This window comes from Hevea brasiliensis, chromosome 9 (assembly GCF_030052815.1).
Source record: "Hevea brasiliensis isolate MT/VB/25A 57/8 chromosome 9, ASM3005281v1, whole genome shotgun sequence".
Lineage (NCBI taxonomy): Eukaryota > Viridiplantae > Streptophyta > Magnoliopsida > Malpighiales > Euphorbiaceae > Hevea > Hevea brasiliensis.
Genome location: NC_079501.1, coordinates 82,589,636 through 82,661,724, shown reverse-complemented (window position 1 = coordinate 82,661,724; position 72,089 = coordinate 82,589,636). Strand labels below are relative to the sequence as shown.

At 33.4% G+C, this 72,089-nt stretch overlaps 3 protein-coding genes and 2 long non-coding RNA genes across 13 annotated transcripts in view; 1 reads left to right on the top strand and 4 right to left on the bottom strand.

The window, feature by feature from the left end:
- Window positions 1-39,321: 39,321 nt before the first annotated feature.
- On the top strand, window positions 39,322-43,969 carry LOC110653437 (ankyrin repeat-containing protein At5g02620). 3 transcript variants are annotated; one of them, XM_021809064.2, is made up of 4 exons: window positions 39,323-39,522; window positions 39,653-40,553; window positions 41,413-41,822; window positions 42,647-43,969. In XM_021809064.2, the coding sequence occupies exons 2-4, from the start codon at window positions 39,998-40,000 to the stop codon at window positions 43,502-43,504; spliced, it is 1,824 nt and encodes a 607-aa protein (XP_021664756.2). In that variant the 5' UTR covers window positions 39,323-39,522; window positions 39,653-39,997; the 3' UTR covers window positions 43,505-43,969. The 3 variants fall into 3 exon arrangements, with proteins under 3 accessions (XP_058009824.1, XP_021664756.2, XP_021664754.2); XM_021809062.2 differs by having other exon boundaries at window positions 39,602-40,553; XM_058153841.1 differs by having other exon boundaries at window positions 39,322-40,553.
- A 427-nt stretch (window positions 43,970-44,396) lies between these two features.
- LOC110653438 (type I inositol polyphosphate 5-phosphatase 12) lies at window positions 44,397-53,917 on the bottom strand. Of its 3 annotated transcripts, none has more exons than XM_058153840.1 (11): window positions 53,644-53,917; window positions 50,360-50,612; window positions 49,320-50,133; window positions 48,834-48,958; window positions 48,580-48,664; window positions 46,427-46,586; window positions 46,284-46,324; window positions 45,873-46,140; window positions 45,529-45,652; window positions 45,087-45,447; window positions 44,397-44,945 (listed from the first exon to the last, which is right to left on the bottom strand). In XM_058153840.1, the coding sequence occupies exons 1-11, from the start codon at window positions 53,657-53,659 to the stop codon at window positions 44,589-44,591; spliced, it is 2,604 nt and encodes an 867-aa protein (XP_058009823.1). In that variant the 5' UTR covers window positions 53,660-53,917; the 3' UTR covers window positions 44,397-44,588. The 3 variants fall into 3 exon arrangements, with proteins under 3 accessions (XP_058009823.1, XP_058009822.1, XP_058009821.1); XM_058153839.1 differs by lacking the exon at window positions 53,644-53,917 and adding an exon at window positions 52,143-53,440; XM_058153838.1 differs by lacking the exon at window positions 53,644-53,917 and adding an exon at window positions 52,143-53,452 and having other exon boundaries at window positions 46,284-46,586.
- Window positions 53,918-57,696: 3,779 nt separating this feature from the next.
- Window positions 57,697-59,146, bottom strand: LOC131183430 (uncharacterized). Its single transcript, XR_009151513.1, has 2 exons — window positions 58,467-59,146; window positions 57,697-57,893 (listed from the first exon to the last, which is right to left on the bottom strand). It is a non-coding gene; the product is annotated as an uncharacterized LOC131183430 (long non-coding RNA).
- Window positions 59,147-64,848: 5,702 nt separating this feature from the next.
- On the bottom strand, window positions 64,849-66,467 carry LOC131183429 (uncharacterized). Its single transcript, XR_009151512.1, has 3 exons — window positions 66,397-66,467; window positions 65,601-65,657; window positions 64,849-65,030 (listed from the first exon to the last, which is right to left on the bottom strand). It is a non-coding gene; the product is annotated as an uncharacterized LOC131183429 (long non-coding RNA).
- A 1,292-nt stretch (window positions 66,468-67,759) lies between these two features.
- The window catches only part of LOC110653439 (probable thiol methyltransferase 2), a 12,198-nt gene continuing 7,868 nt past the window's right edge, over window positions 67,760-72,089 (bottom strand). Inside the window, exons 8-9 of one of the 5 annotated variants that reach the window (XM_058153834.1) lie at window positions 71,518-71,580; window positions 71,244-71,428 (exon numbers count right to left, since the gene is read on the bottom strand). In XM_058153834.1, coding sequence (XP_058009817.1) covers window positions 71,527-71,580 — 54 coding nt within the window. In that variant the 3' untranslated portion in view covers window positions 71,244-71,428; window positions 71,518-71,526. Of the gene's footprint in view, window positions 68,026-68,506; window positions 68,712-70,036; window positions 70,241-71,243; window positions 71,429-71,517; window positions 71,581-72,089 lie in introns of those variants that run through there. The other 4 variants (XM_058153837.1, XM_021809077.2, XM_058153835.1 and 1 more) reach the window with 4 other exon arrangements.

Genomic DNA, 72,089 nt, shown 5'->3' with positions numbered 1-72,089 from the left:
TCTATTTTCTTCATCATCTTTTTGTTTTTCATCTATTTTCTTCATTATCTTTTTCTTTCTCATCTTTTTTCTTCTTCATCATCTTTTTTTTTTCCTCATCTTTTTAATTTAATTTATATTTTCTTTGACACAAAATAAAAAATTTTGCACAAATATTTTTTATTAGTATATTATTTGTAGTTTGTGCTTAGCCAGTCCCAAGCCCGGATAAAGGATGAGGGTTGTGATAGGTGACAACCAGTGTAAAACTTTCATCATACCTTATGATATGGATTCAAATGATATAAACGTTGGAGTGTCCTCTACTTATGACGTGCTACATCGGAGCCCGAGTTTAGTGAGAAATATGCAAGGGTGTAGGGCGTTCACCGAAAGCAACGGGCCATGCTAGCGCCCGGGTGTGGTGTTAAATGAGCAAGGGTTCCCACATCATAGACAGGTGTAGGTAAACAAGTTAGTCCATAGGACAGATAGTAGAACAGATAGTGGAATAGAACACAAGATAGGCATAGAGAACAAAAAAAGATATCATAGAAGGAGATCAATTAGGAAAGAACAGGATAGGAGGAGAATCCGGATTGGTACTTGGAATGTTGGATCACTTACAGGAAATTAATGAAGCTTGTGGATACCTTGGAAAGGAGAAGGGTGATATTGCTTGCATTCAGAAGACTAAATGGGTAGGAGAGAAAAGCAAGGAAGTGGGTAATTCAGGGTACAAACTGTGGTTTACCGAAAAGAAGAGAAACAAGAACGGAGTGGGTATAATCATAAACAGGACATTGAAAGATGCTGTAATAGCTGTGAAAAGAGTAGGAGATAGAATTATACTAGTAAAGCTAGTACTAGAAGGAGAAATAATAAATGTAGTTAGTGCTTATGCCCCATAAATAGGACTAGATAGTGAGAGTAAACAAAGGTTTTAGGAAGATATGGATGATCTAATGCAAAGCATACCGAATGAAGAGAATGTTTTCATCGGTGGAGATTTGAATGGACATGTAGGAAGTGATAGGCAAGGTTATGAGAATGTTCATGGAGGTTTTGGTTTTGGCAGCGAAAATGAGAAGGGAAAAAACATCTTGGATTTTGCTATGGCATACGACCAAATACTAGCAAATACCTACTTTATAAAAAAAGAGTCACATATAGTGACTTTCAAAAGTGGGCACCATAGAAGCCAAATTGACTTCCTCTTAACCAAGAAGACAAATAGAGCTCTATGCAAGGATTGCAAGGTCATTCCGGGAGAGGCTCTAACAAGTCAACATCGGTTAGTGGTCTTAGATGTCCAGTTTAAGAACAATTCAAGTAAGGTTAGAAGAAATAGTGTAGCTCGAACAAAGTGGTGGGAGTTTAAAGGAGTAAAGCAAGTGAAGTTCAAAAATGAACTTCTCAAGTCCGAAGTATGGAAGCTGGAATGGAAGCCAATGGTATGTGGATACAGATAGCATCAAAGATTAGAGAAGTAGCTAGAAAAGTACTTAGAGAATCTAGAGGACATGGACCACCCTCAAAAGAGAGATGGTGGTGGAATGAGGAAATACAAAAGGCAGTGAAGAGAAAAGGGGAATGGTATAAGAAATTACCTAAGTGTGATAATAATGAGGCATATGAACAGTACAAGATAGCAAAGAAATAGGCAAAAAAGCCATTTAGTCAAGCAAGAGCGCAAGCCTTTGAAAAGTTATATGAGAAACTTAGAACTAAAGAAGGGGAGAAAGATATGTATAGATTAGCAAGGAGGAGAGAAAAGAAATGTCAAGATCTCAATCAAGTTAAGTGCATTAAGGATAAAGAAGGAAAAGTGTTGGTGAAAGATAAGGACATTAAAGAAAAATGGAGAAATTATTTTGATGATCTTTTTAATAATAGTCAAAATAGATATAGCGTGAATATAGACTACAGAGCAATAGAAAAGAATGTGAATTATACTAGAAGGATTAGATCTTCAAAAGTAAAGGAAGCACTTAAGAGAATGAAAGTGGATAAATCTTGTGGAGCCGATGGAATACCAATTAAAGTATGGAAGTGTTTGGGAGATATAAGAGTGGCATGGTTAACTAAATTGTTTAATAAGATTCTAAACTCAAAAAAAATGTCTGATGAATGGAGGAGGAGTATTTTAGTACCTATTTTTAAAAATAAGGGAGACATACAAGGTTGCTCAAACTATAGGGGAATTAAACTCATGAGCCATACTATGAAGTTGTGGGAGAGTTTTATTGAACATCGACTACATCATGATACTTCTATCTCTCCCAATCAATTTGTGTAACACCCTCCCGGTAGCAACTCCGTACATTCTACTGTTCCGATTACCAGTGTCGGACCGGACAGCTAGAACGTTCGAAAAAATATTTAAACTAAAGTGAGGGACCATAATTAACTCAAATATTAATAAGAAAAATTTAGTAAAAATTTTACAAATAAAATACAATTAAGTCAAATGAGCCGATGCCCAAGCGATGGGTAACCTAGAGGAAAGTTGCGGTTCTCGCAACTAGGAGCCCTAGACTCGGGAGAAAAATTATAAAATAATTTTTGGGACTCCAGAGAAGGGTCATTGAGGTTCCTATGGCATTAGAATGCCAAGAAAATATTTAGAAAAATTTTTCAATCGGTATAGACAATTTTGACCCGTTAAGCCAAACGGAGGGCATTTTGGTCATTTCGCCTTTAGAGGCGATTTTTGGCCGACTTGTCCAGTTAAGTAAATAATTATTATGATCTAAAATATGATAAACATTGCTAAAAATTAAATTAAAAATGAATAGAAAAGAAAGAAAAAGAAAATGACTTAAATCCTTAATTATGACATCACTATGAAGTCATTTAAATGCCCTCCACTAATCACCATTCAACAACACAACAAAAATTCTTTAAAAAGGGAAAAATGACAAATTAAGAAACCATTTTCTGGTTTCTTCTTCTTCCAAAGCCGTGACCCTCTCTTCCATTCCCTCCATGAAAATTTTCTTTCATTACTTCCATCTCTCATGAATTTCCACTACTAAACCCTAGACACCTTTTATTAAAACTTGTCCATACCTCTTGGAAAAGTGTTTGGCAGCCTAGAAAAGGAAAGAAAGTGAAGTTTTAGCTTGAGAAAATTCTGCCCCATTCAAGGTTAGTGCCTATTTATACATATACCTCTTTTATTCCATGTTAGAGACTTGAAATAAGTAAGAATTTGTAAATTAAATGAATAAAATTTATGTGTATGTACACCATGGATTTCGGCAGCCCTAAGGAAGGGATAGGGTTGATTGTTTTGATGGACTTAAAGTAGACTAGAGATCATGTTTAAAGCATATATATATGTGGATAGTGAGTTAGTTAGTTAATTAAGGCATCTTGTGTAAATTCATAATGGGAATTAGGGTTTTGGGAGTGAAACTTGGATTTTGCTTATGAGATGGTGAGTGAAAATTCTAATGGTCAATTAGTGACCATTTGAGGTAAGTTGACCATAATTTGAAGTGAATTATAAGGTTACAAACTGAATTAGTATGCTGCCTAGTGAGAGCAGCAGGTGTGGCTATGATTCCAGCCCACTTGGACAGCCATAACTTTGGCTGTGTAGGTTCAATTGGTGTTTGGCCAATTGGACATGAAACTAGACATATAATGACACAATTTTGGTGAAGAAACCATGCCCAAAAGACCAAAGCAAGTGGACCAAAAACTGGTCCCAATCCGGATGTCCTGCAACCAGAATCTGCAGAATGACCAAATGAACAGTAATTGTTCATTTGGCCATAACTCATTGTAGAATGGGCCAATTGACCTGAAATTTTTACAGAAACAATTTAAGATATAGACAAACAACTTTCATGAAGAAACCTACCCCAAATTATGACCAGAACCTATCCAACAAGGCAGTTGCAGTCACTGTTCACTGCACTGTAGATATGGTCAATTCTGCAATTTTTCAATCCGGCCAGCTGTGGTTTTTGGACCATAACTGGAGCTACAAAACTCCAAATGGAGTGATTCAAAAAAATAAATTTAACTAGACAAAATAAGGAACAACTTTCATGTTTACCATTTCCTCAAATTCCCACTGTAACAGTCACTAATGGAATAGTAAAGTTAGGGTACAAAAACTGAAAATTCTGCTCCCTTAGCTCTAAGCTTAGAAATGGTATTGGTGATTAATTCCAACAAGTTTTGAATGCAAAATGTGGTACATTGGGAGTGTTAAAACCAATGTACCTTTCTATGCAAAAGTCAACATTTTTGTTGACCAATGAAGTGAATAGTGACCCCAAAACTTGAATTTCAAAAATTGAAGAATTCAAAAGTATCAAATGCCCTAGTATACCTAACAAGATTGGTTTGGATAGTTTGGCATGCCAATAGGGTTCAGTTAGCAGTACTGCACATGGCATTATGCCATTCTGTGATTTCATGGCTTTTAGCCATTCTGACCTTGTGTCACACCCTACCCCTCTGTAAGGCATGACATGATCCCGTAGTATACCTGATGAATTACCAACTCCGTCTACTGATAACCCATTAAATACACTACAAGGGATTTTAAAAACTTTTCTTACTTCTTTTACAGTGGTGAGCACTATTTACAGGTATTAAAAACTTTTGTGAACTGAAGTGAAACAACTAACTCATTTGGTTTATTTGGAATTCCTGTAAAAATTTTGGCAAAGTGCCATCTGTATTTTGGACAAAACAGTTCTTCAGAAAACCTGTAAAAAGCACTTCAATAATTTTCCAAATCTCAACTCCAATACATTTCTCAACACAACAATTTATCAACTCAATTCCATAGAAATTTTTCAAAGTCTGAGATAAGGAAATATAATACAATTTTTACAAGTCAAATAACTCATAATTAATTTACAACTTCAAGGTACAATTTGAATTTACAACTGCTCAAAACCAAAAACAAAATGTACATACAGTGTCATACATTATAGTACAAAATGCAAAATATTGGTATACTCATTACACCCGAAAAATCTCTCGCTGGAGGTATATGCAGCTTAGTCTGCTGCCCTGTCTGTCACTCTACCTGCGACAGCAATTAAATAGCTATCGCTGAGACAATGTCTCAGTGGTGCACAACATTAACCAAATACAATTTAAATCACAATTCATAAGTCATGTAAATAGTGGATACTTAAAATCATAGTTAAATTCAAGACAATAAATGTCAATAAGAATTTAAACTCCATTTGTCAATATCACAATAATTTTCCATAAGTCAGATCATGTTTGAATTCAAAAGACAGTATATGTCAATGAGAATTTAAATCAATTTCACAATTTCACAATACATAATAATGCAATTTAGTCGAATAATTTAAGAATACAGTGTTGCCAATTCATTCACAACTTAAGCCATGACACAAATTTCCGATCAATGCCGCGTTGTACACCACGACAAAGCAATCACAACCTCACTAATCGAAATCAATGAGGAAGGGGAGCTAGCTATATAATGAATACTTATCCGATCACCTCAACTGGTAAACCAGAGAGGGAGAAAAATAAACGATCACGACTCCATAAATGGAGAAGGAAAATAAACGATCACAACCCCATAAATGGAGAAGGAATGATACGATACTGTCATGCTAAGTGTGAACACAAAATCAATTCCAAACATTTTATTCAAATGATTCGTGAGAATCCAATAAATTTCCAAACTCATAGTTTCATTCAAAAAATGGCAACCCAATTCATAATTAACTTCAATTTCCACAAAAACCATTTACAGTGCTTTTCAATCAATAAGTTTCCATCAATATCATTCAAACAATTTTTCACAGTTTCAAACCATTCACAATGTTTTTCAATCAATAAGTGTCCACCAAACACATTTCCACAATTTAAAACAATGATATGAAAATAGTCAATATTTATTTCCATTGAAAATAATTCAAAAGAAACAGTTGTTGTGCACAAACACAATTTAAAACAATAATATACAAATATTCAATATTTATCTCAATTGAAAAATTCAAAAGCAATAGCCGTTGTGCACAAACCTCTGATGACTGTCTCCCTGGTCTGGACTCAGTGTTTCCTTCTCTTTTCCTGAGTCTTTAGTAACTGAGAAACACAATTTGAAGTGTTTCAGTGCTAAATTAATTTACCTCTAACGATAATGTTCGATAAACAATTCACTGAATACCTTTATTTGCTAAGTCACCTAATATACCGACCCTCGACGTGTTCTAGGTAATTTAGGTCTTAGTGTCATTAATATGTCATATTCGATAGGGTTTTAGGTTTGGTATGTTTTACCAAAGTCATTTCCTTGTTTAGTGCATTTTAATGCAAATTGCTGGATTCCAGGACACTGGTTTGACCTAACCGGACGACCTAGTTCCCTCGGTTTTCGAGTTTCGGTCAAAACTACAAACTTGTAGATCTAGGTCTTATGGACCGCGGTGCAAAATTTCAGATCAATCCGAGTTAAGTAGACCGAGTTATGGTCATTATACTATTGCTGGTCAAATGGTACCATTTTAGGTCAATTTTAGGTCAAATTGGTCAATTCTGGTTCGGCCAGTTTTTGGACCCGAATTTGTGCAAGCTTTTTGACTTGCTTATGGTCATTTCTGGGCTTTGGTGTCTTCATAAGACTTGTAGTTATGGGTCTTAACTATTCATGGTTAAAATTTCAGGTCAATTGGACCTGGTTTGAGCGAGTGATGGCCTAAACACTCACTGCTGCCCAATTGGTCATTTTTCAGGTCCTAATTGCACCTAATCCGAATTGGTCATTTTCTTAGGTCACCTTGCAAGCAGAATTTTGGTATGGTTTCTCAATGAAAGTTGGCACATTTTGTGCCTAGTTTCACCTCAAATTGGTCTCATACCAATTGAGGTTACACATTTAAGGTTATAGGCTAAAATGTACACTGCCCTCACTATGTCTTTCAAACCCCACTTCAAACACACATTTAACTTGCAAAGTTTACTTCCATACCCTACCAATCTGTTTTGGTACATTACCAAAAGCATTATCTACTTTACATTAACATTATTTTGGGCAGATTACCATTACCCTCAACACACCAAATATCATTCACAATTACAATTTCTAATTACCATTACAAACACACCTAACCATTACAAATTTTACATACACTTTACAATATCAATCTACATACATCTCATCAACCTTCTAGGTCAATATTCTGCCCACCCTTCCTTCAATATATACCATTACTCAAGTGTCCCCAAGCTGCCGCAAACCATTCTTCAACATCAAAGTGCCATCCAATTTACCAATTCCCATCCAAGTGCATAAATTACCATATAAACATGAAATAATTCACTAGGTTACTAATTCATCATGATCAACACCATTTCTCATCAATTATATGCACAAATATCTCATCAAAAACGTGACTCATGGCTGTCCAAAATGAAAACAACAATAACCCTTCAAACTCAAAATTTTCCTTCACCAAACCAACACCCATAACATGAACATAAACTTTAACAAAGAAATTCTCAAAAATGCAAACTTACCTTTAATTGTAACTTGCTAAACCTTCACCAAACTTCTCAAAATTGGTATCAATATCTTCCTTGTGATGTGTAGACCATTTTTCATGAAGGAACCTAAGTATTTAGAGATGAAAAGAGGAGTGGATGAAGCTTTCATGCAAACGCACATTGAGTTTCTTTTTTGTTCTTGAATTACGCAATGTTGAATGCAAATGAGGAAGATGGATTATTCAGCTGCATTTTAAGTGTACACATGTCCCACTATGTATTTAATTAATCCCCTTAGTGGTCCACTTAGTCACTTAATCATATAATAAGCTAAATTCCCACTTATTCCACATTTAACCTTTAATTTCTACTATTTACTTTAGGTACCACCAAATTAATTTTTCATTTCATTTTTAAGTGTAATATTATTTATTTTTAATGGATATTTAGGTCAAAAGACACTTGGGATGTCAAATGACCATAATGCCCTGTTAGATTCGTTCGATTTTTCGGTAACACCGTATTTTGTCTGTTTTTCGATTTCTCACTTTTCTTTGTACTAATTATTTAATTTTTCTTTAATCTTTCTAATGAGATTTATACTTCAATAAGGGTCTATTTATGTCCTAAAAATGTTTTCCAGGGTTCCCATGATCCGAGAGCTAGTCAACGGTCCACGCCGTGACTTCCCGGTGCGGTCACCCATCGTTAGGTTTCCCGGCTCGTTTAACTTGATCACATTTCTTTGCTATCATTTTTCCTTTGTTTTTCTTGTACTTTCTTTTCTTGTATTTCATTATTTTATGTCTCCTCACTCATATCGAAGTACGGTTCTTGGCATCCTAGCTGTCCGGACAACACTAGTCACCGGAGCAGCAGAACGCACTACCGAACTTAGGGGTGTTACACCTTGTGTTGAGATTTGGCCTTGTGCCTGATGTTATTACAGCTTATTAGCTGTTCTGTTGCACACCGGGAGATGCATATGTGACCGATGGTGTGACGGCCCGAGGTACTAGATACCCAGTGCTAGTTTACCCGTTTATCCAGTCCAGTCATCCAGTATAGGTTACTTGGGCAACCAAAAGAATGAAAGTGGATAAAGTTAACGAAATAAATAATTATAACAAGTACAAAACCAGTAAAACATCGATACATTCAATAAATATTTATTTTCTGCTATTTCCTTTTATTTTATTATTGCACCACTAAGCATTATTGCTTAGCGCGTTGCTTTTGTCACGCGTAGGTTCTGGAGATACTGATCGAGAGCCCAGTAGACCGCAGACTAGGTGAGTCCATCCTGCAGCTCTGTATAGTGTCCGTGTCACCTTACCACCTACAGTGCATTGGTAGGACACTAGGTTTCATTTTGGTATTTTGTAACTAATTTTTATTTTCTCATATGTAATTGAACTTATGTAATGTATTTTGATGTTCATGTAAATAATGAGAATTGTGTTTGTGAATGGAAAAGTGAATATCTATCTGTGACTTGTACATGATTATCACATGAGATGAATGTTTGAGTAATGGAAAGGTTGTTGAAAATCATATTGAGACTTTGTTGATAAAATGGAGTTGGGATTGTTTGGAAATGATTTTGGAAGTGTTTTTCACAGATTCCGAAGAACTGTTTTCTCCATTTTTAGCCGGTACTCTGCTGGATTTTCTATAAAATTTTCGGAACCCCAAATAAATTATAATTTCAATAAATGACTTAAATAAATAATATTTCACAAGTTATATTCAAAACTATGATAAAAATTAATTAAGGTAAAATAGAGTGTTCCGGTACACCGTGTGACATAGCTTACTCGGATATACTGTAGACGGGTAAAGGGTGTCACATTTAGTGGTATCAGAGCACGGTTTAGGCGTTTCTGGGCCTAGATTGAGTCCATACCATGCATTGCATTTGTAAGAGTCGAGGTGACACCAATGCAGATCTGTTTGTCTTTCTTATTTTGAATAGGATATGGACCCTACATCTCATAGGGCAGTCGAGGAGGAAGTGGAGAGTCATGCTCCACCTGCAGCAGCTGAGACTAGGGGTATGGGAGAACTCCGCTCACTTGACTCAAGCAGAGCACCTTTCGGCCTCCACAGGCCATGTTCCAGCAAATGGCCAAATTCTTCAGACAAATGGCTGGGGTAATGCCAGCACCACCACCACCCCCCTCCACAACCAAAATCACACCTGGAAAAATTGAGAAAGTTTGGAGCAGTGGACTTCTTTGGCAAGAGAGAAGATGATTCTGTTGCAGCAGAAAATTGGTTGAACAGAACAGGCAGAGTTTTAAAACAACTCCACTGCACTCCAGAGCAAAACTTAGAAGCTGCCGTGTCTCTGTTGCAAGATGATGCATATGAATGGTGGGATACTGTGTCTAGTGAAGTACAGCCGGAAGTAATAACTTGGGACTTCTTCCTCTCCGAATTTAAGAAGAAATATGTGGGTAGTTTATACCTAGAAGAGAGAAGAAGAGAGTTCATTAATCTGAGGCAGAGACAGCTGTCAGTGGCCGAGTATGAAAAGGAATTTGTCCGATTGAGCCGCTATGGAAGGGAGATAGTCCCTAATGAAGCTGAAATGTGACACCCCTCACCCGATTACAGTGTAGCCGAGCAAGTTATGCCACTCAGTGTGCCGGAGCACTCTATTTTATCTTAATTCATTTTTATCGTAGTTTTGAATATAACTTGCGAAATATAATTCATTTATTGAAATTGTAATTTATTTCAGGTTTCGAAAATTTTTATAGAAAATCCGCAGTAAAGCTAAAAATGGAGAAAACCGTTCTTCGGAACCTGTGAAAAACACTTCCTATATTCATTTTCCATCATCTCAACTCCATTTATCAAATTCTCAACAATGTTCAATCTCAGTTCTCATTCATCCATCTCATATGATACCATGCATAAATCATAGATAAACATTCACTTTTCCATTTACAACCACACTTTTCATTATTTACATGAATATCAAAATACATTACATAAGTTTCAAATACATATGAGAAAATAAAATCAATTACAAAATACTAAAATGACATCTAGCGTCCTACCAATGCACTGCAGACAGTGAGGTGACACAGACACTATGCAGAACTGCAGGATGGACTTACTCAATCTGTGGTCTACTGGCTCTCGATCAGTATCTTCAGTACCTACGCGTTGCAAAAGCGACGCGCTAAGCATAAAGCTTAGTGGTGCAAATAATAAAATAGAAAGAAATAATATGCAAATAAAAATCATAATTTCTTAGCCATTGTGTTCATAAAAACTGAATAATTATCAACTTAATGTTTAGTCGAGGGCTAATTACGTTTTATGCTATTAACTTCTTCATGCATTTTGTTTATTTATTTTCTTCATGATCTTGAGTTTCTTTGTATTCTATCGTAATCATTTCTGATATTTAATTTTCGTATTTTCTTTAACAATCAGTTCAATTACAGTTATACTTTTCCATGCCCAAGTAACCTATACAAATTGACCGGACTGGATAAACGGGTAAACTAGCACTGGGTACCAGGTACCTCGGGCCGTCACACCATCGGTCACAATGTGTCTCCCGGTGTGCAAACAGAATGGCTAATAAGCCATATAAGCAATAAGGCTTAAAGCCAAGTAAAACATCATAATCAGTATAGTCATAGGCTATCACATCACAGAATGGCAATGAAGCCATACATCATACGCAGTACTGCTATCAGAACCCTATTGGCATGCCAACCTATCCAAACCAATCACATTAGGCCTACTAGGGCATTTGATACTTTTGAATTCTTCAATTTTTGAATTTTAAGTTTTTATGTCACTATTCACTTCAATAGTCAACAAAAAGTTGACTTTTGCATAGATCATAGGTGCATTGGTTTTAACACTCCCAATGTACCACATTTTACATTTAAAACTTGTTGGTTTTGGTCACTTTCTCAAAGCTTAGGTCATTTTGGCAAAATTGCCAATTTTTGGTTTTGGTGTCACTATTCACCTCATTGGTCAACAAAAATGTTGACTTTTGGATAGAAAATAGGTGTATTGGTCTTAACACCTCAAACATACCACATTTTGTATTTCAAACTTGTTGGTATTGGTTGCTAATACTATTTTTAAGCTTAATGCTAATTGAGCAAAATTTTCGGTTTTCATGCTTCATTTTTACTGTTCCATTTGTTATTTTTACAGTGGGAATTTGAGGAAATGGTAAACATGAAAGTTGTTCCTTATTTTGTCTAGTTGAATTTCCTTTTTTGAATCACTCCATTTGGAGTTTTGTAGCTCAAGTTAATGACAAAATAATTTTAATGTTAACGTGCAATTTATTCATCCGAGATTTTGGAGTGCAGCGATTTTTGGTCCAAGTTTGGTCAGTAATTTGACCAAGTTAAGTTCATAATTTGGTCTAACTTTCTTCATATGAAATGTTCTACTATGCCTTAGGTTTCCATCGGTTCAAGAATCGCCTAAATCCGAGTTTTCTAGAGAGAGTTATAGCCATCCAAACATTACTGCTCAAATCAAAATCTGCAGAGTTGCAGGTTTGAACAGTAACTGTGACTGCCATTTGGGTTAGGTTCTGGTCATAATTTGGGGTAGGTTTCTTCATGAAAGTTGTTTTTCTATGTCTTAACTTGTTGCTGGAAAAATTTCAGGTCAATTGACCTAATCTACAGTGAGTTATGGCCAAATGAACAGTTACTGTTCATTTGGTCATTTCTGCAGGTGCTGTTGCAGGGGATCCGGATTGGGGCCAAGTTTTGGTCCTCTTGCTTTGGTCTTTTGGGCATGGTTTCTTCAGCAAAAATGTGTCATTATAAGCCTAGTTTCATGTCCAATTGGCCAAACACCAATTGGACTAACACAGCCCAAGTTATGGCAGTGCAAAGGGACTGAATTTTCAGTCCCTATGCTGCTGTCCTAGGGCAGCCTGCAATCCTCACTTTGCAATCTCATTTTTCTGTCCATTTGTTGGTCAAATTACCTAAAATGGTCACTAATTGACCATTAAAATGCTCTCTAATAATTTCCTAAGCCAAGTCACATTTTCACCTTTCCAAACCCTAATTCAAATTCATGGTTTATGCCATGTATCTTAGTAGCTACCAATACATTGCTCATATGTTTATCACTTCAACATGGTTTCTATTCCACTCTAAGCTCATCAAAACACTTCCCCCTATTCCATAGCTAGGGCAGCCAAAATTCAAGATGTTATACACATAAGTTTTTGTTAATTTAAATCACAATCCTTACTAGTTTCAAGTCCCAAACCATGAAAATAATGAGTTTTTAAGATATAAATGCACTAACCTCAAGTGGCAGAATTTTCTAAGCCCTTAAACCTCACTTTCTTTCTCCTTCTTGGCTGCCAAAAGCTTTAGCAAGGTGCTAGGGTAAATTTTAGTGAAGGGTTTCTAGGGTTTTAGGGTGAATTGAAGAGGAAATTGAAGGTTTGGAGTGAACATCAATAGAGGTCTCTCTTTCTTTCTCTCTCTCTTTCTTTTGGTGTGGCTGTTATGGAAGAAGAGGCTGCTCACGTTTTTTTTGGTCTTCCTTGGTCTTTATTTACCTCTTTTATTAGTTAGATAAATGATAGTTTAAATGTAATTGGTGGCCAATTTTAAATGACATCACATTGATGTCATAATTTGCATATATTGTATTTTTCTTTTCTTTTCATCACTACTAACTTTCAATTCATTTTTCATCAATATTAATTCATATTTTAGTTCATAATAATTATTTACTTAACTAGACAAGTCGGTCAAAAATCACCTCAAGGCTTAAATGACCAAAATGCCCTCCGTTTGGCTTAACGGGTCAAAATTGGCTGTACCGATTGAAAAATTTTTCTAGGTATTTTCTTGGCATTCTAATGTCATGGGAACCTCAATAACCCTTTTCTGGAGTCCCAAAAATTATTTTATAATTTTTCCCCCGGGTCTAGGGCTCCTCGTTGCGAGAACCGCAACTTCCCTCCGATTACCCATCGCTTGGGCACCGGCTCGTTTTGCTTGGTTGTATTTTATTTCTAAAATTTTTACTAAGTGTTTCTTATTAATATTTGAGTTAATTATGGTTCTGACTTTAGTTTAAATATTTTTCCAGGACATTCTAGCTGTCCGACCACTGGAATAAGAGATCAGACGGAGTAGTTATCGGGAGGGTGTTACAACTCTTCCCCTCTAATTTAAATTTCGTCCTCGAAATTTACCTGACTTAAGTAATCGAAGAGTTGCTACCTCCTTGTTTCTTCACTTCCTTGTATTGCCTCATCAGTGTCTGGGTTTGGCTCTTCCTGAGCTTCCATAGCATATACTTGTGTTGCCACCCTGACTTCGGGCTTTTCAACCGCCTCTAAACAATCTTACGTGTAATGTCACTGCCGCTTCTACCCGATCTTTTACCCCTTTGAACTATAGGGAAAGGTCTATCAACTTGTACCGAGCTATTGAACCACTCCTCCGAGGGCAATCTCTTATGAAATGATCCGTAGCCCCACATTTGAAACACTCTCCGCTAACAAATGACACTCCCCTCGTGTCTTCTACCGCAATGCATACATTCAGGCTTTGGGGTTGATCCTTGTTATTGTGCCCGGGAACTAGCTATAGATATTCCAATCCGCCTCTGTGGCCCCGTGTCCGATCTTGTGAACTAGAACCCTTAAACTTCTTACTATCGGTTGGTATACTTGATCGCCCCGGGCCCCTCTTCTGCCTCTCCTTCTCAGTCCGCTCACCGATTCTTACCTTTTCAACCTTTATTGCAGCTTTCAACTAGCTTGGTAAATTCTGTGATTCCCAAGGCAGTGAGCTGGATCTTGATGTTGTCATTTAGTCCCTCTTCAAATCTCTTGCACCTTTCGGCTTCATTAGGGACTATCTCCCTTCCATAGCGGCTCAATCTTACGAAGTCCTTCTCATATTCGGCCACCGACAACCGTCTCGCCTCGAGTTAATAAACTCTCTTCTTCTCTCTTCTAGGTATACATTACCCACATATTTCTTCTTAAATTCTGAAAGAAAGAAGTCCCAAGTTACAGCTTCTGGCTGCACTTCACTGGATACAGTGTCCCACCATTCGTAGGCATCGTCTTGTAACAAGGATACAACAGCTTCTAAGTTCTGCTCTGGGGTGCAGTGGAGTTGTTTTAAGACTCGCGCCCATTACATTCAACCAATTTTCTACCGCAACAGAGTCATCTTCTCTCTTGCCATAGAAATCCACGCTCCAAACTTTCTTAGCCTTTCCGGATGTGATTTACTGCGGAGGTGGTGGTGGTGGTGGTCGGCATTACCCGGCCATTTGTCTAAAGAAATCGGCCATTTCTTTGAAACATGGCTGTGGAGGCCGAGCGTGCTCTGCTTGAGTGGCGAGCGATTCTCTCATGCCCCAGTCTCATTCTTCTTTGGTGGAGCATGACTCTCCACTTCCTCCTCGACTGCTCTCTGAGATGAAGGGTCCATATCCTATTTAAAATAAGAAAGATAAACAGATCTGTAATAGTGTCACCTCGACTCTTACAAATGCAATGCATGGTATGGACTCAATCTAGGCCCAGAAATGCCTAAACCGTGCCCTGATACCACTAAATGTGACACCCCTCACCCGATTACAGTGTAGCCGAGCAAGTTATGCCACTCAGTGTGCCGGAGCACTCTATTTTATCTTAATTCATTTTTATCTTAGTTTTGAATATAACTTGCGAAATATAATTCATTTATTGAAATTGTAATTTATTTCAGGTTCCGAAAATTTTTATAGAAAATCCGGCAGAGTACCGGCTAAAAATGGAGAAAACCGTTCTTCGGAACCTGTGAAAAACACTTCCTATATTCATTTTCCATCATCTCAACTCCATTTATCAAATTCTCAACAATGTTCAATCTCAGTTCTCATTCATCCATCTCATATGATACCATGCATAAATCATAGATAAACATTCACTTTTCCATTTACAACCACACTTTTCATTATTTACATGAATATCAAAATACATTACATAAGTTTCAAATACATATGAGAAAATAAAATCAATTACAAAATACCAAAATGACATCTAGCGTCCTACCAATGCACTGCAGACAGTGAGGTGACACAGACACTATGCAGAACTGCAGGATGGACTTACTCAATCTGTGGTTTACTGGCTCTCGATCAGTATCTTCAGTACCTACGCGTTGCAAAAGCGACGCGCTAAGCATAAAGCTTAGTGGTGCAAATAATAAAATAGAAAGAAATAATATGCAAATAAAAATCATAATTTCTTAGCCATTGTGTTCATAAAAACTGAATAATTACCAACTTAATGTTTAGTCGAGGGCTAATTACGTTTTATGCTATTAACTTCTTCATGCATTTTGTTTATTTATTTTCTTCATGATCTTGAGTTTCTTTGTATTCTATCGTAATCATTTCTGATATTTAATTTTCATATTTTCTTTAACAATCAGTTCAATTACAGTTATACTTTTCCATGCCCAAGTAACCTATACAAATTGACCGGACTGGATAAACGGGTAAACTAGCACTGGGTACCAGGTACCTCGAGCCATCACACCATCGGTCACAATGTGTCTCCCGGTGTGCAAACAGAATGGCTAATAAGCCATATAAGCAATAAGGCTTAAAGCCAAGTAAAACATCATAATTAGTATAGCCATAGGCTATCACATCACAGAATGGCAATGAAGCCATACATCATACGCAGTACTGCTATCAGAACCCTATTGGCATGCCAACCTATCCAAACCAATCACATTATGCCTACTAGGGCACTTGATACTTTTGAATTCTTCAATTTTTGAATTTTAAGTTTTTATGTCACTATTCACTTCAATGATCAACAAAAAGTTGACTTTTGCATAGATCATAGGTGCATTGGTTTTAACACTCCCAATGTACCACATTTTACATTTAAAACTTGTTGGTTTTGGTCACTTTCTCAAAGCTTAGGTCATTTTGGCAAAATTGCCAATTTTTGGTTTTGGTGTCACTATTCACCTCATTGGTCAACAAAAATGTTGACTTTTGGATAGAAAATAGGTGTATTGGTCTTAACACCTCAAACATACCACATTTTGTATTTCAAACTTGTTGGTATTGGTTGCCAATACCATTTTTAAGCTTAATGCTAATTGAGCAAAATTTTCAGTTTTCATGCTTCATCTTTACTGTTCCATTTGTTATTTTTACAGTGAGAATTTGAGGAAATGGTAAACATGAAAGTTGTTCCTTATTTTGTCTAGTTGAATTTCCTTTTTTGAATCACTCCATTTGGAGTTTTGTAACTCAAGTTATGGCCAAAATAAGTTTACTGTTCACGTGCACTGTTCATGCTGAGATTTTGGGTCTGGCAGATTTTTGGTCCAAGTTTGGTCAGTAATTTGACCAAGTTAAGTTCATAATTTGGTCTAACTTTCTTCATATGAAATGTTCTACTATGCCTTAGGTTTCCATCGGTTCGAGAATCGCCTAAATCCGAGTTTTCTAGAGAGAGTTATAGCCATCCAAACATTACTGCTCAAATCAAAATCTGCAGAGTTGCAGGTTTGAACGATGAATCGTGACTGCCATTTGGGTTAGGTTCTGGTCATAATTTGGGGTAGGTTTCTTCATGAAAGTTGTTTTTCTATGTCTTAAATTGTTGCTGTAAAAATTTCAGGTCAATTGACCAAATCTACAGTGAGTTATGGCCAAATAAACAGTTACTGTTCATTTGGTCATTTTTGCAGGTGCTGTTGCAGGGGATCCGGATTGGGGCCAAGTTTTGGTCCTCTTGCTTTGGTCTTTTGGGCATGGTTTCTTCAGCAAAAATGTGTCATTATAAGCCTAGTTTCATGTCCAATTGGCCAAACACCAATTGGACTAACACAGCCCAAGTTATGGCAGTGCAAAGGGACTGAATTTTCAGTCCTATCTTTGTCCTAGGGCAGCCTACAATCCTCACTTTGCAATCTCATTTTTCTGTCCATTTGTTGGTCAAATTACCTAAAATGGTCACTAATTGACCATTAAAATGCTCTCTAATAATTTCCTAAGCCAAGTCACATTTTCACCTTTCCAAACCCTAATTCAAATTCATGGTTTATGCCATGTATCTTAGTAGCTACCAATACATTGCTCATATGTTTATCACTTCAACATGGTTTCTATTCCACTCTAAGCTCATCAAAACACTTCCCCCTATTCCATAGCTAGGGCAGCCAAAATTCAAGATGTTATACACATAAGTTTTTGTTAATTTAAATCACAATCCTTACTAGTTTCAAGTCCCAAACCATGAAAATAATGAGTTTTTAAGATATAAATGCACTAACCTCAAGTGGCAGAATTTTCCAAGCCCTTAAACCTCACTTTCTTTCTCCTTCTTGGCTGCCAAAAGCTTTAGAAAGGTGCTAGGGTAAATTTTAGTGAAGGGTTTCTAGGGTTTTAGGGTGAATTGAAGAGGAAATTGAAGGTTTGGAGTGAACATCAATGGAGGTCTCTCTTTCTTTCTCTCTCTCTTTCTTTTGGTGTGGCTGTTATGGAAGAAGAGGCTGCTCACGTTTTTTTTGGTCTTCCTTGGTCTTTATTTACCTCTTTTATTAGTTAGATAAATGATAGTTTAAATGTAATTGGTGGCCAATTTTAAATGACATCACATTGATGTCATAATTTGCATATATTGTATTTTTCTTTTCTTTTCATCACTACTAACTTTCAATTCATTTTTCATCAATATTAATTCATATTTTAGTTCATAATAATTATTTACTTAACTAGACAAGTCGGTCAAAAATCACCTCCGAAGGCGAAATGACCAAAATGCCCTCCGTTTGGCTTAACGGGTCAAAATTGGTTGTACCGATTGAAAAATTTTTCTAGGTATTTTCTTGGCATTCTAATGCCATGGGAACCTCAATAACCCTTTTCTGGAGTCCCAAAAATTATTTTATAATTTTTCCCCCGGGTCTAGGGCTCCTCGTTGCGAGAACCGCAACTTCCCTCCGATTACCCATCGCTTGGGCACCGGCTCGTTTTGCTTGGTTGTATTTTATTTCTAAAATTTTTACTAAGTGTTTCTTATTAATATTTGAGTTAATTATGGTTCCTGACTTTAGTTTAAATATTTTTTTCGGACGTTCTAGTGTCAGAATGACCACCGATCCAAAGACGATGCATTATGCGGAGTAGTTACCGGGAGGGTGTTACATGAAAGGTGTAAGAGATTTGAAGAGGGATTAAATGATAATATAAAGATCATGATCACTGCCTTGGGAATCACAGACTTCACCAAGTTAGTAGAAGCTGCAATAAAGGTTGAAAAGGTTAGAATAAGTGATCAGACCAGAAGAGAGAGAAAGCAGAAGAGGGGCCCAGGTCAGTCTAGTTCATCTCCTGCATTTGGGAAGAAGTTCAAGGGTCCACCTGCACAGAGTTCAGGTCAACCACAAGGTCGTGGTCTCGGGGCCCAGGCCACGCTTTACCCCTAGGAGAGGTCACCCACACCATCGGGCGCTCTCCGAGGATGGGGTTGATGGATCACCCAAAGATCTTCTGCATGTCCACATTGCCTGAAGTGGCATAAGGGGGAGTGTTGGAGAGTGACTGGTGCCTGCTTAAGGTGTGGGTCAACAGAGCATCAGCTGAGGAATTGTCTATGCAGAACTACTACAGCTGCTCCAACACAAGCAGACAGACCTGCTCCTGCACCACAAAGGGGTAGGAAATCTGGCAAATCTGACGCAGTGGGACCATCTCAGAGGCTCAGATTCGAGCGCCAGAGAGGCCTGATAACAGACCACCTGCCAAAGCTTATGCCATGAGAGCTCAGGAGGAGCAAGATGCCCCGGATGTCATCAGGGGTACGTTCTCCCTCTACAATACATCTGTGCATGCATTAGTGGATCCGAGATCCACTCATTCATACATCTGCATCAACCTACCTGTAGAAAGGGGGATATTAGTAGGGGAGAGTGACCAAGAAATTCTGGTCACAAATCCATTGGGCCACAGTGTAGTGGTGAACAAAGTATACAAGGGTTGCCCATTAAGGATTCAGGAGTATGAATTTTTGGCAGACCTGATTGAGTTGCCCTTCCACGAGTTTGACGTGATTTTGGGAATGGACTGGTTGTCACGTCATCAGGCAATAGTTGATTGCAAATTGAAGAGAATTTCTCTAAAAACTTATGAGGGTAATGAGATCACTGTTGTGGGTGAAAGGACAGATTTCCTGTCCAATTTTATCTCAGCCACAGTTGCAAGAAGAATGATGAGAAAAGGCTGTGAAGCCTACCTAGCACATGTGGTGGATACTAGGCAGGCTAAGCCAAACCTGAGTGATATACCCACAGTAAGAGACTTCCCAGAGGAATTTCCTGAAGAGTTACAGTTTACTACCGTAAAGGGAAGTTGAATTTGCTATTGAGACACCGCCGGCACAAAGACCCATTTCCATTGCTCCTTATAGAATGGCACCCACTGAATTGAGGGAGTTGAAAACTCAGTTGCAAGAGTTGCTTGATAAGGGGTTCATACGCCCCAGTGTGTCACCATGGGGAGCTCCAGTGCTGTTTGTAAAAAAGAAAGATGGGACTTTGAGGTTATGCATTGATTACCGGCAGTTGAATAAAGTGACTGTGAAGAACAAATATCCGTTGCCTAGAATTGATGATTTGTTTGATCAGTTGAAGGGAGCAGGAGTATTTTCTAAGATTGATCTCAGATCAGGGTATCATCAGTTGAGGGTGAAGGATGTAGATGTGCCAAAGACTGCATTCAGGACCCGATATGGGCATTATGAGTTCCTAGTGATGCCCTTTGGCCTAACAAATGCACCAGCAGCATTCATGGACCTTATGAACCGTATCTTCCATCCACACTTAGATCGGTTCGTAATGGTCTTTATTGATGATATTTTGGTGTATTCCAAAACCAGGGAAGAACATGATGAGCATTTGAGGATTGTTCTGCAAACCCTGAGAGAAAAGAAGCTATATGCTAAGTTGTCCAAGTGTGACTTTTGGTTGAATGAGATTGCATTCCTTGGACACATAGTGTCAGCTGATGGGATTAGGGTGGATCCCAAGAAAATAGAAGCAGTGATGGAATGGAAGCCTCCCAGGAATACAACTGAGGTCAGAAGTTTCTTGGGGCTAGCTGGGTATTACAAAAGATTTGTGAAGGATTTTCCTTAATCCGCTCCAATGACCAAGTTGTTACACAAGAATGTCGATTTAATCGGAATGACAAGTGTCGACCAGCTTTGAGAAGTCAAGGCTATGTTGACAGAGGCACCGGTGTTAACACACCGGTGTCGAAAAGACTTCGTGGTCTACAGTGATGCCTCTCATAATGGGTTAGGGTGTGTATTGATGCAAGAGGGGAAGGTGGTCGCTTATGCTTCTAGGCAGCTAAGGCCACATGAACAAAATTACCCTACCCATGATCTAGAGCTCGCAGCAATTATCTTCGCACTGAAGATATGGAGGCATTACTTGTATGGTGAAAAGTGCTACATTTACACAGACCACAAGAGTCCAAATACTTGCCAACTCGTAAGAGCTCAACCTTAGACAGAGGCGATAGATTGAGTTCCCGAATGACTATGATTGTGTAATTGACTACCATCCCGGGAAGGCAAATGTAGTTCTTGATGCTTTGAGCGTAAAAATCCATGACTTTGAGATCATTGAATGCCCGTCTATCTTTGGTTCAAGATGGAGCTATTTTGGCTGAGTTGCAAGTGAGACCAAACTCATACAGATTTTAGATGGGCGGAAGGTAGATGAGAAGCTAATGGCTATTATGAGCAAAATCTCGAGGGAAAAGCAATCGACTATGAGGTGAAAGCAGATGGGTGTCTCAGACTACAAAGGAAGACTGTGTACGGATAATGGGGAAGTGAAGGCCAGTATTCTGAAAGAGGCACATACCAGTGTTTATGCTATGCACCCAGGAAGTACAAAGATGTATCATGATCTAAAGCTTCAGTATTGGTGGCCTGGTATGAAGAAGGACATAGCTGACTATGTGACTAAATGCTTGACATGTCAGCAAGTAAAGGCGAACATCAAGTTCCATCAGTTTGCTCTGACCATACGCATACACGAATGGAAATGGAATCGGTCACCATGGATTTTGTAAGTGGTCTACCTCTCACCCGTAAGAAACATGATGCAAGATGGGTGATAATGGATAGATTGACAAAGTCAAGACACTTTCTCGCCGATTAGACCGACTACTCACTGGAGAAGTTAGCAGAATTGTATATCAGTGAAATAGTTAGACTGCATGGAATTCCACTTTCCATCATATCTGATCGAGACCCAAGGTTTACATCGAGATTTTGGAAGAAGTTGCATGAGTCCTTGGGTACACAACTCCACTTCAGCACAGCTTTCCATCCTCAAACGGATGGGCAATCAGAAAGAGTAATCCAGGTAAACAATTGAAACCAGTTAAACAAATACACATATTGAACTGAAATGATAATAACAACATGAAATATATGTCAGGTCCTTGAGGATATGCTGAGGAGTTGTGTCATTGAGTTTGAGGGAAGTTGGGATAGATACCTCCCACTGGCAGAATTTGCATACAACAATAGCTACCAAGCTAGCATCCAAATGGCCCCATATGAAGCACTGTATGGGAGAAAATGTAGAACTCCAGTGTGCTGGACTGAATTAGGCGAAGATAAATTGGTAGGCCCAGACTTGGTGAAACAGACTGAAGAGAAAGTGAAACTAATCAAAGCCAAACTGAAGGTTGCCTCAGACAGACAGAAATCTTATGCTGACCTGAAGAGAAAAGAAATAGAATATGTGGTTGGCGACAAAGTGTTCCTCAAGGTGTCACCGTGGAAAAAGGTATTGAGGTTTGGAAGAAAAGGTAAGTTAAGCCCTAGGTTCATTGGCCCATATGAAGTCATTGAACGTGTGGGTCCAGTGGCCTATAGGCTAGCTTTACCATCAGAGCTAGACAAGATCCACAATGTGTTCCACGTGTCCATGCTCAAAAGATACCGCTCAGATCCTTCATATGTCATCTCCATGGAAGAAATTAAAGTACAACCGGATTTGACATATGAAGAAGAACCCATACGGATCCTAGCTCGGGAAGTAAAAGAGTTGAGAAATAAGCAGATTCCACTGGTGAAAGTGCTTTGGAGGCACCACAACACCGAGGAGGCAACTTGGGAAAGCGAAGAGACGATGAGGCAAAAGTTCCCTCAACTGTTTGCATCAGGTAAATTTCGAGGACGAAATTTAAATTAGAGGGGAAGAGTTGTAACACCCTCCCAGTAGCAACTCCGTACATTCTACTGTTCCGGTGACCAGTGTCGGATCGGACAGCTAGAACGTTCGGAAAAATATTTAAACTAAAGTGAGAGACCATAATTAACTCAAATATTAATAAGAAAAATTTAGTAAAAATTTTAGAAATAAAATACAATTAAGTCAAATGAGCCGGTGCCCAAGCGATGGGTAACCTAGAGGAAAGTTGCGGTTCTCGCAACTAGGAGCCCTAGACCAGGGGAAAAAATTATAAAATAACTTTTGGGACTCCAGAGAAGGGTCATTGAGGTTCCTATGGCATAAGAATGCCAAGAAAATATTTAGAAAAATTTTTCAATCGGTACAGACAATTTTGACCCATTAAGCCAAACGGAGGGCATTTTGGTCATTTCGCCTTCAGAGGCGATTTTTGGCTGACTTTTCCAGTAAAGTAAATAATTATTATGATCTAAAATATGAATAAACATTGCTAAAAATTAAATTAAAAATGAATAGAAAAGAAAGAAAAAGAAAATGACTTAAATCCTTAATTATGACATCACTATGATGTCATTTAAATGCCCTCCACTAATCACCATTCAACAACACAACAAAAATTCTTTAAAAAGGGAAAAATGACAAATTAAGAAACCATTTTCTGGTTTCTTCTTCTTCCAAAGCCGTGACCCTCTCTTCCATTCCCTCCATGAAAATTTTCTTTCATTACTTCCATCTCCCATGAATTTCCACTACTAAACCCTTAACACCTTTCATTAAAACTTGTCCATACCTCTTGGGAAATTGTTTGGCAGCCTAGAAAAGGAAAGAAAGTGAAGTTTTAGCTTGAGAAAATTCTGCCCCATTCAAGGTTAGTGCCTATTTATACATATACCTCTTTTATTCCATGTTAGAGACTTGAAATAAGTAAGAATTTGTAAATTAAATGAATAAAATTTATGTGTATGTACACCATGGATTTCGGCAGCCCTAAGGAAGGGATAGGGTTGATTGTTTTGATGGACTTAAAGTGGACTAAAGATCATGTTTAAAGCATATATATATGTGGATAGTGAGTTAGTTAGTTAATTAAGGCATCTTGTGTAAATTCATAATGGGAATTAGGGTTTTGGGAGTGAAACTTGGATTTTGCTTATGAGATGGTGAGTGAACATTCTAATGGTCAATTAGTGACCATTTGAGGTAAGTTGACCATAATTTGAAGTGAATTATAAGGTTACAAACTGAATTGGTATGCTGCCTAGTGAGAGCAGCAGGTGTGGCTGTGATTCCAGCCCACTTGGACAGCCATAACTTTGGCTGTGTAGGTTCAATTGGTGTTTGGCCAATTGGACATGAAACTAGACATATAATGACACAATTTTGGTGAGGAAACCATGCCCAAAAGACCAAAGCAAGTGGACCAAAAACTGGTCCCAATCCAGATGTCCTGCAACCAGAATCTGCAGAATGACCAAATGAATAGTAATTGTTCATTTGGCCATAACTCATTGTAGAATGGGCCAATTGACCTGAAATTTTTACAGAAACAAGTTAAGATATAGACAAACAACTTTCATGAAGAAACCTACCCCAAATTATGACCAGAACCTATCCAACAAGGCAGTTGCAGTCACTGTTCACTGCACTGTAGATATGGTTAATTCTGTAATTTTTCAATCCGGCCAGCTGTGGTTTTTGGACCATAACTGGAGCTACAAAACTCCAAATGGAGTGATTCAAAAAAATAAATTCAACTAGACAAAATAAGGAACAACTTTCATGTTTACCATTTCCTCAAATTCCCACTGTAACAGTCACTAATGAAATAGTAAAGTTAGGGTACAAAAACTAAAAATTCTGCTCCCTTAGTTCTAAGCTTAGAAATGGTATTGGTGATTAATTCCAACAAGTTTTGAATGCAAAATGTGGTACATTGAGAGTGTTAAAACCAATGTACCTAATTTCTATGCAAAAGTCAACATTTTTGTTAACCAATGAAGTGAATAGTGACCCCAAAACTTGAAATTCAAAAATTGAAGAATTCAAAAGTATCAAATGCCCTAGTATACCTAACAAGATTGGTTTGGATAGTTTGGCATGCCAATAGGGTTCAGTTAGCAGTACTGCACATGGCATTATGCCATTCTGACCTTGTGTTGAGATTTGGCCTTGTGCCTGATGTTATTACAGCTTATTAGCTGTTCTGTTGCACACCGGGAGATGCATATGTGACCGATGGTGTGACGGCCCGAGGTACTAGATACCCAGTGCCAGTTTACCCGTTTATGGTTACTTGGGCAACCAAAAGAATGAAAGTGGATAAAGTTAACGAAATAAATGATTATAACAAGTACAAAACCAGTAAAACATCAATACATTCAATACATATTTATTTTCTGCTATTTCCTTTTATTTTATTATTGCACCACTAAGTATTATTGCTTAGCGCGTTGCTTTTGCCACGCGTAGGTTCTGGAGATACTGATCGAGAGCCCAGTAGACCGCAGACTGGGTGAGTCCATCCTGCAGCTCTGTATAGTGTCCGTGTCACCTCACCACCTACAGTGCATTGGTAGGACACTAGGTTTCATTTTGGTATTTTGTAACTAATTTTTATTTTCTCATATGTAATTGAACTTATGTAATGTATTTTGATGTTCATGTAAATAATGAGAATTGTGTTTGTGAATGGAAAAGTGAATATCTATCTGTGACTTGTACATGATTATCACATGAGATGAATGTTTGAGTAATGGAAAGGTTGTTGAAAATCATATTGAGACTTTGTTGATAAAATGGAGTTGGGATTGTTTGGAAATGATTTTGGAAGTGTTTTTCACAGATTCCGAAGAACTGTTTTCTCCATTTTTAGCCGGTACTCTGCAGGATTTTCTATAAAATTTTCGGAACCCCAAATAAATTATAATTTCAATAAATGACTTAAATAAATAATATTTCACAAGTTATATTCAAAACTATGATAAAAATTAATTAAGGTAAAATAGAGTGTTCTGGTACACCGTGTGACATAGCTTACTCGGATATACTGTAGACGGGTAAGGGGTGTCACAATTTGGCTTCATGCCCAATCGTTTAATTATGGAAGCGATCTTTCTCATTAGAAGCTTAATGGAGAAATATAGAGATGTGAAGAAAGATCTACACATGGTTTTTATCGATTTGGAGAAGGCTTATGATAGTGTTCCAAGATATGTCATATAGAGTGTGTTAGAACAAAAGAGGGTATTTATTAGGTACATACAAATGTTGAAAGATATGTATGAAGGAGCAACTACTATTGTGCGCACAGTGGGAGGGGACACAAGAGATTTTCCTATCTCAGTTGGATTACACCAAGGTTCAGCTATAAGCCCTTACCTTTTTACATTAGTTTTAGATGAATTGATGAAATATATACAAGAGAGTATCCCTTGGTGCATGATATTTGCAGATGATATAGTTCTGATAGATGAGACGCAAGAAGGAGTCAATAGAAAGTTAGAGCTTTGGAGAAGTACTCTAGAGTCAAAAGACTTTAAGTTAAGTAGAACGAAAACAGAACACATGCATTGCAAGTTCAGAGAAGGCCGAATTGGTGATAGGGAAGGAGTTAGTTTGTATGGAGTGATACTGTCCTAAAGAAATCACTTTAAATATCTCGGCTCAGTCCTTCAAGTAGATGGGGGATGTAAGGAGGATGTTAGTAATAGGATTAAAGCCGGATGGTTGAAGTGGAGACGTGCCACGGGAGTTTTATGTGATCGCAATATTCCCAATAAGTTGAAAGGAAAATTTTACCGTACAGCCATACGACCGGCCATGTTATATGGTAGTGAGTGTTAGGCACTGAAGGAGTCGTATGTGTCTAAGATAAGAGTTGCAGAGATGAGAATGTTAAGGTGGATGAGTGGCCATACTAGACTAGATAAAGTCCGTAATGAGAGTATTAGAGAAAAGGTAAGAGTGGTACCAATTGAGGATAAGTTGAGAGAAGGGAGATTGAGGTGGTTTGATCATGCAAAGCGTAGACATACGGAGGCTCCAGTTAGACAAGTAGAGCACATTAGGTTAGATGATAGAAAGAAAAGAAGGGGTAGACCTAAACTGACTTGGAGGAAAGTAGTACAACATGACCTAGAAGTATTACATATTTCGGAGGATTTAACTCAAAATCATTTAGAGTGAAGAAAGAGAATCCATATAGTCGACTCCAAATTTTTGGGATAAAAGTTTAGTTGAGTTGAGTTGAGTTGAGTTGAGTATATTATTTGTAGTATTAATTTTTAGCAATTTTTGTGTTATTATACATATATATATATATATGGTAATTTTTTTTAGTTATAAATATTTTTTATATTTAATTTTTTATTAATATTTTTGTTAATAGTTATTATTAGTGATTTTTTTATAATGTTTTTATACTAATTTTTTAGTACTAATTTTTCATTAATCATTTTGTTATTTTTGTAATTTTTTTAAAAAATTATTTATTTAAATTTTTTTATTTATTATTTAAAAATTAAATTCTTTTTATAATTTTTTTAAATTAATAACTAATTTTTCGGCCGCTAAATTAGTTACAAATTATAATCGATTTATAAAATAATTATAAAATTATAAAATTAACGATACTAAATTTTTTATAACTGATTAGTAATAATCGACTTCGTTTGTTAAATCAGTGATTACAAGTAACTTATAATATTTTACTAATTATTTTTTTTTTAATTTAATTAATATAGCTTGTCCAACATGGACCGATGTTCAAAACCCCAATTGTGAATAATGATCAAATTAGCGATATGACGTGCTACCCATAGATCATCAACAAGGCTCGATGTAATTGACCAGCTATCAGATCCTTATTCGACCAATTAGAAGCGCTTTTGCTTTGGCCTTCCTCTTTGAGCAGGTATAGACCAGCATAGAGAAAAGCTCAATCAATAGGCTATTTGCCATAGTTAAAAGCCCTGTTAATAGAAGATCCGGAGACAGGAGAAGAAGTTGCTGTGAAATTGGAATGCAGCAAGAATGTCCATGCACAGAGATTGCATTGAAGGAAAACTGACCTGTAATAATCAACCACCTGATCAAGCTTCTTGTAGCAACGCTGCATTGGACAATACCGTGACAAACTTGACAATCAGGGTCTGACTGGGCCCAATTTATCCTAGTTGAGACCCTAAAAATATAAGTATTTGAGGTTGTATCTATTGAATTTGTTTGTTTGTTTAATTAATAAATAATTATTGTCTTGAGTATTTTCCATTGATATAATGCACTAAATTAATAAATAATTAGTCATTTTGCCAATGTGAATTAAAGTTTTAAATTAATTATTATTTTATTTTAATTATTAATATATAAATTTTTTTAATAGTAATTGATATAATTTTATATTTTATTTAGGAATAAGTTTTTCAAAATATTTTACTGTTTTAAATGTAAGACTAAATAATTAGTTTCATTAGATTAGAGGAATTAAATAATAGTGTTTTTCAAAATATAAGACTAACTAATTAGTTGCATTAAGATAATGAGACTAAATAAATCTAACTAGTATTAAAATCTATTAACTAATAGAAAATTTGATGGTAGACTAAACAATTTAATAAAAGTAAAAATATATAAATTAAATAATTTATTTTTTAAAAAAATAAAAAGAAAATAATTAATTTTGTTAAAATTTAGAGACTAAATAGTAATTTTTAAGAAAATAGCAAAAAGGGGCTGAGTTTGTGAAGTCAGGCATGTGGCTGGGCTTGGTATATGAAGTTGGGCCTATCATCTTTGGGTATATAAACAATCAAAAAAATTGCAACCCAAATCTTGGTCGATTTGATTATTTTATTTTTTTTAAATTAATTAAATCAAATTAAATAATTAAATATTTTTCAAAATATTAATCAAATTGAAATTGAAACTAAAAAAAATTGAATCGAAAAATCGAAAACCAGTCACCTGTAAATGTTGAGAACCCCCTATCAATTATTAATTGATCAGAATTACTGCCCAAACAACATTGCCCATGGTTGTCCTCTTCAGGAAATTAATCATCATACAGAAGAACATCTGCAACACCAGAGGCAGTGACATTATTATTACAAAATATTAACGTCCATCATGTGTAACAACACTGATGGAATTAGCAGCAGACCAAGCATGCCTGCTTGAGAGTTTTTTACTGGTGAAACTAGAAATTAATCTTAGAGGGAGAAAAATAAATATTAAAAAAAAGTGGATGAAATTTTATAAAAATATAGAGATTAAAATAAAAATATATAATATTAAAAGATTAAATATTTGTTTGTTTCACGAAAAATAACTTATATTTAGAATTATTTTTCATAGAAAATGTTTTATAAAAAAATATTTTACATAAAAATATTTTTTATTATTTAATTATAATATTAAATTAATATAATATATCTATATCATGTATATATAAGTTTTTTTTTACATTTCAATAAAGTTATCAAAATTTAGAAAAATAGAAAATGACTTTCTCTTTTAAAAAGAGAGTTATTTTTCTTAAAAATGATATAATTTTTCATTTAATTAGAGAAATATTTTTCATTGAATTATTTTTTTTAATTGTCTAAAATGCTAAAAAATATAAAAAAATATTTTTTAGAATAATATTTTCAATGAAACAAATAAAACCTAACAATTAAATAATATAAAATATAAATAAAATTTACATAAAAGTACAAACGCCACAACAAAAAAAAAATTAGAGGGGCAAATAGTAGTTTTGAAAAAAAATACACTAAATTTTATAGATAAATTTTAAATTTAAAAATTTTAGGGGCAAATAGTATTTTTTTAAAAAATTAAAATTTAAAGGCAAAATTATAATTTTAAAATTTTTTAAAGTAGGCAAACAGTAATTTTGAAAAAAATCATTAAAATTTATAAATAAAATTATAATTTTGAAAACTTTTGCAGGCTGCAGCCCCATGCCTGTTTGGACTGTTAGATATGCAATCCATATGGAAGTGGCTTTTAGTGATGAATCAACTGAGCTAGTCCACTAAAGCTGAACCATACAGTTGGAAAGAGGGGAAAAAAAAATTCTAGAAGGCGTAGAAGTGATAAGATGCCTAAAATGCAATCGCTTGGTAGGGTTGCTCGTCTTGGTCAAGCAGAAAATTCTAATCGCTCCAAGTCTGACAACACGTGGGTGGCAATAGGAGTTTCCTCTCACCATCTTTCTCGTCGACAGGTGTGAGCAGATTTAAAAAATTAAATCGAATTAAATTAATTTAATTTAATAAATTTAATTTATAAATTTTAAAATTTTAATTAATCAATTAAGTTTAATTATTTTTATAAAAAATTAAAAAAAATTAAATTAAATTAAAATTATATATATATATATTAGAAAAGCTTTAAGATTTTTAAATTTTGATTTTTAAATTTTTTCTTTATGTTTTTATTATTAAGATTTAATGTCAAAAATATAAAATCTTATAAAATTTAGTTTAATCAGTTTAAAATCAAGTCGAACTAATATTTATCAATTTGGTTTGATTCAATTCCCTCTTAATAATCAGTTTAGTTCGATTTTTAAAATTTTTAATTTTTAATTTTTAATTTTATCGATTTAGTTCGGAACCTAACCTCAATTGCTCTATTTAATAATTTTATTTTTAATTTTTAAAAATATAAATAATTCATCACATAATTAAAAAAAAATAGTTTGTAAAATCATTTCACTTTGCACATTTTTTTTACTATATTACAATATTTAATATAAATTTTTTTTTTATTTAAGTGAAAAGGAAATGTTATAAAGCGTATCAAAGAATATTTTACAATTAAGTTGGTTAGATTGACACAAACCGTCCTTTTTTTAAAATTCACTGTTAGTTAACTATAATTCAAGCAGTCAATTCAAATTTAAAAGAATAAATTATTACAAATATGAAAATCAAAGATATTAAATTATTATAAAAATTAAAATGTGATGAATGAAACTTTTACAATTTTCAATTTACTGATGGTAAATTTTAACAGAAGGTACTTTGTTATTAATAGAAATATATATCAAAAATTAACTTATTTTCAAAAAAAAATATTAAATTGTAATTTTTATTCTATTTTAAGAAATAAATTATAAATTAAAAAAAGAAGCCACTACATGGTCAAGAACTCAAGCAGAAATGTTAGGGGAGAACATCCTTTGCTCATAAAAAAATCTGAAGAGGAAACCTTATTTATGAGAGAAAAATTACTTTTATAAAAACTAAATAGTTCACAGCTTAGATGATACCATATATTTTTAAAATTATAGGAATTAAATGAAATTCATATTAATGTTTAAAATATCAAATGAATTAAAAAATAAATAGAACAAAAAATATAAAAATAAAATAATATATTTTTAAAAATAAGAAAAATTAAATAATTAAATTTATTAAAATACAGAGATTAAATAATAATTTTTTTAAAATAATGAACTTTCTCTAATATAAATTCATAGTTTAAAAACCTTAACAATCACCTGTTATTTTATAAAATTTTCTACAAATTTAAGACTTGTGAAGAAAATAAAAAAAATTATTTAAAAGTGAAGAGACTTTCCAGTTCAAGATCAGAGCATATCATTAATTCATTGATCGATACGTGTAATCTCTAAGCACAGAAAAAAAGATCTTGCAAGCTAATGCTAATGATAAATTTTAGAGTGCTATTTTTCTCAAAAAAATAAAAAAAAAAATGATATATTTGTAATCATAAAAGCAGATAATTTCATTAAGAAAGATAATTAATAATACTCAACTCTTAATATTAAATATTTTTCTTATAATATATTGTAAAAAAAATTTTAAATTTTTATATTTTTTAAAATAATATATAAAAATTAAAACAATCGCTATAATATATTAAATTATATAAGACAAATCTCTTAAAATATTAAATTATATCACTTCCATATGACTTTTGAATTGTTTCGTCGTCTCTACATCTTTTTCAATTGAGTTTTTTTATCATAATTATTAAATGATGAAGCTATAATATTTAATTTGGGATATCAATTAATTAAATAATTATTTTTAATTTTTTTTATAAATTATATTGAAAATCGTAAATTTTATATTTTTTTTAAGCGTTATGTTATAAAAAATAAATTATGTTTACATGAATTTTAATACATGCTTTTTAAAATATTATCATAAATAAATGAATTTTTGTAATTTAGATTTAATATATAATAAGAAAGAAAATAATTTGTCTATTTTATTTATAGATATAATTGGTATATTTTTTTATATTTAGTAATAAAATTGAAATTACATAAAGTGAGTGTTAGTATTTAAACTTTTTTTATTTAGTTAAAAGGATGATGATAGTGGTGGTGATGATGGGGGTGATGATGGTGATGATGGCAGCGGATTGCAAGAATGAAAGAGGCCTCGGCCAATCATGCAAAACAAAAAGGAAAATAAGCTTACTATTAATTAAGGTACTCACACAAACGTACAAAAGGTTGGCGGCTTTGACTTCTCCAAAGGCAGAAGACACGTTTGTTTTTCTATTCCTTTTTTTTTTTTTATTCATAGGAGATTTTTTTCTTTTTTTAATCAAAGATAAAAGTATTTCTTTAAACCAGAGCTTCTGCGCCTTAAGGGTTCAGGTGGCCATCAGAACGAGCCAGCTATGGGACTCTTGAGATGCCCGTCCTCACGGCAGCGTAGCATTCTCCCGTGGGCTAAACCAGATAGCTAAAACCAAGTGGACCCATGGCTTCTTTGGATAAACAACAACAACATCATTCCAGGTTTATCAGCGAGATCCCTCGCCGGTCAGCACTTCACCTACATGTAACATAAAGAAACACAAACAAAACTATTTACAAGCCCTACCCGGAGGTGAGAAGGGAGGACCCACATTCAGGCAGCGGACGAAAAGCTATCCCTTATCCAGAAGGGACAAAAGACAGCTGTGGGATTGACATAAAGAAAGAGCCTAGCTCTTTGAAACTAAAAGAAGACAGAGAAAATTTCTCTCTCTGACAACTAGAGAGAGAAAAAAGTGTGACGCCATTATCTACTTTTTTTTCATAGGCGATTTGACGAATCTAAAAATCATCTATATATTAAGTCTACAAATATAATGATATGATATTCTTGTTTCACAATTATTTTAAATTAAAAAATAATATATATATATATATATATATATATATATATATATATATAATCATACCTTAATAAATACTGCTGCGAAATCTTAAATTTAAATTTTAATTAAAATTATTATAAAAAAATTATATGTATAAAATTATAAAATAAGTATTTATAATAAATTTACTTTAATAATAATTTAATCTACTTACCTCACAATTTATAAATAAGTTATCAATTATCAATTGATTTACTATCATGCGTTAATTAAATTTCTTTTATTATATACGTAGCAGAATCTCTTAAATTCAATATATATATTATCATCATTCATTATAATAAATATAAATTTTAATAATATGTCTTTTATATTATTAAATATTTAAAATATATTATTAATAAAAATTATCAATAAATATTTATTATCAAATATAAACTCTATAATTTAAAATTTTTAACATCACTAATTTATAGTATTATATATAATATTGTATATATTATTTATTATTATTTTAATATTTAAATATATTATTTTAACAATATACTTTAGCATTATCACGTATATAAAATGATATTAAAATAGTATTGTTAAAATATAAATTTAATGTAGTGATTAGACTATGTCATCGGTAAATAATTATTAATATTATTTTATTAATAAAAAAATAATATGGATATGATGAAGAGGATTTCCTTCGTTTTTAAAAAGGCGGAAAATCTTTCATTGGATTGATTGCCATTTTCATTAGGCATGGGCATTTGGCTCTTAGAATAAGCATAATTTCTCTTAGACATGATGGTCTCTTGTGGTGGCAGAATCGTTATTAGGTTTCGAAAGTAGGATTTGTCTTTATGTGCAAAAGCGTTGGTCACTCACCTCCTAAAGAGATTAAGTTTGTTAAAAAATGATTTATATAAATTATTAAAATTTTAAAAATAATTTAATTTTTTTAATTAAAAAAAATATTTTAATATTCTAAACGTTAAAAAATATAAAAAAATATATATTTTTTTAAAAAATATTTTCTACCGAATAAATAAACAAATAGAGGCTAATTTAATCAAGGCCGCACGTAAGACAAGGTGGATTTAGTTACTTTTAGCAATTCAATGATTCGTTTAAATATATAAATGAATATTTATTAAACATAATAAGTTGTTAAGTATTTTTATTTTGATTATTTGAAATTTTAAATAAATTAGAAAATGAAAATTTTCAAAATTTAATAATTAATAATTATTTAAACTTATAATTAAAACACTAAAATCTAAAAATACCAATGTGTTTTCTTTAGTATTAAAAGAAAAAAAATATATAATGGGTTAAATTTAAATTTTAAAAATTTTTATTTATTTTTTTATAATGAACTTCAATTGAAATTTAATCTCAAATTCTCATAGTTATAAAACGATGTGAATATTATTGAATTAAAATTAATTAAAAAATTCACTTTTAATTAGTTGATAATTATATTTAACATTTAAAAATATATAAGTTGATCAAATTAATTTATAAACTTTAAAAATATATTAATTTATTTATTTATAATAATTTATAAATTTATAAAATAAATTTATAAATTAAAAAAATTAAAAAATATATTTTTTTATTTTAATACTTATAAATCTCATATTTATAAATTAATTTAATTAAATATTTTATTATGTTATTCTTATCATTTTGAAATTAAAATATTATCATTTTTTTATACAGAAGAAAGACTGAGGATTATCAAATCTAAAGAAGGAATCTTTACTAAAGTCGATCATCAGACAAGGCGGACGCGTCGGTGGAAATAAGATTTATTCCAATGTGGGTTTCTGTTCTGGGGATTAAAAAGAAAAAAGAAAAAATAAAAGTAAAAGATTTTTTTTTTCCACGTACAATTCAGTATCAATTGGCTGCCCCCACCATTACATAGTGCCTTGTATGTTTCCGATATTTGACAATAATGGCGGCCAACTCACAATTTTCTCCATCTATTATTTTCCAAAATTAACGATATTATTATTATTATTATTATTATTATTATTATTATTATTTCATTGGGCCAGAAAATAAAATAACCCATTATGTAATTAATTAACTAAAAAAAAGCATTGTGTACATAAATGTATAATTAAGGAATAATTAAAAAGATCGATACACTTTCTTCTTTAAATCTTATATGATTTATAAATATCAATTAAAATTTTAAGAGAGTTTTATTTTTGTAAATTCCTTTAAGCTCTTTTCATATATATATTTATAAAATTAATTTAGGATTAAAATGTTTAAAAATTAAGTTTTGGGTTCCATTTATTTTATAAAAAATATTTTTATATTTTTCATATTTTTTAATATTTAAGTGCTTAGAAAAATAAATTAATAAAAAATATTTTTTAAATTAAAAGAAAAATATATCATTTTTAAAAAAAATAAAAGTCATTTTTTGAAGTTTAATAATTTGATTAAAGTGTAAAAAATATTTATACTTACATAATATAAATATATAATATTAATTTAATATATTAATAAAAAATATTTTTTTAAAAAGTATTTTTCATAAAAAAATTTTTGTATATAAATTATTTTCGATGAAACAAATGGATTTAATATATAACTTAGGTTGATTAATTTTAACTATATTATTTTTTTTATATATAAATTGTTGTTATCAGTATAAATTAAGTATTGACACTAAAATATATTATACTCAGAGTTTTTAAATACCAATATTTGTTATTTGTATAAATTAATTAAATATTTTAGTAAATTAATTTTTTAACACTTCATTTACAATAATTAGCATAATTTAGACCAAATTTATAATAAAATTTAAAAGATTTGAAATGAGTGAGTAGGGTAATTCAATGTTGTTAAAATCGAATCAACTCAATTGATTCAATAAAAAAAATCAGAAATCAATCCATTAGTATGTTCAATTTATCCTAAATTAATGTTTTTAAAAGAAAATTTGTTAAAAACTCTTTAAATTGATTGGGGTAATTATTATACACAGTTACCCAACTATATATACATAAAAGCATTTTCATAAATATTATTAAATTTTAATTTTTTTCATAAAATTTATTGAATTTTAATATGATTTTATAAAAGTTATTATGACAGAAAATTAAAAATTTTAAATTAATTTATAAATAAAATTACCTAACTAATGATTGTTGATGGAGAAAAAAAAAAGGAGAGGTTTGATAGCGAGGGGATAGCCGAATGCGTTTTGTGTATTTTTTTTTTCATTTTAAATTAATAAAATAAAGTAATTTTATTTATAAAATAGCTGACAAGTCAGTAGGTTAACCTATAAATCTTTAATTTCTAGTTATAGTGATTTTTATAAAATTAAATTGAAATTGAGTATTTTATGAATGACTATGTGTGATATTTACCCAATTAAAAATATTATAAAAGTAAGACACTTGATTTAATAATAATATTCACGTAGAATATTAAAATATTAAAATTAATATAATTTAAAGAACAAACAATTTATTAATTAACTCATTATATATATATATATATATATATATATATATATATATATATATATATATATATATTATCAAATACAAGTTATATCAGTTTGTTTTTCAACTTTTTTAATTTTAATTTGTTACCAAAAAAATCTTTAAATTTTAATTTTATTTTATAAAAAATGCCTTTAACATGCAATAGGAGGCTTTTAGATTAAAAAAAATAAATAAATTACTTTTTTACCTTATTTCCACTCACACAAAAAAAAAAAAATTAGTCGTTTCAATTATTATTTGGACCTATTACAAAAATATTAATACCATCACAATAATTTACTTCTTGAAAAGGAGGAGAATTTATACTTTCTCGGGAAAATATTAAAACTATATTTATATACGTCATACTATAACTTAAAGAGATTTTTTAATATAAAAACTTGCTAGTAGAGAAATTTTTGTGAAATAAAATTAAAGTTTAGAGATTTTTTTAGTAATAAATTAAAGTTAAAAAACATAAATAAAATATGAGACAAAATTAAAAAATGAGTATATATATATATATATATATATATATTACAAATTATATTAATTACTATTAAAAAAATTAATTTATTAACACTCGAAATCAAATTATATTTTTATAAATTTTTAATTATTATTTCATGAATATTAACATAATATGTAAGAATAACCTTAAGCATACTTATTATTATATTTACTATCATGAACATATTCTTTTTAATCATATACTGTATTTTTTTAGTGCAATTATAAGATCTTATATTATTATATTATTCTTATGAAGAAATATCTAGATGAAAATAATTAATAAATATTTAAAAATAAAATTTAATTTAATTTTGAAATACAAACTTACCCTTATTATAATTAATTAAAAATTTAATAATTCATAAAATTTTATAATATAACTTTAAAAATAAAATCCAAAAAAATAAATATTAAAATATATTTTAATATAAATTAACAAATAATTTGTCCAAAAATAACTAATTGTCATATAATTTTATTTTTAAAAAAATTAATGTCGACACCGCGACTCAAACGGCACACTTATGATAAAATTAATTTTATTTTTAATTTTTTTTAAATAAATAAATTTAGTTCCAAACATTTGGTTTCTATATTCGGTCTGAGGGTGATATTCAGGTATTTATTATTATTATTATTATTATTATTATTATTATTATTATTATTGAGGTATTTTAGTAATAAATTAATTTATTATATATATATAATAGGTATTTATTATTTATAAAATAATATATTTTTAATAAATACAAAATATATATTATTTAACTAATAATAAATTAGTAAATACCTATACCTATATTATTTTATAGGTAGTGAATAGTATACCTATGCCGTTATACATCATAATTTCACAAAGATACAATTCAATGAAATACACAACTTGTAATCTAAATGGATTATAATATAAAATATAATAAAAAAAAGTTTAATAATTTTATATTATTAGCCTTAAAAATTCAAGATATACAAGCCAAATTTTTTTCTTAATGTCATACAAGTTAGGAATATAATTTATAAATTTTTTTATAAATAAAATACTATGTTTTGTTATTATTATTATTTTATTTATTTTGAAAATTTTAATTTGAAATTTTATAATTTTAAAAATAATTTTAATATTATTATATTATTGAGTAAAGTTTATTTTATTATATATTTATAATTTAATAAAATTTATAATAAGTGTAACTACAAAGAGTTTGAATTCAAGAGAATAATTTCATTAAGTATTAGATTAAATATTTATATATAAATTTATATATTTTAATTAATTTTATATAAATTTTTATATAAATATTTAATTAAATATTTATTAAACTCAATCTTATATTCAATACCCATTTATAATATATTTATTGAAATTCACAAGAGGAGATTCAACAGCAAGTCTCTTTCTTGAAAGAAGATTAGCAGCCATGAATATACTACACAGAAGCATTGCTGCCAACCGAAGAGTAATAAATGTACTTAGACAAGATGTATGAGCAGCAAAAAATATTCGAAGATATCAATGTAGACCGAGGATAAGTCTCACAATTCCAAAGTAAAGATGAGCAAATCCCTCCTGTCTCCATTTTGAAATTAATTGAGGTGGGATCTCTAAGGTCACATACTGAGGCCTATTACCCTTTTTACCTAGCCCAACATATTCAAACCTCACATCAAACACACAACCCAGATACTATTCCAACCCCACTAGTGCCACTTCACATCCTTCCTATGATTGGCCCTATCTAGAGTGTGCTGCTACAGGGCCATGAGTGGGAACTCCATTCCTATAGAGTATAGAGTAATCATGTACCAGAGGAGCCATAATTCTTCTAAGATGAGGCATCATCATCTTCTCCACACTCCTAGTTTTCTTGTTCCCATCTCACATAGTTTTCTCCAGGATGTTCAGCTAATCAACCTATTACAAAAATAGCTCAGTTCGTAAAAGATCACCTGTTATACATCTTTCTTAATACAATATTCTTACAGTATGAACATGCAGTAATTGAAACATGTATTAACACAAATAGATATCACGATATTATTCATGGCTGATCCACCGCTAATAATAATTAAGTGAAGTATCAAAGGTTGAAAGTTTTCTCCTTATTCAACGATGAAGTATATATAATATAAGTATAATCTGATATCAAGATAAATCGAGTGCCCTTAAATTAAGACATTATTATTATTATTATTATTATTATTATTATAAAAATTATAAGAAAACCACTTGTCCCTACACATATGAGTTATAAAAGGCGGGTGGTCCTCTATTCTTTTTTTTATTATTATTATTTTAATATTTGAAGTTCAAATAAATGATCAAATGACCTGAAAGATTCCATTTTTAGTGAGCTCATTTAAAATAAATAAGCAGGAAAATAGTAAAAATGATTTTTTTTAAGGATATAATTTCCTTTATTCTTAATCCTTATGTAAAAAACCAGAACACATGTGGTGGTGATTTTTGCCTCTGTATTATCAGCTTCTGGGTTACAGAAGGGAAGTTGGGATATGAGTTTCCCCAAAAACCACTTTCTGGGTTTTCAAATTCAGAGGAAAGTTTGAGTTTGGGAATTCTTTTCTCATATCAAAATCTATGCTTTTGAGCTCAATATCAGGTATTAGACTTTCATTTCTCTGGTCTAGAAGTCCATAGATTGTTTGCACCTCTCAATTTTTTTTTTAATTAATTGTCAGCTATCTGTGATGAAGAGTTTGGGAATCTGCTGTGGATGTTCATTAATCCAGGTTTCTTTTAAGATTGCCGGCGACTGTATCTTGGAAGTTTGAGAATTGGGATTTCAAGTATGAAGTGTTATCTGTAAGGATGTGGTTAGATGCCTGTGAAATTCATGCTTGATCATGTTGAAACCGATATTTTCACGCCTTTGAAATGCAAGAATCAAGATTTCAGGAGTGAAGTAAGCTATATCTTATAGTGAGATGAGGTGCTGATTTTTTAGTTGCTCTTTGTGTATGATCATGAAGAAGTAGAAATAATTTCTGGGTTTGCTAATTCAAAAAATCAGGATTTCATTCATAAGCAAGTGATTACTTTCTGAAATTGATTGATAATTCAGTGAGATATTTTGTATGATCATGGAGGAGCAGAGCAGTTTTAAGGGACGAACAATGGAGAAACAGCAAAGTTTTAAACAGAAAGTGATGGAAAAACTCCCTAGTTTTCGAGGCGGAACGGAAAACCAGTCCACTTCCCGTGGAGTAATGGAAAAGCACCCCAGTTTTCGTGGAGCACTCGAGAAACAGAAGAGTTTTCGTGGGTTTATGGAAAACCAGAAGAGCATTCGTGCTGTGATGGAGAGGCAGCTCAGTTTTATTGGCGGTGGTGAGAGGAAGAAGAGCAAGGAGTCGCCTGGAAAGCGAGGTGACTCACAGATTCATTTGGCAGCTCGTGCAGGAAATTTGAGTAGAGTTAGGGAGATTCTTCAGAATTGTGATGGTAATGATGCAAAGGATTTGTTGGCAATTCTGAATCAAGAAGGAGAAACTTCCCTCTATGCAGCAGCAGAAAATGGTCATGCGGGAGTGGTTGCAGAGATGTTGGGATACATGGACCTGGACACTGCTTCTATTGCAGCTAGGAATGGATTTGATCCATTCCATATTGCAGCTAAGCAGGGTCATCTTGGTAAGAGCTCGATCTGATTTTGCAAAATCGCCTAATATGATATATAACTATGTTTTCGAGATAGCAATTACAATAACACTTCAACCTCAATTAAGTGTTGTGCAAAACATGTTGCAACTATTTGTGGGACTTATTTTTTCACTGGAATGCAAATGCTTGTATTGAAGATATTTCTTACTAAGATATGGGAATTGCTCTTTTTTCTGACTGCATGGATATCTTTAGCTCTGTTCATGCATTCTAGGTTTTGGAGTGATGAGTGCCTGATATCCTACAGTTAATGATATGGTTATATTCTAGGATTCTTGTCTCTTTTCATCCTTAATTAACTTCATTTTATCATATGAATTTCTTTCACTTCATAGTCCATATAACCACCATATACGTGATTATTAATTGTTTTATTTTGAACATCACTGCAGTATAACAGTTTCTTTGTCTGATAATTGCACCATTTAAAGTTTTGTAATCTGGTTTCATGGATGAAAAGCTGATGCAATTTTCAGGAAATTCCTACGATTATTCCCTAGCCACATGCAACCAATACAAGCCATGCTCCTAACGTGTTACAGTCTGCTATATGAATCCTTTTCTGTCAATTTACCTAGCTAAGACCATATTCATCTCCATAGAATGTCACTACACTCTTATGTGGACTGTCAACCTGTTGAACCATCTTCTTGTCTGTGCTCTAGACTGGCTGTAATGAGTTATATGACATTTAAGCAAGAGTCAGACAGATTGGTCCCTTTTCTATCTACAATAGAAGATAAAGTGCTCCACTCCTTGAACATTTTTTTTTTTAATTTTTTAACTTTTGTTGTTGGTTCTGATTTTTTTCCCCTTCTAAATCTTGTAGAGGTGTTGAAGGAACTCTTGCATGGGTTCCCCAACTTGGCCATGACCGCAGATTTATCTTGTACAACTGCCTTACACACAGCTGCCGCTCAGGGATACATTGATGTGGTGAATCTCCTTCTGGAAACAGATTCAAATCTAGTTAAAATTGCTCGGAATAATGGTAAAACTGCTCTTCATTCTGCTGCAAGGATGGGGCATTTGGAAGTTGTGAGATCCCTATTAAGCAAGGATCCAAGCACTGGCCTTAGAACTGATAAAAAAGGACAAACTGCACTGCACATGGCTATGAAAGGGCAAAATGAGGAAATTGTTCTGGAATTGTTAAAATCTGACCTCTCTGTTATGAGTTTGGAAGATAATAAAGGAAACACAGCATTACATATTGCAACAAAGAAGGGCCGTACACAGGTGCATACTTTTCTTCAGTTTTCCTTCTTAGCCTATGTTATACATTGTAGATTTTAATTTTACCAATGCTATTTCCTTCTGTTGATTTTTTTTTGGTCTCATATCCCATTAAGAAATATTAATTGCTGGTATCTGAACTAAATCTAATGATAGTTACAACTTAAGATGGATACCAAGTAAATTTGTTATTGAACCAAAAGCATCAATCGTTCCCATCTCCTATTTCATTGACAACACTTTTAAAACTCTAAACACGAAGCTAGTAAAAGTGGCCATTTTTTTTTTAATCCATGTTGCTCTTTCCTAGGCTAACAAAAGTAACAAGTATTGTATATATAGTTTTTCTTTTTCATGGATATGTGAACTCTTAACACAAGAATTTGTAGTTTACTCATATTTAGATAGGATGTTTAAATTATCTAAAAGTTTTTCAGTAGATGGGCTTCCAATTTATGAGAATGGGGGCTGTTACTGGCCAGTGCTATCCCTTATTCTTAACTTGACAAATCCTTTAAGAAAAACTGAACTTGTAAACATTGGAAGTCTCGTGCACTAGAACACCTTCTTATATATCAAGGAAAGAAAATAATCTCAAAGCAGAGTCATAATAAAAAAAAAAAAATAATGCAGGAAACAGCTGTCAGTTAGCTAATTTGGGTTAGATTTAAAAAAAGCAAATCTGTCGAGAATTTTTGACAATGGAATGATCACTTCAAAAATATTTTGAGAATGTATCCTTTTTTATTTTTTCCTGATCTATCATGAAATATTTTATTCTTTTTGGCTTGAGAACTTTTATTGAGAGTTGGTTCATTTAATTGCAGAATGTACGTTGCTTGTTATCAGTTGAGGGTATCAATGTCAATGCAACTAACAAGGCTGGAGAGACCCCCCTTGACATTGCAGAAAAACTTGACACTTCAGAAATTCTGTCCATGTTGAAGGATGTGGGCGCCGTCAATTCTAAAGATCTTGGAAAACCACCAAATCCAGCAAAGCAACTTAAGCAGACTGTCAGTGACATAAAACATGATGTCCAGTCCCAGCTTCAACAGACCCGTCAAACGCGTGTCAAAGTGCAGAAGATTGCCAAGAGGTTGAAGAAACTCCATATTAGTGGCCTCAACAATGCTATAAATTCTGCAACTGTTGTTGCTGTGCTCATAGCCACAGTCGCTTTTGCTGCCATTTTCACTGTGCCTGGGCAATATGTTGAGGGTAAAGAAGAAGGAACGTCTCTAGGGCAAGCCCATATAGCAAAAAATCCAGCTTTCTTAGTCTTCTGTGTGTTTGATAGCCTGGCATTATTCACTTCTCTAGCTGTTGTCATTGTCCAAACGTCTGTTGTTGTGAGTGAACAGAAGGCAAAGAAGCAGCTTGTGTTTGTTATCAACAAGATCATGTGGCTGGCTTGCCTCTTCATTTCAGTTGCCTTTATTTCTCTCACTTATGTGGTGGTGGGTCAGAAGTCAAGGTGGCTTGCTATTTGTGCAACAGTAATTGGTGGTTCAATCATGCTTACTACAATTGGATCTATGTGCTATTGCGTGATTTTGCATAGAATGGAGGAGTCAAGATTGAGGAGTATAAGGAGGGAGAGTCGATCTGGTTCTTACTCTATGTCTATGGTATCAGAGCCGGAGGTCCTGGACGGTGAATATAAAAGGATGTATGCACTGTAAGGACATCAGGATGGAAAGAAATGGATCAACTATGAATAACAGACCTATTATTCTCATCTATATTATGAAGAAAGCTATATGATGCTAATGATTTTAATGGTAATGAAATTTTCTTGCAAGTTGTGCTGAGGTGTTGCATCACTAGAACAATATGAAGAGACGAAAAGAGTACTATGATTCAGCAATTGAAAGACACCTATTCATATGCTTATCGTTTTTGTCTTCTGCAAGAAAGCTCCCTTGGCAAGATGCTGGTTTTTTGGTGAAACATTCACACAATGGTGAGATCTGATTACTGTCTGGATCTGATTTACAAGTAATTACAGATTTGATCAAGACTCAAAAGTGGGCAGAAGTTTTTGAAGACTGATGCCATTTCTTGGGTCCGGTTGGATTGTATTTTGTATGCATGAGAAAATGTTGTAGTGTAATTATCTTTAATAGTTAATCTACAAAAGCTTAGCTTAGCTACATGGTATTGATTTCCTTTCCAGCTTCCTTGTGTTTATTTGGTGAAAAATAATTTATAAATTGAATATATTTTCCATATAAATTATTTTCAATGAAAATATTTTTCATAAAATCATTTTTCATTATTTGATTGCAGTTTTAAATTAATGGTATATATTTATACTATATAAATATTAGTATTTTTTTCATATTTTAATAAAATTATCAAAATCTAAAAAATGACAAAAAAGAAAGTTATTTTCCATCGAAATAGCTTAGTTTTCCTTGGTCAGGAAAATATTTTTCATCAACTCATCTTTCTTAATGCCCCTAGAAAATTTGGAAAAAATATTTTCTGCTTAGAGTGAAAATATCAACTTGGGGCAATACAAAAAAAGAAATGAAAAAGGACAGAAAAAGCATTCTTTTTCAGAAGAAGAGATGAAGCTCAGGCATATCTATTGCAGTCTTTCCAAAAACTGCTCATCAAGAATCATAAATTCACTGAAACTACAAAGATAAATACATGAGAACAAACAAATTGGACCTGTCCAGAAATGAGTGAGAAGGAGATCATGCCTCAAGAATATTTACATCAAGATGCATCTATATCTATCAGCCTTCAATTTTAGCTTCAAGATTTACGCGAATTTCGATGATCATCGCCTTTATCAGAAGAACTGCTTAATTGACCGAGTTCTGATCGGTTAACTGCTCCTCCCTGGTTTTTTCTAGCATTGTTTGATTTTGACTCAAGGCGAACTGCCTTAGCTGAGAAGCAGTGACGGACATGGATTCTGTGACTTTTCATTTCTGTTGAGCTACCTCCTTGGACAATCACAACTAAAATCACTTCCTTATCACGTGTGTCTTCACACCACCAGTTTTGTGGGATGCCATCAACAAAATCTTCTAGGGTATGGAACTCTTCATGATGTACTGATACCTCTACATACTGATCAGGTTTAATTATACCAGCAGCCGGTGTCACCTATGTTGAGGAAAAAAATACAAGAAAATAAGCCACTTCAGTGCAAACAGTACATATTAGTCCAAGAATAGACCTTCAGAAAAACAGATATTGATGCATCACAGGAAATGTTGCGTCGGATTCAAAAACATGGAAAAGTACCTCAAGCCATCGTGGAAAGCCATAGGAACCTCTTGGACGGTAATCTGGCTCTTCTCCATCATCCTTGACAGTGGATTGACCTTCACAAATAATGTTGAATACAGCTTTTTCCTTGATGCACTTGTTTGTAATACGCAGAATGCATGTATCCTGGTTCTGCAAGACAACGTTATCAGTGCTTACAGCAGTTTCTGGAACATAACGTGATTCTTCAAGCAAAGACCTGACTTTCTCATTAGATCTAATAATTTCCCCAAACTCTTGTCTCCTCACTGATCTGTCAGCATGGGCAATTTGGACATTGAATTTGCAACGCACAGGTTTGTGATCACTCTCTGTGACATCCATGCAAGCCTCATACCTGGTACACGTGGAGACCAAATGTTAGAATAATGATAGATGATGAAAAAAAAAGCATAAAAAATCTTACTATGAAACATACTGTACAACTGATGCGACTATAGGACACTCTAAGCTGCAATCAGACACTGAAGCTACCCGATTGTCACGATATATTATCCTATCGCACCAAGCAGGAATGCGCTTTTTCTCCCCAGAATCATATCCTGCAAAGAATATGCATGATGGAATTTCCAAACTGGAAGATATTGTTTAAAAATAAATAAATAATGAAAACTGATTCATTTAAAAAAAATAAATATATATATATATATATATATATATATATATATATATATATATATATATATATATCAGAACGATCCTCTTTAGGAGACTTTCCAGAGAAGCCTAGACTCATAAACCAATACTATAAAACAAGTTTACCTCCTAAACCTGGTTGGTTTCTTTCAAACTTGTAGGTAGGAGGGAATCTAATGAGAGCCTCACGCATTCCTTGGAAAACTTTTCCTGCTTTCATTTCTGCTCTGAGTTGATCCTTTTCTCTAAGCCAATCAAAGCTTCTTTGTGAAACAAAATCCCTTGCTTCATCATAAGATATACCAAAAAGCCGGTAATTAAAATCACCAAGAAACACAACCATATCTGCCTCAGATAAATCATGCTTCGTGTCTTCAGAGTTGGCATTCACAGCCTGCAAAAACCCCAAGACGTTGCAAGTTATTGATCATAGCAACAAAGATAATAATTGTAATTATAAAGAGCCAGATAATAATTGTAACTATAAGAGCCAGATATTACTGATGTAGGTAATAATGATGAGAATATAATACATACATTTGTACCCTTATGCGCTTGAGTGGCCGTTGAGACACCAGCTGCAATAGATAGGACCAATGGCAAGCCAGAAATATAAAATAGCCAGAATAAATATGTGGAGAAGGCAAGAGAGCAACACAAAAACAGGAGTCGCACCATACCAGCTGATGTAAGGTTTGATGACCGGCTGAAAGCCATATTTCTATAAATATGATCAAAATCAGCATTGCGACGATTGACTGCTTCCAGATGTGCGGCCAAGTGACAGTTCACAAAGCATATTATCCGGTCAAGAACTCTGATCCTCAAACCTACACCTCCCTGCAAGTATAAAAAGTAACCCCGCCAATACATTACATTAAAAAAAAAAAGAGCAAATTTAGAAGAGTATAAGTAAAAACAAAGGCACATTTCAATTGTCCAAATTTCTTATTTACACATCACTGCCTCACCAGTTTCATTTTCTACATCAAATGCCTTAGGATTCTAATATATTCTGTGGTTTGATGAAGGGACAAAGAGACAGAAAAGGGACGGGTATGATTGTTATCCTTTAAATTGAGGAGGGAGAGGAAAAGGGGAAATGCAGTTATATCTACAAAGCCCACTTTTAGTTTCTTATCAAAGGTGACAGAGCTGGAGGCATAGAAATACCTACTGATTGACTGCATTTAACCCAATAATTTTTTTTTAAAAAAAAAAGAGAAAGGAATCAACTGTTTTGCCTTTGAGATTTTACAGTCACAGGAAATGGGAGAACTGCCTTAATTTCCTATCTTCCCTCTCTGCTACCAAGCAAGCAACAGTAAGTTCTTAAGATGTTTCAAATGAATAAAAATCTAGAACCATAAAAAAGATGAACCTATTTTTGACAGTTATAAAGTGATCTAGAACTAGAACTAAGAGTGTTTTTTTTTTTTTTTTTAATTCCTTATACAGTAACCAGTCCTGCAAGCTGCAACACCTTGTATTGTATTCTTGGATGAAAAATATGTAGGTGCATTTATTATCGAAAGAACATTAATGTTTTGTGTCCGATGCAGAATCCTGAATTCAAGCTGCAAAGTTGAGGAAGCTTTGTGTGTTTGTTACAATTATCAAGTTTATAACTAAAACATAATCTATTAATTGGTTGAGCTCTTTGGCTTGGGCACTCCCCCCCTTTCCAGTTTACCTTGATTGAAACTATACTAATTAAAAAATTGCAAAACAATATTGCAATTACCATACCACATCCTGCTAAATGGTATTTGATAAGATAGAATTCACACACCAGAATAATCCAAGCATGATCAAACTTTTGTCAAAATATTTCTGATCAGGCATTTTTCATGTGTGAAGCTATTTTTTTATTCCCTTGCAATTGGTCAAACCACTTTTTATGCCAAACTGATGTCCATTAATTTCAGGAGGTCTTCAACCGTCTACCTGAGTGGTGACAATATACCTGATTTCTTGGAAAATAATGCATATGCTGCCAATATGAAATCTTCTCTCTAAACAATGTCAGTCATTTATACCATATTGCCAACTAAAACTCCGAAATTCAATAGATTTTAGAAAATTCAGTTTTTTTTTTTTTTTTTTTTTTTTTTTTTTTTTTTTTATCCTAGGTTTTATCACATATAATAGGATTTATCAAATTCAGTCAATTCAACTTATACAGTGTTTTATGTTTTTGTAAATGAATTGTTATTGATTGATTAAGCAATGAACATGGTACGGAGAAAGTGGGAAAAAAAAAAAGAAAAAGAAAAAAGAAGAGACACTTTCCCGAGGAGAAACATATTTCATTTGTGACTTCCTAATTTACAATTTTTTAAAAAATGAAACCCATGAACTGGAAGCTGACCTGTTCATCCATCCAACTAGTTTGACTTGGTTAAAATCTAGTTTAATATTAAAAATTTTTAATAGTTTTTAAAGCGAAAAGGTACATTAAAAACTATACTGGACTGTGCCAAATGCTTAACTGGTTTGGTTCCTAACTTAATTTGTTTGACTCCTAGTCTAGTCCAATTTTCAAAAACTGTCAATTCATTGCAAGATAGATGAAGATGCCAATTTTGAAACAAGAGTTCTAATTACTACCTGCCATCATAGTGAAAGCCAATAAAAGCAAATAACTATTAGCAGTGTGACAATTGTGTGCAAGAGTTACTACAAACATTACAAAAGCTATCATGTTAATCTATTTGCAAATGCTACTTTCTAATTGACTACTTTATCATTCTATTTTTGGGGCAAGAAAAGGTACACCTAATTTTAAATTTTATACATGACAAATAAGCACCATGGAGGCAAACAGTATCACCTTATTACCAATAGCACGTCCAAAGCCACATGGAACTGCTCCAGCATCAACATCCCCAACATGTGCTCTAAGATTCTTCCTTACCCTAATTATTAACTCACAATATAAGTTCCAAAGCAACATAAGAATGTAGGAACACTATGGATATCAACAAGGCAGGTTAGGGTGTTTCACAAAAGAAAAGAAAGATGAAGGGCAGCTTTATTACATGAAATAATGGTTCCTTTCACTCAGTCTTCATTATAATTACTTACCAAAGAGATATAAGTAAGCCTGCAAGCTGCCTAGAACCCATACGTTCAAAAGTTGTTCCCTCCTCTAATGCCTTCCCTATGGTGTCCTGCCACCACTGCCCAATAGAGCTCCCTTCAAGTCCTACCTATAATTGGAAAATAAACAGGAAACACAATAATGCATAAATCATACCAACTATGTAGAATTTAGAAACATGGATGCACAAACACTCAAATATCATTTAAAAAAACAAAGAGATTGAATCAAAATCAAAGCGCTAATAGTTTGTTGTCAATGATCATAATCCTTGGAAATAGATGAGATGTTACGTAGTTAAAACATCAGACTTCAATTAGAGTGTTTTTGAAGGGGGGGGGTGGGTGGTGTTGGAGAGAGACAGAGAGAGAGAGAGGGAGAGAATTCAGAGAGCATCAATTGTGGCATGCAAGAGAAAGGGAAAGAGAGAGAAACATCATCATCAACATAGGTAAACAACTCAGTCTTACAGTTTCTTTGGCAGCAGACATTGCAAGAAAACCTGCACCCATCTCTACCTCTTGCAACCCAACAACAACAATGCCAACATCTGACACAGCAGAACCCAACCATGACATAAGTGCATCGTGAGAAGCTCTTCCTTGACCAACATTCCATGTGCCAACTAAAATTCTGAAACTGTCTCGTCTTGTGTATACCACTTCTTGATGTGCTAATTCTGATCGTATTATATTGTCTAGAGGTCCTGGAGATGTGAGGTTCCATCCACGTATACCTCCATGAGTAGCCAAGCTAAAAATATAACCATTCCCTACTGCCATTTTTATCACAGGATTACTATGAGCAACCCATACTGCAATAAGATTTCCCTCAAGATCCAATACTTGGACAATGCCGCTCGCATATCCCACATATATTCTTGTTCCAAAAGTGCAGAAACATTGAACAGTGGAAGAATGGTGAGTAAAATCTTGCAAACGATTTCCATTTCCATCCCACTGCACAAGGAGGCCATTAGAACATCCACTCCATATCATTCCATCTAAAGTTAACACCAGTGCTTCTGTTCTCTTGGTTTCTTCTACAAATGCCGTTGCTCCCCTAGTGGCAACTCGACGTACAGCATCTGCAGCTCCCATTATGGCATTTCGTGAACGTTGCAAAAAGCCCTGTGATTTCTCCTTTTTTGATGTGGAAACAAATTTTACCTTCATCTCATCTTCAACTGGCTGATCTGGTGGCTGTGCTGATGACAGGTCAACTCGGTTTTCAATTTGACCATCAATATTGAATACTTTCAGAAGCTCCTTTGTATGAGCATCCCTGCAGAAAATGTAAGATAAATAAGCCTTTTTTATCTGTTTCTCCCCTCACAAATGGTCCATGACTTCTGCTTTTACAAGGCCAAAGAATAAAAAACAAAGATAGCTATTTGAAGAGTATACTAATGCAAAAAAAAAACATTGAAGGTCAATACTCATAATTTAAATTATATGTCAACCAAATGATGTCAATAATACAACAATTAATGCATAATGTAAAAACCTACCATAGGGAGAAGTACATAGACTGAGCACACCACACTTTAGCTCTAACTTTATCCGATAACAAGCACTTCACGTCCGAAGAAGATATACTACAGGCACCATTTACAGTGACTTGACTTCTAAGGTCAATATTTGACCTCTCCACCAATAAAGCAGCCATGTGCTTTTCCTCAGGTGAAAGAGAAAGAGACTTTTCAATGGATTCCCATGGCCAGATCTTAATAACACCTCCTTCACCACCAGACCAAAGATCACCTGAACCCAAACATAATAATTAGGAAAAGAAATCAATAATGAAAGAGAAAAGATGTGTCAACTGTGTCAAAGCTTTTGCATACATGATGCCTTCTTTAGTTCTTCTTTAGCAGATAGAGAAAACTTCCAACTACTTAAGTGTGTGAATTAAACATTCAAGCTCTCAATTTCATTACATGGATATAATATTTAAGAAAAGGACAAATATATGTAATTCTCTAAATGTGCATTTATATGAAGCCCTTTAGATTTCGACTATGAAGTTTTTGTTTCAGTTTTTTCTTCTTTTTATCTTTTTATTTTTCTAACCAGCAAACAATCCCTTCTTAGCAGATCTAATATTTATTAATTCCAACTTTTCAGTTTGACTGCAGTGTATTTCATGAACAACTTATAGGGGAGCTATAAGTAAGGAGGCAACAAACAAGACTTGTCAAGAACTTGCCTCTTGCTTATAAAACTCTGATGTTATTTAATAAAACTCTACATGTACATGTGGCATTGGTTAGGGATTTGGCTCCTGTTCTCATTAGAAGATGAAAGTTTTTTTTTAATTGCTAAGTTCTTTCCATTAGTAATCATAATTACTTATCTAATTGTATTTTTTGTTGATAATTTATAGCATGTCAAATTTTAATCATTCAATGAAACTGTAATGACAATTTTTATATATATATATATAGCAAAATTGGTGCCAATTTATTTTGTTTCAATTAGATAATGTTAATAATTTTTTAATTTAATATTCTAATTCACATATTTGTTTACACCTTTTAATAAAGTTTATAACTATTATAATCTACCATAAAAAAAATCGGCAATTATTTAAATTTATACATTTTACTCACGCTTTAGTAATATTTATAAATGTTGTGATACTAAATTGCTAGAAATATTTACATAAATATCATAATATGGCATTTTCTGTAATGCTTGTAAATGTTGTTACTATAAATTTGTCTATAAATGTTGGAAAAACACTTTTTGCATAAATGTTGCTGTAAACAATAACTAATAGCCACATTCCTTTAAACAACATTTGCGATAAATGTTGTCATAGGACAATTGTAATGCTTTTCACAATTATAATAACATTTGCCAAACATCAATATAGACAATTTTTTTGTGTGCATGAATATGAAAAACAAGACAAAAAAGAGGCAGAAAATGCAACAACATTGAGAATACTGATTATTAAAGATAACCAAAACAGTCAAAGGCTAGTTTTGCCCAATGCCCATGAAATTTGGCGATCACACAATGCTTCCTATAGTATGTTGAGTCATTTCAAATATAATGTCTCATTCCTGCATGTTTCATATATCCAAAGCATTCAGTACAGTTCTTTCTCGTAATTATTATTATTTTTATTCAAATAGAAATGTTTCTTAACATTATCCTAAATAATAACAAATGCAAACTCAAACACAATGTAAATTGTCCTCCATTACATAAAAATGAATCTTTTCCTCAAACGTTTCAAAACTCCAAGTCACCAATTATTAACAAAGCAAAAGAAAGAGACCTTACCATAAGTACTCATTACTATAGAAAGAACGGGACCTTTATGAGCCTGCCATGATAATCCTTCCTTGAAAGGGGCATTATCATCCAATGGTTGATCCATTCTCCAAGACCTGATCTTTCCGTCCTTGTGTCCACTCCAAACCAGCCTATTCCCACCATCAGCTATCAAACACATGGTGGGCGACGTGTTTGCGGACTCATGAAACGGCGCTGCATCCTCATCACCCCTTCTCACTCTTCCCCCTAGCCCACACCCAGGGTCGTACGCATTCTCAAAGCTCCAAAACCTGACTCCACTCTCCTGACCAGCCCACAACTGCGTCTCCGTACAAGCAATGTTCCTCAAGAATTTACCCACCTGGGTTTCTCTAAGAGGGTGAGGTCTGAGCTCCAGACATGTAGGACGTCCAGGATGGACCGCTGCACGGTTTGGAGCCTTGAAGATTCCCGTCCCTCCACTTGCAATGAATTCCGGCAATTGGGTTTGCCGAACATCATCGGGAGGACCCTCAACGGTGAGGCTCAAATCGAGCCTCTGCTGGAGCATCTCATCACCACCACTCCCACCAACAGTTTTATATGTAGAGGAGGAGAGGGAAGGGGATGAATACGGCAAGTAGTCATCATCGGAAGAGTCCAAGTAGCGTTCAGAAACAGGGTGTGGGATGTTATCGAGGCTATGTTTTCTGAGTTTGTTGTGTTTCTTCTGGCCAGAGTTGCTACGTAGCTGTTGGCTGTAGGAATGCATCCTGCGATTAGGCGGTGGGACTTGACTTAGCCCCGCCAAAGCTTCTCGGTCCTCGTCTTCTTCAATTCTATCCTCCATAGTAGTTGTTGTTGTTATTGGGTGTCAAGAATCTTGAAAAGTTGGTGGAAAGAAAGAAAGAAAGAAAGAAAGAAAGAAAGAACGAATGAAATGAAAGAAAGATAGAGAGAAAATGGAAAGCAAAGAATGAGTCCAAGGTAGAGATCCACAAGAGAAGGGAGAGAAGAAAGAAGAGCATGTTGCAGCGAAGAATTAGGAGGAGTGTACGGTGAAGAATTTTCCATATCTTCTTCAACAGAATCAGACGTGTGAGTGAGGCTACGCTAACTACCATGCACATTGGCCTTCGGTTTTTCTCTCTTCAATTGCCCGGTTTTCATTTCCCCTTTGTCCTCCTTACCATTGGTCCTTTATTTCATATTATTTTTAATTTTTTTATTATATTTTTCAATTTTTTTAATATTGATAGATGGGCCAATATTTATAATTCAATTAATTAGTTAAATTACACCACAAACAATCCTTTTTATCACAATGAATTTAAGTTTTTTTTGGGAAATTATCAGAAAAAAACCTAAACTTTTAATATTTTTACAATTCTATCCCGAGCCGAAAACATTGCCAATCGAACCTTAATGTATTAAAGATTTGCATAATTTCTCTAAATTAAAATAAAAAAAAATTGTCAAGTAAACCATATATTATTAAAGAATCGTAAACAAAAACTTTTATATTTACCTAATAAGCTCCACATCAGAAAAATTTACATAATGAATTTTTCATTGCCCACAATGTATATAGAACAGCTCTCACCCATGTATGGAAGGAACAATTGCTTCACGCATCACTTCTTGGCTTTGAGCGAGCAAGGGAGACATCAATCGCAGACATGGAAGATATTTTTTATGAGTTTTGAATTAAAGAAAGGAAGGAGGTTGGTTGGAGAAGCTGTCGAGACACAATAGCAAAAGAAGAACGAAAGGGAGGAAGAAAGCTTTCGATTTTGGAGGCTCCGGTTTTTTTTTTTTAATTCAGGGTGGAATTACACAATTCTCAATAGTTAATGGTGAAACTGCACAATTCTCAATAGTTCAAGGCGGAAGTGCACAATTCTCAATAGTTCAGGGTAGAATTGCGCAATTCTCAATAGTTTAGGGTTTAATTGGTAATTTTCTTAGTTAGGGTAGAATTGTAAATTTTTTAAAAATTGAGATTTTTTTTGGTAATTTCCTTTTTTTTATTAGTATGTGTTCTCAATTAACTTCTATTAGAATATTTAAATGGTAAATAATTTAATGGATATGATTTATTGATAAAATTTATTAAAATTATTTGTTAAGTGGTTATTGAACTAATAATCCATCATTTTCATTGTAATGCAAGTCTAAAATCAGAAAAATTAGTTTTTATTTAGCCAAATTAATTAACTATTAAACAAACTTAATTAGAGATACGAAGTTATTAATATGCAAATTAAATTTAATTATTTTAACAAAAATATATATATTTGCTTAGTCAAAGTATAATTGCAAAAGTTAACCCTAATTAACATAGTGAAATGTGACATTATATAATATGATCTTGAAAAATGTATTGCGTATACTTATAAAATATGTTGACATTATAAAGGATCATATCTTCATTCATTTAGTAAAATAAACTAAAATTTGTAAAATATATTCATGCTTATTAGGAGAATTTAAGGGGTGAACATTGCTCAAATGCATTCGATTTAGTTAAAAAAAAAAATTAAAATTTATAGTAAATTAAACTAAATTAAAAAAAAAATCAAACCAAACTAGCTCGAATCCATTCAATGTGTTTTTTTATTTGGCTTTATTTTGAATTTATTTTTTTTAGATTATTTTGGATTCATTTCATACATTATATTTTTTATTTTTAATTTAAATTTAAATTTTAATTACAATTAATTTAAAAAATAAAATATATAGTTCAATTTAATTCTATTAAATTTTTTCTTAGAAAACTAAATTAAACCAAAATGATTGATTTTCTTAAAATTAAAACTTAAATCAAATTGATTTATAAAAAAATTAAAATTAATTCGATAGATTTTTTCAGTTGAAACCAATTTCTATTGAACCCTAAATGCAGTTTTCTCCAATGATACCAAAACTTTATGATATATTCGTTAAATTTACAAAATATTTTCTTACCAAATAGTTGATAAGTATCTTAACTCATTTATATAATAATAATAATAATAATAATAATAATAATAATAATAATAATAATAATAATAATAATAATGAAATTTTAATTTTGATAATACAAGATGGTTATTTTTTAATTATTTTGATTTATTTTTAAGCTTAAATACAAATTATCGTATCTTTCATTAAAATTGTATCTATCTTTATATAGCATACTAACAATGGATCATTTGCATATAATATGTTTATCTATATATAAATTAACGTATCTTTCATTAAAATTATATCTATCTTATGTAGCGTACTAATAATGGATCAATGGATGTTTAAGATGCGAGAATTGTGATTTTGGGCTGAAGGGTAATTTCTTAATTTTCAATTGTGTCTTTCTTCTTCCATTGTTTTCCAAATTCAAAATATAATCAATTAGGGTCATAAAAGTTATGAACACGTGGTTTTTATTGCATATTGATGCTCAAATGTTAAAATGGGATGTATATAATGGATAAATTTTGACAACTGTCCATGAACTTATCTAGTTATAACATTACAGTCCATCAACTTAAAAATGTAACATAAAACCCCATCAACTTTCAAATTTTACACAGTAAAATCTATCTAATCTCCAATTACCGATTTTTCAGTTAGATGCTAACCTAGACATTTCCAACATGAAGTTTAGTCAATATTTCTATTTTCTCTCTCAAACCATGTGTAAATTGAATCCTTTTTTTCTCTATAGATAAAATCATTTTTCATGCATAAAGAGAATAATTTTATACTTTGTATAAGAGATGAGAGAGAAATGTTAACTAAGCACCATGTGGAAGCTATTCACATCAGTTTTTAATTGAAAAATCAGTAATTGAAAGTTAGAAGGATTTTACTGTATAAAATTTGAAAGTTTAAGGGGTTTTATGTTATATTTTAAAGTTAAAAAATTGTAGTGTTAACAACTATATAAGTTCAGGGACAATTGTTGAAATTTATCTTGTATATAATGCATGCCACTTAATTAGGTTTAAATTTTAATTTTACTTGCATTGTACTTCTATGCCTTTAATTGGTAGTAGAGTCTCTCCATTTTTGAGTTAGGAGCTTATATTGCGTTGTTTGTTGAGAAATTTGGGTTGGGATATGTGTTTCAAATGTTAAAATGCATAAAAATCTAGAAGAGTGCGCTTATCTCATAGAAAGGCCATGAGATTTGCTTCAGGCCCATGGCCAAGCCATGTGAGTACCACAACGAGTCCATGAGTTAGAAGAAAAGGTATATGTGTTATTTTTACTTTATTAGAAATAATTGCAGAAAAATGACAAGATTGATTATAATGTTGTGTTTTTTTGTAATTTATCAAAATAATTATAATCTTTTAATCACAATAGTTATTCAATTAATTTAGCGAATCATACACTTTCAAAGTAGAAAATAAAAATTCTAATTGGGGTGAATTTCTAGTGAATGATTGAATTCTTATGAATCACTATTCATAAATGAGCAATCATTTACTCATTATGTCATATGTGAGGTTCAATTATATATTTGGCTCAAAACCTTAAGTACACATTGTAGTTATTGGTCTATTTGCACTAGTTAAATTGTACCTGTCAAAGAATATATAAACTTGAACTTTAATTACCTTATGTACTCACATTTGCGGTTACTTGCCATTAAATTGTTTGCATCCCTAAAATATCTCATACTTAACAATTGCTTTAGAAGATTTCTTAAATGAACTATATTATCCCTATGTATCCATAGTAGTGTTGCTAAAGGTGTTGAGAGGCGCTGGGCAAGGCGAGGTGCCATAGTAGCGACTCGCCTAATTAAGGCGCGCCCATATTCAAAAAAGCAAGCACTCTAGGCCAAAAGATAAGAGGTGTCAGGCGTTAGGAGGCGTCACCTCATGCATATAACAAATATATTCTTTTTTTTTTCAAAAAAAAAAAGGCAAAGATTAAAAAGAAACCAACCTTAGTGTTTCATTTTGAAGCCACCACTTGCGAGAAAACAAAGTCATACCACAATAGAACCTATGTAGGTAATTTGCTCTCATCCTACCTCTCTCTTTCTCTCCTCTTCTAATTCTTTCCTTTCTCTCTCCTCTTCTCATCTGGCGCAGCAAAATAGCACATGCATAGGTCCTTTTTTTTCTTTGTAATTTTTTTCTTCTTTTTTCTCCTCCTATCCTTTTCTTTCTTCTTCTCTCACTCACGCCATTTTCATAACATCTACACCCCTTTTTTTTAACTTTTTAATTTTTTTTTTCTTCTCTCTCCTTTTCTCTTCTTCTCTCACTCATGCCATCTATCTGCATTTTTTTTTGTTTAATTTTAACTTAAGTATTTTCTTTGTATGCTTAGTTGGCCACTGTCACGACCCAACCAATGGGCCGGACCGGCACTAGGACTTGGGCCAGCCTAAAGCCTCCGAGGCCCGTAGTAAGCCTAACTATTCCTCAACCCATGAGTAGGCCCATAATTTAGGCCCAATATGTATATGAAATAATTTAAATTAAGCTGTTATAACTTTATTTCGGGCCAACTTAGCCCAGTAATTATCAGAAACTAAAATTAGGGGAGCCCAGCTCAACCCTGTTACACCATTTACAAACTATTTAAAACTCTTTAAAAATTTTTCATTTGTTAATACAAAAACTTAAGTTCATGCAATCCCTGACAGGATTAATGCTACTACTAGTACATGCGGAGTTCTAAATTACAAATTTAGATAATAATAATACAGTTAAGTAATCTTTTCATAACCTGTGAGGAAAGGGACAGGTTATTCTGAAAAATGTCTCCTCCTGTGGCCTGGAAAAATATTGAACAGGAGTGAGCGTTCGACTCAGGGAGTAAAATATCAATTTTAACCATAATCTCTATAACTATCTAAAACTAATGCACCCTATAGAGTGAAATGCAACATCAGCAATAATTTTCACATCATAACAGCAAAAAGGTAATTTGGAGCACTCACACACCCAATAATAGCAATCATAATATATGGGAGCTGATCCCCTATACAGCTCTCTTAAATCCAACCTGTGCCAGCGAAGAACTCAGCTCGGACTTCCACTTAATAACCAAATCGAGGTCCCAGCGAAGAACTCAAGCCGTGTCTACCCCGAACGACCGGCTCCCAGCGAAGATCTCAAGCCGTGTCTACCCGTCCTATCCATAGTCCACACCACATCACACGCACGCCAACGCACGCACACTGCTCCAAATTACCACAACAACATCCAAGGCACTTTAACAGTTATGAATGCAACATAAAACGTGCCTAGAGTTTAACTACATAGATACATACATATAAGTGATGCATGGGCATGCTTGAACATATAATAATAGTGAAATTACAATTAAAATTAATATTTTACTCACAGTACACCGATGACTATTGTGGCTGCTGGATGCAGAAAAATAGCTAACCTCAATCACCTAATAATTAAATTATAAATTTATTAGTACTAAGTTAAGATAAAACTCTAAAGAGGCAATAGACAGCCTAATTCATGCCGGAAATCCGGCAGAGTTTCCCCTATACCTGGGACCTACCCAACCTGCAAAAAGGCTCAAATAACACTTCTAAATTCTCAATTTCTACAACCACATCTCATCAATATCACATGGCCCCTCCTGGGCCCTCCAAATCATACAATACTCAAAATCTTAAAAATTACGTTTTAGTCCCTATAATTGACATTTTTCAAAAATCCACTCAAACAGGCTCTAAAAATTCTAAAATTTTGCCCCGCGGTCCTTAATAATATTATAAGGCTATTGCAAAATGAATTATTATTTTCTAATCACCCATGAATATTTTATTCAAGAATTTTACTCGATTCCATAAGTTTTCAACATCTAACATATTCTTAATTCAACCCAATTAAATATTCACATATTTAAACCTCCATCCTCAAGCTTCAACCAATTATATAAAATTTAATTATCTAAATTTCAAATAATCTTATATGCCCATATGCTAAAAATCTAACTAAAATCCATCTATATTTTTCAAAAATATTCTACAATCACTCAAAAATTCAACAAACACCATAGAATATCTCCAAATAATTTTACTTTCATCATATATTTTTCTCAGAATTTTTCTCCAATTTTTCCTATTTAAGAAATACTGTATTTATGATCCACAGACAGAGAAATAATAGAAATTGTCTTACCCGAAAATTCCAAAAATTTATGAGGAAGCCTCTGGAAGTTGAATTATCTCCATAGCCCACGGAGCCACTTACCATCACAAGGACGGTGGCCGTCGCCGCCGACGACATTTGCCGAAACTGATCATACCACCATGTTCCTCTCATCTTCCTCAGTCCATAGGTGGTCTCGGATCGTCGATCCAACGGTCGGATCGTCGTAGATCTGACGAAAAAGTTTGAGAAATCTGAAACTTCTCTCCTCCATATCTCACTCATCCGATCTCCATTTGCTGCAAAATTGGTATCAAAAGAAAGCTCTCGGAACAAGCTTTCCAACGCTACCTGAATCGCCTCGATCGGACGTCGGATGAAGCCGGAATCGCGCCGGAAAGCCGCAGCCCACTGTGCGCGCGTTTTCTCTCTCCTCTCCCTCTTTTGCCGCCGTTTCTGGTGTCTGGCCATCGCCGGAGGGTCGCCGGCCGGGTGGGGAACTGCTCGGGAGGTCGCCGGCCGGTCACCGGAAAAAGAAAGAAGAAGAAGAAGAGAGGGAAGGAAAGGGAGAGAAGAGAAAATGGGGAGGGGGGGGTGTTTTTTCTTTTGAAAATTATTATTATTATTATTATTATTATTTTTTAAATGTTGGCAGTAACAGTGGAAACCCACTGTCACACGCCAACAGTCAAATCATTTTTTTTTTCCTAGTTGTTACATTCTTCCCCCCTTAAGAAAAATTCGTCATCGAATTTTCGAATAAACAAAGAAATGAGGAAAAGAAGATTATTAGAACAAGTGCAATCATTACTCCTTCAGCTATACAGAGATTGGTAAAATATTTGTTCTTCAAACTCTTCGTATATTATATATGACATTCTATCGCTCTTTGATTCTACTATAGTATCCTATTTGTCATCATCTCCTTCTAGAGGGCTTTTATCTTGTAACTATTCATTGACTATTTTTCTGACATTTCAAGTATTCGCTATACCTCACTGTTCTAGACTTGATGTCTCATAACTTCAATCAACTTTGGTGCTTATCTCACTTTTATTACGCCCCAACATGTCTCTTGGTGACTTCAGTCATCATTCCTTTATTTTTAATAAACTATGTTTCCCCAATGACATAACTTATGTTCCTTATTCCATGGTATCCTAGGAGTAGCTTTCCTGTAGCACCTAATCTAGGCATCTTATTCGAAATCTTCACTCTTCTTATGACCTCAGTGGTCAATACCCATAAATCTTCTCACTTCCATGATACTCCAAATTTTTAATCTCTTGTGTGTCATTACTAAGGTACTTAGACCAACCTCTACCCATCTTATGTAATTAGTCAGGTAGAGTCTCCTCCAAGGGCCAAGTGTATCATTTATCAATATTGGAAAGTGAATTGGGTATCTCCTTCTAGGTAACAAAAGTGTTTATATTCCCTGACAACTCAATCCATGCGACTTTATCAATTCTCACTCCTTCTCTGGAATGGAAATATCTAGACTTCTTCCTTTAGCTTCTTAGTATGTGGCCTACTTCTGACACATTGGCACTCAGATCGAGGCTCCACTACTCCTTTAATCTATCATCTCATAATAACTTATTTTAAACATCCCTTAGTGTGTTCCTAGCATACCTATTCCTCCTTATCCTCATCATTATAACTGGCTCTATCGAGTTTTCTTCCTGTCCTTTGCATCTTATCCACTTCCCTTTTCCTATTTTTGGTATTGTTGATATCTTTTCAACCTACTGTACTTATTCCTAAATCTTAATCCTATTTCACCCTTACACCTTTTTCCTTCAAGGATGTTCATCCCATCATCAACTTTAACTTTCATCTTATTTCTGAGTCTTATATTGATTACTAGTTCTATTACTCTGGGAATTCTAACCTTACGATTTACTCCTACCAGCACATTCTTCACCTTATGTAACATTTGTAGTTAACCATAGAAAATTTTTCTTGTATCCCCTTTTCCAACTTAACTATCAGAACATTATCATTTCCCACCAACCTCAGTAGGAAATTGCTCATCCTGGATGGATAGGAGCCCTTGAAACTATGAGTTCCATCTGAACTAACACTACTGTGGGAAATGTGTGCCATGCCTTAATTCTAAACAAAATACTTTATGTGTTCATTCTCCTTAATATAATCACATATACTGCCTATAGCTTTCCAAATTTCAACCTCAACTTTTTCCATTAGAAACAATTTCATCTATTGAAACTCATCCATAAATAGTACTTCCTCTAGCTCATAGTTTAAAACAGTTGCAAGCCTTGGTAGCTAACTCCATTTGACTCCTGTCACTATTCTGATCGTCCTTTCATACTTAACACTAGGTACGTACTTACTGTCATTCTCATATCAGGAAATTATGTATGAATTGGTGCCTACCAAACTCTCAAATAACTAGGTCTCCTTGACTCAGTCTCTGTTCCTTATATGACGCTCTAGAATCAAAAACACGAGCTAAACTTGAAAAGAAAGAAAAAAACTCTTATATTCAACTAAGCTCGATTGTCCATATTATAATGTTTAACCTATGTTTCTTGGTCTTTCTCTTCAAATTTTCATCATCTCTTAGCACAATTGTGCTCTACCTATAAGGTATCATCTGCATAAACCCTTTACCGTACAATCGTCCTTCCTGACATAATATTTTATAATTTATTAACTTTACTTATACTCAACCTGTAATTCATATCTATCATCATTTATATTGTGCCCTTAACTTTTGTTGAATCCTGAAAGATTTCTCTTACTAATAGATTCTTCCAATACTAATTCCACCCTTATCTATGGTCATTAATTTGATCCTTGAACTTTCTAGTGATTTATAACCACCCAGACTTGTCACTTCTCGTTCTACCCCTACTGTTGTCCTGTCGTTATTGCTTCACTGCAAAGTGATTCTGTTGGTCACACTAAAAATGTTTGCCTGACATTCATAATGAACCTCTAACTACCCTCTCACTATCTCAAAAGTCTAACCTAAAGCCCTTGTGTCATTATCTATCATTCTTTTCCTCTCATCATACTTATTTGATCCCTTAGATTGACTTTTATTCAACTTACTACTTACTAACTCCTTTATCTCTGCCAAATTAGATAGTCCGCAATACCACTACACACTTTCTAGCTTTTGCTCATTATTATTATATTCCTCACCTAATCTTCTTGATACTGTTAACAAGTTAAAAGAATCTTGCCCCATTGCTATCCACTTCACTTTAGGAATAGGGAATAGATAAAGTATGATCCAATCATGTAACTCCAAGCTCTATATTTTAGCCCCTGGCACTACCTCAATTACATCATGCTATGAGTATCACATTACTAGATTCCATATCTCCATCACTATTCTCACTAATGTGGTCCCATTTTGGGTTCTCCGTCCTTGCCATTTACCTTACCAAGAATAACACTTAGCCTACCCTATATCTTAACTTTGTTCGTTTTATTATGCGCCCTTCAGGTTGTCATTTCATTTATTTCTTTTGTCTTACCCAAAATAGAACTTGGCTATTCTATCCCTGGTTCCATTCTTCTTCCTAACATGACAGCTGTACCTGCTAACTATATCTTTCAGAGTCTCTACCACGTTATCACATATCTGTGCTATTCAGATTTGGTCCTTTGACCACTCTAGCTAGTACTTCTACTGGCATTTAGATTATATTGGATCTGGCACCAATTGTCCAAGCCTTCATTCTGTACTTTCTCTATCCATTGGCCTTCTATAATTTATCTTCGCTAATTTATTACTCTTAACACTATTATAATTAGATTATACTATTGTCTTGAACAATATGAAGTTAGAAAGGAACTCAGGAAATTGCAGTCATGCCTTTATCGTATGATTTTTATTCTTATCCTTTAGCTTACATAATACCCTTATTACCTTGAGAACTGATTCTGTAGCAATTTTATTTATTTGTTATTATTATTATTATTATTATTATTATTATTATTATTATTATTATTATTATTATTATTATTATTATTATTATTATTATTATTTTCCATGTTTACTCAATTAGCCAAAACTTAAGATTCTGAGCACCCCAACCCGTCATCCAATTCAAAGGATTTACATCCATCGTGATTTGATTATATATGATTCCTATAATGAAACTTGTATCCTCTGCAGGATACCTGAGCCAACTACTCTCTACCACACTCTACAGTCCCATCTGGGGCACTATTTTGTTGGTTACCATTATTAGTAATAACTTTCGATCCCTTCTGAAAAGATAGGACTATACCCTAACTTGCTGCAACAAAGATACTACATTTACCACCTTGCCCAGAACCATGTCAAATTAATGTCTCTCTTATCATATCATAGCTCTATAAATCATCAATTCATAGTTCCGACCTTCTCTAGGTAGTAGGGTTATACTTTATTCCATACTGATACACACAAGGTATACTATTCTCACTAAGCTCTAAGAAAAATGTCTGTCGTACTACAAAAATGATCCAAAATTCCATACTGAAGACTAGATGATCTCACTCCATAAGTGTCACGTTTACTTTGCAACTAATCCGAAACCTCTGGTCTGATAGCAACTCTTAATGCAGCTCTAGCTCATGCTAGGGTAACTGAGTCACTGACTTTAGTTACCACCCAACTGTGACCTTTCAATATTCTAACTCTAGACTCCTAACCAGGAGTTCCCAACTCCTCTGCAGATATAAAACTCTGTTCTAGCATAACTGTACCAAAACAGAAGCCATCCGCAAACACCCTCATTATGGAGCACTACGGGGATGCACGTAGCTCTACACAATAATCTCATGTCGGTACTGTAATCTGCAGCTTACAGAGCAAACATCGAGAACATTGTATAGTTACTACGATACGTCCTGACAGACTAGGTCTCTTAATCTCTTATCTCTCTTGAATCTTCTATTATCATAAACTTATTCTGACTGGGTCATCCACTGATGACTGCCAGCAGTGGTATCCTCATCCTTATATAGGGCAACTGTACTTTCAAGACTCACCTTTATGTACTCGTGCCTTGCACGAAATGGGCACACCATTTAAACCCATACAGACAGAAACATAGCATTTCTTGGAATATGTATCCTCATGATGGACCCCACATGTCTACTAACTCTATTTCACATTTTATGTACTCCACGAAAATCAAGACACTAATTGAGAAACGTTTATATTTCCCGAGGTATAACGCAGAATCTAGAAATAAAGAATTACAGAAAAGACAAAACAGAATCCTATACTCCGCATGTAACATCCTAACAAGACTCCTTTTACACTCCTAAGTATATTCTTTCCCATGAATCTAGAGCCTAAGCTCTGATACCAACTTTGTCACGACCCAACCTATGGGCCGGACCGGCACTAGGACCTGGGCCAGCCTAAAGCCCTCGAGGCCCGTAGTAAGCCTAACTATTCCTCAACCCATGAGTAGGCCCATAATTTAGGGCCCAATATGTATATGAAATAATTTAAATTAAGCTGTTATAACTTTATTTCGGGCCAACTTAGCCCAGTAATTATCAGAAACTAAAATTAGGGGAGCCCAACTCAATCCTGTTACACCATTTACAAACTATTTAAAACTCTTTAAAAATTTTTCATTTGTTAATACAAAAACTTAAGTTCATGCAATCCCTGACAGGATTAATGCTACTACTAGTACATGCGGAGTTCTAAATTATAAATTTAGATAATAATAATAATACAGTTAAGTAATCTTTTCATAACCTGTGAGGAAAGGGACAGGTTATTCTGAAAAATGTCTCCTCCTGTGGCCTGGAAAAATATTGAACAGGAGTGAGCGTTCGACTCAGGGAGTAAAATATCAATTTTAACCATAACCTCTATAACTATCTAAAACTAATACACCTTATAGAGTGAAATGCATCATCAGCAATAATTTTCACATCATAACAGCAAAAAGGTTATTTGGAGCACTCACACACCCAATAATAGCAATCATAATATATGGGAGCTGATCCCCACAGCTCTCTTAAATCCAACCTGTGCCAGCGAAGAACTCAGCTCGGACTTCCACTTAATAACCAAATCGGGGTCCCAGCGAAGAACTCAAGCCGTATCTACCCCGAAGGACCGAGTCCCAGCGAAGATCTCAAGCCGTGTCTACCTGTCCTATCCATAGTCCACACCACATTACACGCACGCCAACGCACGCACACTGCTCCAAATTATCACAACAACATCCAAGGCACTTTAACAGTTATGAATGCAACATAAAACGTGCCTAGAGTTTAACTACATAGATACATACATATAAGTGATGCATGGGCATGCTTGAACATATAATAATAGTGAAATTACAATTAAAATTAATATTTTACTCACAGTACACCGATGACTATTGTGGCTGCTGGATGCAGAAAAATAGTTGACCTCAATCACCTAATAATTAAATTATAAATTTATTAGTACTAAGTTAAGATAAAACTCTAAAGAGGCAATAGACAGCCTAATTCATACCGGAAATCCGTGAGTTTCCCTATACCAGGACCTACCCAACCTGCAAAAAGGCTCAAATAACACTTCTAAATTCTCAATTTCTACAACCACATCTCATCAATATCACATGGCCCCTCCTGGGCCCTCCAAATCATACAATACTCAAAATCTTAAAAATTACGTTTTAGTCCCTATAATTGACATTTTTCAAAAATCCACTCAAACAGGCTCTAAAAATTCTAAAATTTTGCTCCGCGGTCCTTAATAATATTATAAGGCTATTGCAAAATGAATTATTATTTTCTAATCACCCATGAATATTTTATTCAAGAATTTTACTCGATTCCATAAGTTTTCAACATCTAACATATTCTTAATTCAACCCAATTAAATATTCACATATTTAAACCTCCATCCTCAAGCTTCAACCAATTATATAAAATTTAATTATCTAAATTTCAAATAATCTTATATGTCCATATGCTAAAAATCTAACTAAAATCCATCTATATTTTTCAAAAATATTCTACAATCACTCAAAAATTCAACAAACACCATAAAATATCTCCAAATAATTTTACTTTCATCATATATTTTTCTTAGAATTTTTCTCCAATTTTTCCTGTTTAAGAAATACTGTATTTATGCTCCACAGACAGAGAAATAATAGAAATTGTCTTACCCGAAGTTTATCTGTGTCTCAAAAATTTCAAAAATTTATGAGGAAGCCTCTGAAAGTTGAATTATCTCCATAGCCACCGGAGCCACCGCCGGAACCACCACGCACGGTGGCCGGCCACCGGCGACATTTGCCAGAACTGATCATACCACCATGTTCCTCTCCTCTTCCTCAGTCCATAGGTGGTCTCGGATCGTCGTAGATCTGATGAAAAATCTTGAAAAATCCGAAACTTCTCTCCTCCATATCTCACTCATCCGACTTCCATTTGCTGCAAAATTGGTATCAAAAGAAAGCTCTCGGAACAAGCTTTCCAACGCCACCTGAATCGCCTCGATCGGACGTCGGATGAAGCCGGAATCGCGCCGAAAAGCCGCTGCTCACTGTGCGCGCGTTTTCTCTCTCCTCTCCCTCTCTTGCTGCTGTTTCTGGTGTCTGGCCGTCGCCGGAGGGTCGCCGGCCTGGTGGGGAGCTGCTCGGGAGGTCGCCGGCAGGTCACCGGAAAAAAAAGAAGAAGAAGAAGAGAGGGAAGGAGAGGGAGAAAAGAGAAAATGGGGGGGGGGGTCCTCCCGGTTTTTCTTTTGAAAATTATTTTTTTTATTATTTTTTTTTTAAATGTTGGCAATGACAATGGAAACCCATTGTCACATGCCAACAGTCAAATCATTTTTTTTTTCCTAGTTGTTACAACCACTAAGTGATAGATCTCAACGTCCACCTAATATTGGTAGAATTGTTAGGATGATGATTTTAACTATAGAATATGCAATTTGATCTTGAGACTATTATCAATGATACTATTACTGCTTTAAATCATAAGAAAAGAAATTTTGCATTAACACATTGAATAAGTAGCATGGTGGAAAACTTTCCAAACTTTAGCTTTAGATATAACTATTGTATTTTTTTCTAATTCTTGTTTCTCTTCTTTTTATTCTTTTATTTATGTAAAGAACATTTATTTATTTGTTTCATTGGTTAAAATTCTTGAGTTTTTTCATTTTGAAATGGTTTAAATTAACATATTTAACATTTAAATTTTCTTTTTCAACATAATATACTATAGCATAAATAAAAAGTTAGGCAACTTAAGCTATGTCGCCTCACTTCAAAAAGACCCTCGCATCAACTATCGCCTAAAGCCATAGGATACCCTGTCGCCTCTTGCCTTAATAACACTAATCCATAGTCGATAGCCTAAAACCCCTCAAGCAATTGCTTTAGTGGAGATTTTCCTAAACCACACCATTTGTCAACCTAATTATTTTAGTTAAAAGATTTATTGGTTGAATTAATTACTATTAAGTCTCACTTTATACATTAATCATTTTTCATATATGCATCTCATATATATACACAATATACATCACATCACATCACATATATATAGAAAACGATAATATAAAAAGTATAATCATGGACTATCCATAGGCCTAATCCCAACCACTAGGTTTAGGGTTAATGAGTCTAGAGTTTCCATCCATTCAAAAATACAAATTACATAACACAAGTCTTCAACTCCTTGATGCCTTGTGCTCCCTCTGATCTCCATCGTTGTTTGGCTTCCTTTCTTTTTGTAAACTCCAATGTCATTACATTTTATATCTTTGACATACTAAGGCAAGATTACAACTGAAAGGAGCTCACAGCCCAATTGAATAAAGTCACAAACCTAGACTTGTAATTTAAATTAATAACATATTCCCAAAATAATAAGAAAAGCAATCACAAGTTTCCTAAGTCTATGATCACCCATCATGCATATCAATTACTCAATATTTGAATGAAAATATAATATGGAACAATTTCATAAATTGAACATGTCATATTTACATTAAACTATTGAAATCTCATTTTAAAATTTAATTTATTTAGTTGAGGAATAGGTTAAGAGAAGAATTTACTAAGTTATTATATAAGTTACTTTTTATAAAAGTTTCATCTTATACCAATATATATATATAAAAGATGATGGTGAAATTTTAATTTTATGATCGACTTGCCACATGAAAATTCTTTTTTTTTTTTTTTTAATAACGTCCATAATTATAACTTACACAAACTTTGTGCTATAGTAAAGTAATTAAGGGGGAAAAAAGGCCAAAACTATAAATTTATCAAATTTCTTGCTATTTTTGTCATTGCCACTTAAAATCTATGATAATATACCAATGTTTCCAATGTTCATGAAAGAACAAATAAAATGAACAGAGAACAAAGAGATATCTTATGGCAAATGGCAATGATGGACGATCATCATATCATCATAATGAGCATTGAGTCGAAGATCTCTTCCATCTTCCGATCATCTCCCTTCCCTATTTATGTTAAGAGACTAATTCTTAGAGATTTCCACCAAATGATCACAACAAAGCAAATTTTTCAACAAGTACGATACCACCATAAAAACAAATGGAATAAAATATAGAAAAATATTAGAGAAATTACTATTTAATTCTTAGGGTTTGTCATTATTTACAATTCAATCTTTCAATTTTTGAAAATTACATTAGTTTGTCCTTATATTGCTTTGGTTAACAATAAGGTCCTTCAGTCCAAATTTTATTTATTTTTCCATTAATCACAAATGAAAATACTTTAATATCCTCATTCACACCCTGCCTCCTCTTTCCCCTCTCCTCTGCATTTGTCTATTCAACCTCCCCACCCCGAACTCCCAACACCTACAGCACCACACTACCCCCCCCCCCCCCACAACCACAAAAGAAAATAAAAATTCCTCCCTTGCTCTACTCTATTCCTCCCTTAATTAGTTTGCTATTGCACCACCTTTTCCTCGACTTCCCACTCTTTCTCCAAACCTACCCAAATTCGGTTTTCTAATGTCCCTCTCCTTACCTAGCCTCAACTACGTCACCACAGCTACACCAAATAGACATCCAAACTAACTTCAAATTCAACCATTGTAATATCCCAAACTCTGAAAATGATTGAAAAATCAAGATGTAAATAATTAGGGAAGAAAATGAAATTTTTGTGGAGAAATGTAAAATTGCTTAGGACTTAAGAGTAATAAAGTTTTGGAGTACAAAAGTAGAGTTTTCAAAGTTTGAAGGACCAAATGGTAATTTTATAAACAAAAATATTGATAGGGGCAACTTTATCAACTTGATATTCGGTGTGAAGGAGAATGAAGAGAGGAAGATCAGAAGGAGTAAAGAGAAAGAAGAAGAAGAAGACGCAAATGGACCGCTATTGTTTCAACCGAATGGGTAATTTTTTTTTGTGATATATTTAATGGTTATTTTTTGTTAATATTTGTAAGTCTTTTCTATATGGTAAAAATTTGAGAATGATCTGATGGTTGGATTGAAATATATATATATATATATATATTTGAACATATGTTGCCAAATTATGAAATTGAGAAATATTGTTATTATATTTGTATTAAAGAGTATGATTATAGGCCTAGCTTGGTTTGTTCCAATGGACAAAAGCATATCACTCACTTGACATATATTAGGTTCAAGTCCCTACTCCCCCAATCTCCTTATAAAAGAAACAAAAAAAAAAAAAAAAATATATATATATATATATATACAGTTATAGAGGTTTGATTTAAATGATTTTTGTTGGAAATGATCTTTAAAATGTTATGAGTATTGAGTTAAAACAACAATAACTATAATCCCAAACTAGTTAGGATTGGCTATATGGATCTTTTTTCGCCATTCAATTCTATTAGACACTAATTCCACATCAATATCCAAAACTTATAAATCATTTGATACTACTTTCCTCCCGTCATCGTAGGCTCCCCATTCCCTTTCTCACACCTTCCGGTATTAACTTATCACACTTCCGCACTAAGGCATTTGATTATCTGCATTGTACATGACCAAAACATCATAAATGACCCTTTCTCATTTTATCAATATGTGTTACATGCATTCTCAGACAGATGTGGCCATTCCTAATGTTATCCATTATGATGTTACCAAACATCTATTTTAACATTCACATTTCCACCACATTCATCTTGTGGATATGTTGTATCTTAGATGTCTCCCATACAATATAGTTGATCTTACCATAGTCCTATAGAACTTACCTTTGTTAGGGATCTTTTGATCACATAATACACCCGTTACACTCCTTCCTTTCATCCATTCTATATTGATCCTATGAGTTGCATCCTCATTTAAAACTTCATTCTTCCATATGATAGAACTTAAGGTTACATTTACTAGAGCGTAATGTAATGCAATCTAATCAATTATGTAATACAATCAAAGTTGTAATGTAATTATCATTACATTCCTATGTTTGATCGCAAAATAAAAATATAAGTAAAATAATGTAATAATAATTTTAATTTTAATATTTAATTTATATATAGTGTTAATAATAAGTGGTAATGGTTGCAATGATTGGTAGTAAAGTGATAGTGGTGGCTAAATGGCGATGGTGGTAGTGGTAGAGGTGACAGTGGCTAAATGGTGATAGCCGTGGTGAAGTGACAGTAATAGTGGTGGTGTTGGTGGTGGTGGTGGTAGTGGTAGTGATGACAGGATGAGGGTAGTGGCAATAGTAGCAGTGCTAATCGGGTAGTGGTGGTGGAGGCGGTAGAGTTGACAATAAATGAGAAAAAAAAAAATTAAAACAAGTACTTATGATTACATCCATTTTTATATGTAATGATCATTAAGTTATTTTGAGTAAAATTGATTACATTACGTAATTGTCATTCCATTACATCAAATTTTTTTATACTACCAAACAACGTAATCAAATTTGCAATGTAATTATGATTACATTACAACTTTTATAACATCATACCAAACATGGCCTATATACTTGAATTGATTACATTCTGACACCAAAACTCCATCCAAACGAATCTCACCTTCATTTGTTCTACAAGTTTCAAGAGTTTTAAACTTACCTAAGTCCTAGTAGTAGTACCGGTCTAACTCATAGAATTGGATCGTGACAACCCTCTTTGTTGAGGTAACTATAACACTCCTCTACCATCTCCATCATCAAAATTTGGTTATGGTTTTTATGGTCTCTGTTGGCAGAAACCCAAATCAAGTAAATGCAATCGCACTTTGTAAAGTAGATGCCTCACTAGATGAAATGTCAAGGTTATATTAAAACCTCTAATTTTCAATTCTTATATGCTTGTCCCAGCCAGAAGGAAGTAATTGGGCTTTCCAATTCCTACATATTATGATAAACAGATCAATTTTCAATGTCATGGAAACACAACCTAACATTAACATGTGGAACACTTAAAATGTATCCAATGTTAATCAGTTCAATTGAGCACCACAAGTGTTATTGAATAGACTTCAAAGTAAGGTTGCATCAAGAAAATCTATCCAAAAGTTTGCTACGGGGAATGAAATTATGGTTGATTTTCTATTTCATTTGTTGTGGTGTGTTCTTTAATTGATTTTTTATTTGCCAAGTACCAAAGTGTTTGATAATTTTTACTTTTTTAGCTACTTCTAGGGGTGAGCATGTGAGCATTGGGTTACTTCGTTTTTGAATCGAATCGAACCGATTTAAACAAAAGAATCAAATCTAATCAAATAGAATATTTCGGTTCGATTTGATTCAATAGTTTGGTTTTCATCTACCTACGATATAGATCCTCAACTTCTTCCCCAAATCCCTAATTTACATATACCCATATCATCATAATTCCAAATAAAGTCAAGAAGTAA

Excerpts from the sequence above, each read along its gene's own strand:
- LOC110653438 (XM_058153838.1), bottom strand. The coding sequence starts at position 52,965 with ATGGAGGATAGAATTGAAGAAGACGAGGACCGAGAAGCTTTGGCGGGG. Across the intron at positions 48,665-48,833 it reads GGCTTACTTATATCTCTTTG|GGTAAGGAAGAATCTTAGAG; the intron begins GTAAGTAATTAT and ends GTTAATAATTAG. Across the intron at positions 46,587-48,579 it reads GACGTGCTATTGGTAATAAG|GGAGGTGTAGGTTTGAGGAT; the intron begins GTGATACTGTTT and ends TTATACTTGCAG.
- LOC110653437 (XM_058153841.1), top strand. The coding sequence starts at position 39,998 with ATGATCATGGAGGAGCAGAGCAGTTTTAAGGGACGAACAATGGAGAAA. Across the intron at positions 40,554-41,412 it reads AGCTAAGCAGGGTCATCTTG|AGGTGTTGAAGGAACTCTTG; the intron begins GTAAGAGCTCGA and ends TAAATCTTGTAG. Across the intron at positions 41,823-42,646 it reads CAAAGAAGGGCCGTACACAG|AATGTACGTTGCTTGTTATC; the intron begins GTGCATACTTTT and ends ATTTAATTGCAG.